Here is a 71233-nt window from a genome sequence, read left to right as displayed (position 1 = left end):
ACCCGAAATTTTAAACTTACGGCAATGATTAATTTACTAAACAAAACCATTTATTCATAGTCTATGGTGCCTAACTCAAAATTCAAACCTAAGGCGGCAAAACCATAGACTCGACAAATGAAAAGAGTTTTGGTCGCCCTGAGCTAGTCAATACCGATAGAAAAAAGAAAGAGATAGCCATATTAAAATTTGGAAACAGTGTAACAAACAATGTTCTTGCATTGAAGGTAGTTTGAATGGTACCAATGCAAGCATATTGATAATCCAAAAAACGGGTGTCTAAAAGAACCATTTGAGCAACCACAGGTAATGCCTTCCTTTTATGAAATGATAAAGCAAGTCTAATGGCACCAAAGTGAAGGTGCGTATAACCCTCTTGTATCCACTGCCGTGAAAAGTCAAAAGGGATTTGAAGGGCAACAAAGTGTTCTTGCTGAGTAGCCGAGATAGGATGCTTGTCAAATTTTATATCTTCATTGCGAGTGAAGAGAGTTTTAGGGCTGGGTTTCTTTCTACTTTCTAATTTACATGTCAAACTGAATTGCAAATAGAATAGAGGAGGAGGTACTGGGGTTTAGAGTAGACAAAAGCAATATATATTATGTACATGGTTTGTTCGGGTTTGACCCATCCTAAACTCTCAAAATTGAAAATCAATCCACACAGTACAGGATGTATGGGTCCTAGGACCAATGACCGACCCAATTCCCCTGGGAACCAGACCAGAACTGGTCGGGTTGGGCTAATCTAGGGTCGATCCACAGTTGACCCTAGACCATTGCTCACCCCTATCGCATGCTATAATTTTAGTATTTGTTCAACGGACTCAAACTTAAAACGCTTTTTAGCATGACCAACATTAACATGTTGTCAAAATACATAACCATATATATATATATATATGATAAAATAACAAGCCGGTGACAGGATTGGAGTTTCATAGCTCACTAAGTATTTATACATCTCGGGTGACTAGCAAACTAAACCTATACAAATAATTTATTGGTTCCATAACATCTCTAGACTAAAATAAATCGAATGTTGAACATCTTCAGGGGCCAATACTAACATATTCGAATTACAAATCTGCCCGAGCATTTTGTCTCAATCAAATGAAACAGCTTTCGAGATTACCTTCTGTCATGGGCATGTCTGATGGTGGTAAACATAGTTAGGTATCGAGAATGACGGTTGCTCTTTGTTGCAAAATAGTAAATAATCAATCAATAATAAAGTAATTATAGCATTCACAGCTGGTGTAAAATTAATTTCTTAAGATTGCCTTCATCCACCCTTAATTTGATGGTTAGTGAGATTGTGGGTGGTCGGAACCTCGGATATGATGGTGGGTAAGATCTTCCGTGAAAAGTTTTCTTGACGATTGTGACGTATACACTGATTTCGCTTCACAATCGAAAGGCTTGAATCAGTTTAAGCAGAATGCTATCTATGACCGATTTATAATCTCCGCCAGACGGCTAGTTCATCATGGCCAACGCTGAAAAGGTTGGTAACTCGACTCTGTCCCAAGTTCTTGACCAACTTCGATCACGATTCCTTGCTGATTGCTGTACATCTCTCGCTATTCTTAAGGGTCAGTCCATCCTTTCATGTTGGAAGTCGCAGAAAAGACACTATGATTGTAATCTCCTCTAATATAGTAGAAATTGTCTTCACATACATGCAGAACATTTAATTTTCGTACTTCATGTCAATCCCAACGTCATATATTTAAACAACTTACATAAATAGTATCAGGAATTTCACAAAATTCCACATATATCACGTCTAGACAGTAAATGTACTAGAAAAACCAGGATTAGTAGGTCGTCCTAATGCTGCTAAAATTCAAATAGGGGAAGACAATTCAGCCCCATCTTGGAAGGTAGTTCACGTGCTTCGATCCCATGATCGGGATACTCGAGTGCTCGTCTGTGACCTCTACTTCTCAAACGGGGTCGCTGATTCACCTGATCAAGATTCCATCGGCGACTCTATCTTGAAATGCTCCCCCCAAGATGTCGAAAGCATTGGAACTTGATGCATCTAGATGAATAGAACGCGAAGTTTAACCTGTCAAATGGGTCGATAATTGCAGGCACATGTGCAGGAGACGTTACCTAAGCAGCGGGAGGAAGGGAAAGGAAAACAAACTAATCGTCTACCTAGCATGCCAGATGAAATCCGCTATGACGGACGAGGCCAATAGTGGATTGCCATAGCAGCAGTAAGTTCATAAGTAGAGCCGTACGGTTCTTTATTCTATATGATGCATCAGCAAATGAGATTCATACTGAGCAGGCTTTCATTATCTTACCACCTGCTGCTTTGGCAGGCGAAGACGGCATACACAGAGCTGGCGCTTTACCACCCTCCCATCCGAAACTTCATGGTGATGCTGGAGGAGTACTTGCAGCAACCCTGCCTCAAGAAGAACGGGGCAGTATTCATGGTGGATCTGGAAGGAAATCCGCTTGGCACACTATTACGGTCCTAGACTGTCATTAACCCACAGAGTGAAGAGGACACCACTTGTATTGCAGCTTAGTACCCTACATCGTCCTCCTAGATCTAATCAGCACAGTGTGCGAGCATCTGCATGAGCTAAAAGATTACACAGCAAAACTGCCAAGGCAAAAGAGATAAATTTCCTCTTAGTACAATGAAATGTAACAGAGATGAAAGCTGGCCGGTAAGAAAGACGCCGCATTCATGTCAATGTATTCATGTAATACATACCAGGAGCAATTTGAGACACCTATTCTCAGCTCCCAAGATAAATTACGCATATTGGTCACCTCCAAAAACCTTTTGTGAACCATTAACTCTTGAGAAACTTTGTTAATTATGAGACACTACACAAGAACAATCACATAATTGTGGGGATAGATTGTGTAATGCTTGGTTCATGAGAGGCTACCCATGGCCTTTGCTTTTTCCCTCAGAATGAACTTTTGGATCTTTCCAGTCGAAGTTTTGGGCAAATCCTCGAACACGACTGTCCGAGGAGACATGTAATGAGGCAAATGATCTCGACAATATCCTATGATCTCCTGAGCATCGATGTGACATCCCTCCTTTAACTTCACGAATGCGCAAGGCGTTTGGCCCCAGTGATTATCAGGACGCGCGACCACCGCAGCCTCTAGAACTGCCGGATGGCTGTACAGAACCGTCTCTACCTCCACTGTGCTTATATTTTCTCCCCCCGAAATTATAACGTCTTTCAAACGATCTTTTACTTCGACGTAGCCATCAGGATGCTTCACGGCGAGGTCTCCACTGTGAAACCATCCGCCCTCAAATGCCTTGTCTGTCGCTTCCTGATTCTTATAGTAGCCACTCATGACGGTGTTTCCTCTGAACATGATCTCTCCTACAGACTTACCATCACTAGGAACACTCTCCATTGTGACCGGATCTCTAACATCGACTTCCTCAAGGCCAAGATGTTGTACCCCTTGTCGAGATTTGATGTTCGATCTTTGGTCAGAGGGCAGAGAGTCCCACTCGGGCTTCCATGCACAATATGTCCCCGGACCGTAAGTTTCTGTCAAGCCATATAAGTGCGACACACTGAACCCAAGATCTTCCATCTTGGATAGGATTTGTGGAGGCGGTGGCGAACCGCCTGTCATGACTTCCACCTTGCGAGGAAGAGGTCGTCGATCATCCACTGCCGAGTTAACAATCATATTCAATACAGTCGGCGCTGCTCCCATGTGAGTCACGCTATGCTTGGCAATACAATCAAATATTCCCTTCGGAGAGACTTTTCGGAGGCACACGTTGGTGCCGCCTTGTGCCGCTACTCCCCAAGTCAAGCACCATCCATTGCAATGAAACATAGGTACTGTCCACAGGTACACCGGTATCGAGCCCATCCCATGAAGAAGAAATGTTGCAATCGAATTTAGATACGCACCTCTATGGCTATAGACAACTCCTTTGGGCTGTGATGTCGTCCCGGAAGTATAGTTTATGCTGATGGGATCCCATTCGCTGCATGGTCGCTGCACCTCGAAATCACCAGACCCTGAGGTCACGAGTCCTTCATACTCACAAATGCCCGAAGGATGCAGAGGAACAGATCCATCCAATTCAGAAATAAGGACTAGAATCGGCGGTTCTGTTTCTGTCTTGTTGAACAAATCGATTGCCTGGCGAGCAACTTCGAGTAGCTGATGGTCCACGAAAATGACCTTGGCTCTCGAATGTTTCAGAAGCGTCGACACCATGGACGGGTCGTGCCGGGCATTGAGCGTGCAGAGGATCGCTCCGGCCATGGGGACCGCGAAATGCAGCTCGTACGCTGCAGGGACGTTGGGAGCTAAGGTGGCTACCTGGTCAGAGATACAACACCCAAAGCTTAATCCTCTCATCTCTCATCAGTTATTCAAATCACTGCTATGAACTAGATGAATCATTATCAGACACTAACAGAGAAAACAACTCCAGACATCATCTTCCAAACCCTTTTGAAGGAGAAAGGTGTTAATTTGAGACACATGGACCACTACACAGTTTCTCACAAATCAAACCAGAATGGATCAAATTTTTTCCCTGATGAACAAACCGATACAGCACACAAAACAAAGAGACGGAACTCATTAATCAGATCAGAATGCATGTGCCAGGGAACTTGATATGAAACGTTTGCCTGAACCAATCCACAACTACCCGCGTTTCAGACGACTAAATTTCCCTGACAACAGACCATGACAGGGGTATTTGAACCCAAAAAACCAACTCGAGCTCCGACTCACCACATCGCCCCGGGAGATTCCCATCCGGGACAGAGCAGAGGCCACTCTCCGGCACCGCTCGTGCGTCTCGCTCCAAGTGTACCTCACGTCGCCGTACACCACCGAGGTCGCGTCCCTGTAGACCTTGGCCGACCGCTCCAAGAAGCTGATGGGAGTGAGAGGGGCGTGGTTGGCCGAGCAACGGACGAGGCCCTCCACGGACCTCCACGAACCCGGATCGGAATCGCCACCATCCCCACCGGCCCAGTGAGCGAAACCGCGAGGGCGGTTCTTGAATTCGGTGCCGAGCTGCTTTAGCCCGGGAGAGAGACGGCGGGTCAGTGAGCTCTTGAAGAACCGGTTCATGTTGACTGAGACAGAAAGTGAGGGAAGACACTTCGATGGAGCTCGATGCTGGATGCAAGAATGCTGAGATACGACCAAGAAAACTTGAGGGGCCTGGCCTATCTCGAGGTTCTTGTCCTCAGAGAGCAAGAACGAAAACGTGAGAGGCCGAGAGGAAACAGACAAAAATCAGAGCTTGATGCGATAGACAACACGTTGGATAAACTGGGACTTGTAGAAGAATCGTCCAAATGCAGCTGCCGTGGGGGGGACCTATCAAGTTCTGCTTTTTATATTTCTGATTCAAGGGTTTAGCCGGCAATGCCTTGAATTTTAAATACGTTTGATAATCTGAATTTGAATCCCAGTAAGTATTTATCTAGTATTTGGTATATCCGGATACATCTTGATAAAATACCAAATAAGAAATCCGGTCCAAGGGTGGGATAAATCTATATTGCATATAAAATATTTTAAAAAAAAATAACCGTAAAATTTATATTTTATCTTTTAACGGAATGATAAAGTGACATGTCGAATATTGCTTCGCCGGCATCGCTTATACAAGGACCACCACTCAAATTATCAATGATCCTCACTTCCATGATGACCGTCTAGTCATAACCCCCGCCGACGATTGTGTTCCAACTAGGGACGGTGAAAAGGGGACTAAAGATTTGCATGGGTCATCCTTCCCACCCTAGTCGCATACATCCTTCACGTCGAGGCCATGATTCACAATCCGGCTATTCATTTGCCAGCTGACAAAGAAAGACCAACACGCCATTAGCTTCTTTTCGATCAGCTCTCAAGTGTCGAGTTCCAACAAGAACATTGCAACGATATCGTGGTATAGAACCTTCTCTTGCGGGCCCGTCCCACGACATACACCTTCTCTGTCGTTGCCTCTCTTAGCCACTTTCTTTGGCAATGGAGTCCGGCCGTATGACCCACACGATGTGCCTCGTACTATTCACAAGGCCGCCCCAAAATTGCTGAAATTGGGTTGGTTGAGAGAGGCCATGAGGTCGACTTCCCAGAGACGTGCTCGAGAAGGTTTGAGCCTTACCCACAAGAGAAGCAAAGTCAGAGGATAGGATTTTCAAAGATTCTAAAAGATTTTCAATCTTATTTACAGATTTTCGAAGATTATCAAAGATGTTTTTTAAATATTCTACATCATATTTTAAGTTGCACCAAATATATGATAGGGCATTTTAGCGATTCGAGAATTATTGGGAGAATTTCAAACCCCCTTTATTTTATGTATATGCTTCCTTGCTTGTTGGGATGTAAACGGAAATTCTAATGATTATTTTATGTGGGCCTGCAAAAGAAATCTATGTGTCAGAGTGGATATTCGTGCCCACTTTTGATGGTTTGCAGGAGGTCCCTATATCCGGATGATTCATACAATTATTACCCCTCATCCCAACCTCGAATAAAAATAATAATGAATAAATTCACCCATTAATCATAAATATTTGAAAATTTCATATATTACGATTTTTTTATATGAATTACTAATAAATATAACGAGTTATAATATGTACTAATACAATAGATCATAATATATTAATTTATTAACAGTGAACTCATATCTCAATCTTCAATAAGGTAAAAGTCAATGGATCTAACTCAAAATTAGGCCTTAATTAGTGATCTAAATCCCCACTTCACGTAGACACTACTCCTCAAAGTCCAAAACTACTCCTAGAACTCATCCCTAATCCACACATCCATCTAAATCTTGACAAGGTAGACAATCATTAAATGGATCTTTCTACCCTAGTTGCGTACATCCTTCATGACGAGCACATAGCTCACAATCCAACTATTCATCTACTAGTCGACAAAGAACTGTATCATCAGCTTCTTGGCGACCATGCTCTTGAGCATCAAGTTCTAGCATCAAGAACGTTGCAACGGCACCGTGGTACAAAATCTCCCTTTGTGGGCCAATCCCATGCTTCTTCGCCGTTGCCTCTCTTAACCGCTTTCTTCAGCAACGGAGTCCAGCCATATGACCCACATGAAATTCCTCTTACTATTCACAAGGTTGTCCCAAAATTACATGAACTCGTGTCAATTGAGAGACATCATGAAGTTGACTTTCCAAAGTCGTGCTCGAGAGGGTTTGAGTCTCAAGTACAAGAGAAGCAAAATCATATATGGGAGGATTTTCAAAGAATTTAAATCTTATCTACAGATTTTTAAAGATTATCAAAGATTTTTCTAAAGATTTGAAATCATATATAAGATTATACCAAATACATGATAGATCTTTTAACAATTTGGGGATATGCATCCTTGGATGTAAATTGAAAGTCAAATGATTATTTTATGTGGGCTTGCAAAAGAAACGTGTGTCAGAGTGGATATTCGTGCCCACTATTGATGATTTGCACGATGTTCCCATGCCCTATCCGGACGATTCATCCAATTATTATCGCTTACACCAACCTCAAATAAAAATAATAATGAAAAAATTTTGTCAGTCAATTGAAAATATTTTAAAATTTCATATGTTATGACATTTTATATATAAATTATTAATAAATATACTCCGTTATAATCTGTTATTATACAAGAATCCATCTCTCAATATATCATGCCATGTTGACTTTTGAGCGGTGAACGCAGATCCTAATCCCCATTCGCTTCACAACAAAGTGGAAATTAGTGGATCTGACTCGAAATCGGGCGTGAGTTAGTGATCTAAAGCCTCTCCTCCACGGTACGCACTACTCAAAAGTCCAAAACTACTCTCAGAACTCATCCCTAATCCATACATCCATATAAAAAGTCGAGTTTTAGAAAACAAGATCTCTCTTAAATCTTCACAAGGGAGACAATTATCAAATGGATCTTTAATCCCCTACTTCAAGCCCGCGGCCAGTAGAAAGGCTTCTTGTAAGCAGCGATTCATGATGTATGGGAGTGTACTTGTAGGTAGCAGAGCCGAGCCACATCGATCAAGATACTATGTTCCTGTTTTTCATGCTCTGTTCTGAATCAAAATCAAAAATTGAAAACCTATTGAGGTTTTGCCTCCATCAGCAGCACTTGAAAAGAGGATAAGGGGCAATGTTGACTATAGGAAGTAAGTAGGTAACTTGCAAAACACATCAGAAATCAATAAGATGAAATTGAGCCGGGTGGAGGGAAATTAAGATATAAGCATAAAATGCATTCGACAAATTCAGACACAGCATGAAACTTCAAATTTCACGTGTATTAACTTGAATTATCAAGTTAAAATTGAGGATTCATGAGTCATTGGTAAAGAAGGAGCGACATCCTCACACAACGTATGCCAAAATTCGGTTAAAAGAACTACGCTGTCTCATCTCACCAAGACCTGCTGTTGTTTTCATGTTTAACTGAGATTATTCATAAAACAAATAGGATTTAGGACTGTGAAGTCCCAAACAATAATGTGAAAAGAAGATTTTATCAAGAATGTGGGCAATATAGATTTCCATGCCGGGTCAACAAATTTCCTCAGAAGTTTAGAGGATGAAGACATCTTGAAGATTAGTCCAAAGCTTGTATGACTGCGTTAGTGATCTCTTGTGTAGTGCTGTCTCCGCCTAGATCCTTCGTCCGGTACTTTCCCTCTGATATTACTCGCTTCACGGCAGTTTCTAGCCGATCAGCAAATGATGGAAATTGAGATGCCTCAGCATCATGGCAGATGATAGAAGCACGGCTACAGGATTCGCCCTCTTTTGTTGGACTAGCTTTTCATGACCCACGTTACCTGCTGAAGCCCCTTGCTCAAAAATGGCATGATCAGCCCCCACATTACCTACAAAAAATTATATATTCGGTTTAGAACTTCAATTTTTTAGATGGCAATAGCTGGGGCATTTCTTGTCTGTTCCAAAGAGCTAGGGCACAACTTTTTTTTCCTTTTTGGGTCGGCAACTAGAGAACAAGTTGAATAGCACATAATGTCATTTTATGAACAAAGGCCAGAAAGTTCTATTAAGAGTCCCACACAATTTGATTGTCCCTCTCTCTAATAGCTCCATGTCCCATCCTAGTTCCTACGACTCATAAATGTACCTCACGAGAATCAATTTCCAGCCATGCTGAATGAAACATATAAAGAATACTAGAATATGATCGAACATTAAGACATACCTCCTGGCATGACTCCAGTTCCACCAGCTATGCCAGCTGCTGTATTTGCGACCAGATTCCCGTAAAGATTGGGGGTCACCTGCAAATTACAAACTACACTTCAGTGGAGCTCATTTGCTTTAATCAGGGTGCAATAAAATGCCGTGAACACAATATAGCATTTTTAAGAAGATGACCTGTAAAGTCAAGAATAAGTGACTTCAGTAATTATTGTAAAAGCTCCAACGGTAATGTTTCCCTCTCCATTCAGGTATCGTAGCCATTCCAATAAAATAACTATGAAATCTTGATTCTCGAACATACAAGTTTTTATTAAAGTTGTCCTAGAGAGGCCTTCTATAGCCAAGATCAGCCATCATTGCTGCATATGCTTCCAAGCATAGCCAATTAGGTGCTGTTTGGTAACGTTCCGGGGAACACCTGTTTCTATTTTTGTTCCCCCGGAACAAAAAATAGAACAGAAATGCGTTTGGAAATTTTTTTGTTCCCGGAAACAATTTGATCCCGGAAATAGATTTAGAACAGAAACAAGAAATAGAAAAAAAGTCGTTTCTTGTTCCCGGGAACAACTCAACAAACAAGCTTTTCTTCTTTCTTTTCTTCATTTTTTTCTTTCTTTTTCTCTTCCTCTTTTCTTCCCTAGCTGGTCACCAACCCGGCGATGGCCGGCGACCGGCCAGACGAGGCCCGGTGACCTTGTTGGAGCCTTGCTGGCCCCGGCAAGGTTGCCCCGAGCTCGCCGGCCACTAGCAAGGCTCAAGGGAGCCTCGCACAGCCACGGCGAGGCTCGGGGGCCTTGCCCAGCCATCACGAGGCCAAGCCTCGCTCGGCCATGGTGAGGCTCAACCTCACTGTGGCCAGGCGAGGCTCGAGGGGACCTCTCTGGCCCTCATCTAGCTGGTCGCCGACCGGCCATGCTAAGAGGAAGGAGAAGAAAAAAAAAATGTAATAAAATTATTAATATATTAAAAGAAATTTTAAGTCACAAAAATTTTTGGAGTTGTACAAACGTATTTCTATTCCCGGAACAGAAATTTTTTATAGTTATCAAACGCTTTAAAATGCTCAGAAACTGTTTCCAAGAATAGATATAGAAAAAAGTGTTTCGAAAAGAAACCGTTCCCGAGAACAGAAAGTTACCATACGCATCTTAGTTACCCTAAGATTTGTTGCTTATCTCAATGGCCAAGTGAACTTCAGGCTAGTCATATGTCATATCCTCAATAAGAACTTGCCCTCAAACTGTAAGAAGAAATGTGTTTAATTGCCTTTCCCCCCATTCTACGTAATTATTATTGGAGAAAATTCTTTTCCTTCTTATATAGTCTCAGCAACTTCAAACCTAGAGAAGCCTGTGATGAACTTGGTTCTTAACCATGGATGGCAAAATAAAAAGAAAATATAGCATCTACACCTATGCACAACTGATCTCCCTCCCATTGCAACACTCCAGAAATCACATTAGAACACATAGGAAGAAGCAAAACTACCATCAAAGGGAATTGGGCATGAAAATGTAAACTTAGCCTGTTTGCTTTCTTCCCTTCTGACCACAGAAATGAACAATAAAAAGAACATTCATCAAAGATAACTTTAGCAGATTTCTATTCAGTTAATTCTCAAGTTGATATCAAGAGCAAAGAAGTGCTAAATCAATGCTTTCATCATAAGTAGCCTATAGTCCAAAACTAATATACTGCGATATCCTTCAAGAGCATGCTCTCTGCTTTCTAAACAAGTAGTTTGCCCCAGTTAAAGACACACTAATCATGAAATCTTTGTTAATATCATCAAATTCAATCCTCCAAGCCCTTCTCAGACAAAGTATGCATGGAATTGGATACACGTATACATAAAAGAGCAAGAAAGAAACTCCAAAAAGTCATAAAGGAATATTTTTTTTCCATCGTTATACTCCAACTTTTCCTTCCAGTCAGTACTCTGTAACCTAGTTGGGTCAACTTCCATCTCTATTCTGCAACCTATTTATAAGTCCCAACCAATAAATTCACTAGATTTGCTATCAAGATGCAGAATATATAATCTTTTTCCGTAAGATAAATACTGAAAGAGCTGACACAGTATTTTAACAACTCATGCCTATAAATTTAACTTGCGAATGAAAATGTAAACATTGAGAAACTATACCATGACATCAAATTGTTCAGGCTTGGAAACAAGTTGCATGCAACAATTGTCCACAATGATCTCACTATACGTAATCCCAGGGTACTTTTTGGCAACTTCGGCATGATTCCAGGAATAGACCATCTGCCAGCTTCATAATGTTTGCTTTGTGGACAGCAGTCACTTTCTTTCTATTGTTCAAGTAAGCATACTCGCGTATTGTGCAATACGCTCTGAACAAAACTTTGTCATCACCTAAAAGAACGGTAGTATGAGATGCTTAAAAAGACCAAACTTTGCAATGCCGTCAAAAGGAATAAATGAAGAAAAAAGGATTGAGCAACCAAGTTCATTTATAGTGAGATGTTTATTGCATAATGAATAATAAGGTACTTTTGTCACAGAATTCGCAAAAAATGGTGCTCCTGAACCAATTGAAGACCTGACTTAAGTTAGTGAAAATACATCATAGGTAGAACAGATCATCTATAGCAGCATTAGTCTCGGATCTAGCGGACACCATGTAAGAGTTAACTAGTCCGTAGGTCCTTTTCAAGAAATGAGGTAAACAGGATAGATATCACATCACTGATCAAGCAACAGAGTAAATAATTGACAAAAGATCAAATCACTCGAGTCAATATTAGCCCAGCACGTTGACTACCCAAAGCAAAATGCTTTATTCAGTCAAAACCAATGCCTCACCCTGGTAGCAAACTTAACTACCCCAATATAGCAGCATATCAACCAAAACCATGCAATATGACTCGAAATTCAGTTGAAAGCGACACTGGTTATACAGCAACTAAACCATCGGAGACAAAATTAGCAGGGACATTTAACATTCCTCGCTAATGTTGAAAGGGCACAAAAGTCCCTGCTTTTTACATCCCACAATGATAGCCCCCTGTAAGTTGCGCAGGTTTCTCATATGTTCGCTCGTAACACGTCGTGACTTCTTTCGTAAGATGATGGACGCAAGCGGATAGCGACTGCAATTTACTAAAAATGCGCCAGCTTTGGGACAAACAACAGGCGTGGGTGCGCATGCGGCATTTGAAATCCTCAGAAATGTTGGTTGCTACATCACTTCAGCAGAGGAAATGCCCATTTACTCCAAAATCGCACTGACATATCATCGAACACAACGACGACGCTTGAGACAACACTTTCCAAAGCCTTAGTTAAAAAGCACCTCAAAGCCATCAATCCAATCAAAGCACAACGACGGCAGCAGCACAAGACAAATGGAATCAAAACGACCAGGATGAACGAAACGAAAACCTGCGCGAACGAATCCAATCGTGGTACCTTAAGACTCTCGACGACACCGGGAACCACCTCGTGCTCGAGCCCCGAGTACTCCCTCCGTGTTCTCCCGAATCACCACGATGTCCACGTTCTCGTGCCGCGTCGGGAGCCCCGGCAGGTTGAAGCAGTTGACGAGGGAGGCGTACAGATCGAGGTCCTTCCTCAGCTGGACGTTCAGCGAGCTCACCCCGCCGCCCACGGGCGTCTTCAGCCCGCCCTTCAGGCACACCTTGTTCTTCCGGATCGACTCGATCACCTCCTCGGGCACCCGCTTCATGTCGCCGTGGACGTCGTACTTCTCGAAGTAGACCGGCGCGTGCATCGCGGACATGACCTCCTCCACGGAGGCCGTGACGAGCGGCCCGATCCCGTCGCCGGGGATGAGGGTGACGCCGCGCGGCGCCCCGTCGCCCGGCCGGGGCATGTAGGTGACGGATCGGGACTGGGCGGCGAGCGGGGAGGGGCCGCCGCCGGATCTGGAGAGGAGGCGCCGGAGGGACGACGCGATCGAAGCCCGAGCCATCGGTTCCGGCGAAGGCGGAGGAGGCGCGTTCGGGAGGAGGATTCGAGCTTCGAAAGTCGACGTCAATGGCGGACCGCTACGCGATTTGAGAATCGGAATTTCTGCGATCGGAAAAAATGAATTTTTCTGCGTCCTTTGTTTTTCTTTTTTTTTAATCATTTTTCTTTTCTTTTCTTTTCCTTCTTTTTCAATAATGTAATAAAGTTGAAAAGTAAGGGCGGCGAAAAATAGACAAGAAAAAAATTGAATATTATTTAGAGAGCAGTAGCACATAGCGTGAGAAGTGGGACGGGGACGGGAGCGCAGTCAACGGGGCTTATCGGGCGCCACGTGGCGGGGTCCCGCCATCGAAGGGCCGATGTGGACGAGAGCATGATTGGTAATCAAGAGTGCGCCGCAGGGGATCGATCGAGGCGCGCGTGCGGCAGTCAACGGAGGTGGCGAAACGCAATGCGTTTTGGGTCGATGAGAATTTATTTTTGGGGGAATTAATTTTATTTATTTATTTGGGGGATGAAAGGAGGGACATTTTCGGGATTAAACGCTCCCCCACTTTTTTTTTTTTTTTTTTTTCGGTCTCTACTCTATTCCTACTCTACACTCACTGCGCAGACTTTGTCGCCTCGCTCGCGGGGGCCGGGAACCCACTCTCGAAACTTACGCGTCCCCACCCCCATCACGAGGAGGTGGGGATTTGATCATCCCCTCACCTCCCTTCCATATTGGAAGGGTGGCCACTAGGGCGAAACCCCAGTGGCCACCCTTGATTGGAACCTTTTCGTTGCATGGAGGGGACACCCCCACCACGTCTTTTCAATTTCGATGCGGAGCAATTTTTGGAGCGGTAATTTATAAATATGAATAATCGCGAAATTGATAAATTATAGATAAGAAACTCCAAGATAAACGCATAATTTGCTTCTTTAACTTTTTGCAAAATGTTATGACCTTATTCTTGCTTCCTCTTCTTCTTTTTATAGATTGGCTCCTTATTCTATTCTTTTTCATTTCATGTTAAAAACATCGAGATCAAACTACATATAAACATATCGATGTGGTCTGTCATGTTGAGGCTGAATGGACCAACAATGATGATTTTAATGAAAAAAAAAAGAATAGAAAAAATATCGAAAATGTGCCCGAACTTTCCCCTAGATAACACTTACATTCTTCCATTTCCTTTTTTAACAATAATTTGATATCACTTACATTCTTGTGCTAGGCCCGGTTTCTCTTTTAACTAAATCAATTTCTTTTTTATGAAAATATTCGACTAAATTTAAACTATTTTATTCATTTGTTAAAATAATATAAAAATAATTGAGGAAGATTAATGACTAATACTTCATCAATTAAACATGAATGAAGAACGAGTATATCTGCAAATAATTTGAAAATAAACTTACATGCACTAGCAACCTAATAACATTTACATAAATATTACACTAGCTAGAATGTCTAGTAAATTGAGTGTTCTCGACACCTGGTTGTTCACCATGACTCGGATGATACAGTATCATTGTTGTCCTTTTTTAAACTTTAGCATGTTCAATTGAAGTCAATTCTTGCTACCCACCAAATAATAATAATAATAATAATAATAATAATAATAATAATAATAATAATAATAATAATAATAATAATTACCCTATAACATCCATTTTTAGAACTTTTTGCAAGCAAGCTGGACTTATTGTTTTTCATAATCCATTTGCTTGTATTGAACGGGGACTCCAATGGTATCTACAGCACCGGCGGGGTCATTAAATCACGAGACATAGTGAAAGTAAATAAATAAATAAATAAAATTAACGACTCACCTCGCCCTCCAATCCGACGTGGAAGACCGGCAAAGACACCATGAGCAGCGGAGTAAAGTTACTCTGGGTTAAGAGACCGATTCAAGAAGAACTAGTCCCGTCTTGAGGGAAAGCTTATCACTATTATCGGCATTTTAAAAGACCATTAAAAAAAATGTATAGGCCTTTAGCCTAAAAGAATCTGCAAAAATGCAAGTTACATTTGATAAATTCCTTTGTAAAACAACTTTTGATATAGTAGCATTTGGTAAAAAAAATTACAAAAAGTTCAGGCTGTAATTTTCTTTTGTTTAATTAAAAAGGAATCAAACCTTTATCGAAGCGATGACAAGATCGCATGATCTCAAGCAACTCAAGCGAGGGTTGCGCGATCTCAAGCGTCCATCTCCTAGGTCGCAAGACCCTAGGCGACGGTTGCCACTAGAGATCACGCAACCCCAAGCAACAAGGCCTGGGGTTTCATGACTCGGGGGAGCATTGCCTAGGTAGTCCCATGATCTCAAGTTACCATCACGTGGGTCATGCCACCTCACCAACCCTCACCGATCTCTTGCCAGTCAAATTTGACCTTGTCAACCCTTGTTGGCTGCCCTCACAAACAAGATGAATCGTGGCAATGAGGGGCAAAATCGGAAAATTGAAGAATTTGTTAGGGGAGGAAGAAAATGAATTATTTAACCATAATTTTAGCATTCCTTAAATGCTGAAAATTCAAGGCGGTCCTGCTTATTTTGGGCTTTTAGTTAATTTTGGGCTTTCAGCTTTTCTAAAATTAGCATTTAGCTAAAAGCCATTTCTAAAGACTTATTAAATACCCAGTATTTTCGCAAGAGATTTTAGAGGATGAAAGACCATTAAAAAAGCTTAACTAAACACAGACTCTTTAGTTAGGGTAAAAAAACTTTTATCGGTTTGTAGGTTTTTCTTATCGATTTACAGCATGAGGACTCTCATAATCTAAAGGAACCGAGGCAATGGAGTTGCTTGGCTGGACTTACGGTTAGTTGTGCCACTGCGGATGGTCGATACGGACAAATTTTCTCATCGGGTTTGATTAGTCTCTCTCTTTCCGAGAAAAGTAGCATGGGATTAAATAAAGCCAATTACACAATAAGGGAAAGCAAAACACTTTGGCTCTGTTTAGTAGTACAAATTTGAGTCTAAATATAACCACTCGTAGTGGCAGCGTAGTGGTTGAGCGCAGGTTCCTTTTGAGAGAGATCTGAGTTCAAATCACTGCATCGTCTGCCTTACAAGAAAGGAACCCACGACTTATCCGGGACAGTAAAGGTAATGGTGACTCTACTACTTCTCCTTACAAGAAAAGAACCCACGACTTACCCTGGGCAGCAAAGGTGACGGTAACTCTACTGCTCCTCCAGGGTTTATTCCGCCACGAAGCACGAAGGTTCCCTGGGTACCAAAAGAAAAAATTTGAGTCTAAATACGATTAAAAAAAATTATCATATCCGATTTTTGGCAACGTTTATTCAGATTGGATAATCTCATAATACTTGAATAAAAGATTCCACACCGAGGTGGAATGAATCCGGAGTGGATAAAAAAAAAAATTAAATAACATCTTTGTCATCTGACAAACATCATTGATGAACCCACGATTCTTGACACTCTTTGTAGATATCTCCCTGCTCTCTAATTGGTCCACTGAGGAATCGCCAATTGTTCTCAACTTGCTTAAGTTCGCATCGGACGATTGCGATTCTAAACCTCCGGATGGTTCAATTATAGGAAGAATCAATTGAAACTGACCTTACCTCTCCTCCTCCTCCTCCACCAGGCCTGATTAATAGTCACGATCATTCACATCATCAATCTCATATGACAATTTGTTGCTATTAGTTTCTCCTAATTGAACCCCGTCATCTGCTCCTCCTCCATTACTGTTCTTGCTACAGCTAACCGTGCGATTGTCGTCGCCGGCAAGAGGCCAAGAGACAGCCGAAGCCGTGGCTGGATCCGAAGCCGTCTACGACGAGGAGTAGCCTAGACAGAAGGCATTTTAGCTCGCTGAAGGGCCACTCATTAGCGAAACAATTAAGCGTTGAAGGGTGGAGGTACAATCCATGAAAGAAAGATGATATTCGAAGGAGTTTAAAATGCTTTTAATCATATCTTAAATGGCACCATACATAGAGATTTTCTACAACCTGAAGGATATTTGAAACAATTCTAATCTCATTTTGTCTTATCCTATCATAATTCCGACGACCAAACACAATCTATAGTTATTGATATGATTGTACTCTTCTCATATTCATCTTGAAATATTAAAATTCAAACTCATCAAATTGTCTTGATTAGATAATAACTACTTTATATCTCAAGAAACTTTCCTTCAAGTATAGGTGTCGAAATAAGTCATGACCCATATTTTAACTCATTTTTTCATCAGTTGACGGCCATATGGGTTCTTTAAAATTTTCAATATGGGTTAGGATGAGTTGGGTCTAAAAATAACTCACTTTTAACCCATTTATTATTGTTAGGATTCGACGCACAATCATAATAATAATAAAAAAAAGAGTAAAGCAAGAAGGAGAACTAAAAATAAAGTTTTATAATGCTTCACCCTTAAAGTAGACTACATCTAATAGAGGATTCCATTACAATTAACATCTCACACATCTTTGTTACATCATCAATTATAAGAAAAGGAGATTATATATAGTCAGTAATTATTTATGGACTTAAACTCAAATAATATGAATTCAAAACTATAAAAGCCTTCTAACATCTCGAGAGCACTGCCCCATGCCATCCTGGATCCCCACGGAGTAGGATCCTGTGCCTTATTATCAATGAGGAACACAAACCACATCCTAGCAATTATATCTACATGTCCACTCTCGAGCTGCAAAGAACGATGAAGCCATGTCCAAATTTGCCTCCGTCCTTCCATTTACTCAACTCCCCATCGCAATTCTTCTCTTCGTTGTCGTCATCCCTCTCCTTCTTCATGTTCGTCTTCATTTTCGCTGTCCGGCGTTGCTGAGGAGCTCAAGAGGAGTTGCAGCCATCAGATTCGTGTTGGTAATTTGTTTATAAAACAAATGAAGAGATGCCTTGTCCCACATCGAAAAGATGTGAGTGCGCACGTGGACGAGATTTGGCATTAACCAACGATCATTATTTTTATTTATTGAAAATTCGGTTTATTTCTATAAAAAATTAATTATAAAGTTTTGTTGAAACAGTACGACTGTTCACGAAAAGTTATAATTATTATTATTTTTTATTATTATTTAATTCCGAATTTCTTATGCTTTTTCAACGTAACCTTTGGCATACTTGTTCATTTTACAACCTTTGTTCATTTTACAACCTTTCCCGAAAGGTTGTCTTTGTTCTTTTGCAATCTTTTGAAGAGTTGCATTTATTCGAAAGACATATATGAGTACATTTGTTTTGAGATCAAACACACATCTTCTTCCATTTTTCATTTTCTTTTGAGAGAAACTACAGCCATTGTTTCTAATTGTTTCCCATGAGAGATCCTGGAAAATACTAGAATTGCTATCTAGTATTCTCACTTGAGACTTTGTTGTATCCTGGAGGAAATTTGCCGGTGACCATTAGCAACGTAGTGGGGCAAATAAATCCTTAAAGAAAGTGATATCACGCCTCAAAGTCCGACTTGAGTACTCTAAAGATCCGACTTCATTGTTCTACCCAATTTGAAGCATATTTTCCCAACAATTTTAAGGATTTATTTCGCAACAATGGAGTCAAGTGGATGAACCGCACATAACGGTTTGTCAAAATGCTCTTTAGACGTCCCTGCTAAGTAATTTGCGATTTTTGTGTAAATCTGAGAAGGGGATGTGGTTTAATAATCTCATTATTGCGTAGACTTAATTTTGCCTACGTTTCTTTGTCGTTAAGATTGAAAATCTGAGCATTTTTTTTTGTCATTCTTTGTCTCTCTGTATCTTGGAGTATTCCCACATCCGTCCATGCTGATCGTCCGAGAAAGATGTCCGAAGGGTGTGGATGTGCATACAAAGGAATCGATGGCTGAAAAATGAGATAAATTGATCAACGACGCCGCCAAGAACCAGGTCGCCATGAATTCCACCAACTCCGTCTCTGATGCAAATTGGTTGTTCGGGAGGAGATTCAGCGATCCTTTGGTCCAGAGTAATATGAGGCACTGCTCGATGTCGATGCTGCGATCGCAGACCGGCAAGGAAAAATCTGCGAATCGCCTTTCTCTGGCGGAGCACGTAAAAGCCATCGTTTTTATATCAAGCGTACGCAGACGCGGAGATGGAAAGATCCGAAGTTCCGTTGTTTGAACGAGAAGACAAGGATCATGAAGGGCGATGACTATCTTGAGTATCTCCTCCTAAACCTCAACCATAGTCTCGAGGATGATCTGTTGCTCCTCGATCCGGAATTCATTTAGAAGTCCAATGACAACACTCCTTGGTCTGACAACGGGATTCGGAACCCGAACCCATTTGATGATCCCGCCGTTTGGCACATGTTTAAGGGACAAACATGGTAACGGGAACAAAGGTGCCGGTTCATCCCATGCGGGTTCCTCCTGGGTGAGCAATGACGGCGCAGAAGATTGCTTCTATCAATGACCAGAGGATTGGAACTATTTCTTGCAAAGGCTGCTCGCAAATTGGTCAGCGCCTCGACTTCCATACAATCGCAATTGTTCTCTTGTGATTATAGAAATCATTCATACTCATGGTGCGTTGATCATTCTTCCAATAGAAAAGAAACTTTTCTTGATGATTATTCTGTGTAAGTAGTTCAAGTGTGGTCGAACACTATCGCCAAGTTTTGTGTTTGATCATGCGCTGAATGTTTTCCATTTGCTAATACTTTTTGTCACGATATCTCTAATGCTAGTTGGTTTTGTTTTTGACTTGAATTAAGTCATGTTAGTTATTTTCTCAGTCATTTCAAAGATCAAATGCGTTTTCTAATTCATCATTTTCTTTGTCTTATGTTTTATGCCCCGTGGTTACTAATGGTGGTTATGGGTGAGATGATGCTGCTGGATCCAAGGCCTAAATGATGATTATTACCCGCATCGGAATAGGCCGATGAATTAGACACGAAAATTTGTCAGTGGCGCGTGTCTAGCAAAATTGCCATGTGACATGAACACTTACCGGGGAAAGATATTGTTTAGCAGATGGACCGGAGGCACCCTCTGAGTCTTTGGCTTGATTAAGCAAAGGTGACGTTCATTCTTTTTGTTCAGATTTCATTGAATCGATGGAATCTATTTTTTGATTTGTTTGGCAAAACGAGGAGAGAGATGATAACGCCAAATATGGGTTTGGAGGAACAATGACTAGAGGGTCATTGGGAATACGCTTTGGTAGCTATGGATCTCTAAAAGAACAAAAGCTGCTCCTCCAAAATGATGGGTTGCAAATCCAAACGACCCCGCTTCCTCCGTTGCCGCTCCAAAAGCCGAGCAAGATGCCAAATTATTTGGGGAGGCTCGTTCACTGGATTGTCAAATTCACCGGCAGGAAGAAAGTGGGCATGCGCTTCCTTTGTTTGATATCCACGGTGGCTTTTACTTGGGAATAAGACTAATCTTATTGATAAGAGCCTTGCCGGGGATGGAGACATTAAACTCTACAAAACCGAACCCCGACAGCAAGGTTGCTTGTGAAACATGCACCAAGACCAACATGGTCATGGTGTTCAGAGAAATTACCACCAAGGCCAATGAAGACTATGAGAAAATTGTCCGTGACACATGCAGGTCTATTGGATTTGTGTTTGATGACGTTGGTCTTGATGCTGATCAGTGCCAAGGTATGGATCTTATTTTATATTTCGGAAGGTTTCGCTTATATGATGTTGTTGATTCCGTTCCAAGAATTGTTTTTCCCCTTTCAATCCTAGTTTATGTGCTTTTGATACCTCCATACTTGATTTGCTCGCATTTATTGGATTGTTAGAGAATGTCATTACATGCATGGGCTAATATGTAGCGCTCTATTTATGGAGGCGAAATAGATATACTGAATGGGATTTCAGGTGTCCCTTGTTTGGTTCTAATGCGTTCTATTTGCTGTCCTTGCCCCTCATAGATTTGATTATAAGGAATAGCATAAATGAGCCAAGAGAGTAGAATTGCATTGGTTTTCTATTTTGATGTATGTATTTCATTGAGCATGAAATTTGACAATGCATAGTTTTGATTGGATGCCTCATGAAATATTCTTGTGGTGGGGGTATCCGAAGGGGACTTGAAGTCATTGAGACTAAGAAGTATCTAGCTTTCATTTTCAAAATGAAATATTTAGGAGAAGCAGATACTATCTTAAGTATTAAAATTAAAAAAATAGTGGGGGTTATTCTTTGAGCTAAAGTGATTACACGGAGAAGATGTTGCATAGATTTAAACATCTTGTTTTCAAATATATGAGTACTCCATTTGATTCTTGGTGGAGAGTTTTTAATGTGAGTGATATTGGTTTTTGATGTATGTGATACATTATCTAGACTTGATATTACTTTTGTATATGCAAGTTGAGTAAATACTAGTAATCAATATAGAACATTAGAGAGTTATCTTATTGTTCTATAATAATTTGGCTATATTAGAAAGATATACCGATGTTAGTTGGATTGCAAGTGTGAGAAATAAACAATCCACTAATGGATTAATTTTTACATTATGTGAATGTGTTGTTTCTTGGGTGAGCAAGAAACAAATGTGCATAATTTACTCAACTCTGGAATTTGAATTGTTGCTTTAGCAAAATTTGGGAAAAGAGGCTAAATGGGCTATGAATTTGTTGTTGAATATCAATTCATGGCTTAGTCCTATGGCTCCTATTTCTATCCATTGTGATAGTTAGGCTACTTTGGTAAGAGCCTATAGTAGAACCTATAATGGTAAGTTTAGACATATTAGTCTAAGACATGAATATGTGAGACAATTGATTAAAGATGGTACCATAACAATTGTCTATGTGAGGTTAAGTAATTATCTTGCCGATCCTTTGGCGAAGTCTTTACCGAGAGACATGGTAATAATGACCTCACAAGAAACGGGGCTGAAACCCTTTAATTGAAATCACCAATAATGGTAACCCTACCTTTTTCTAGAACATCACTAGTTACAAGGTTTAATGGGTAAGAACAAGTTATTGAATGTGATTGTTTGATACTGACGTAGCCCTGATATGAGAAGTTAGTATCGTCTGTTACGTTTTGTAGGTTGAATTAAATTCTTAATGAAGTATAGTACAAATTTGTAATGTGTTGATAGTAACAGAAACACATAGTAGATACTTCACCTATATGAGCTTAGAAGTGGTGCCGCTTCTTACGAAAGTTAGGGTTGCTTTCTAGAGAGCTCATGAAACAGGATCAAGCACAAGGCCATAATAGTGCGGAGTAATATAGAACTTCTCGCTGAAACAAGAGGTTAGTATATGTGTGGTATGTCCGGTTCTATTATATAAAAGTACAAGTTTAAAGCCGAGCTACTTGTCACTTTGATAGGGCTTTGAGATACTTGCACTAAGTAAAGGTTTAACTCGAAAGAGACCTTTATGTATGTATATTAATCTCACGGAAATTTTGGCTGTATATTTCTAACGTTTTATTTTTTGTTTTGTTTTATAAACAAAAGTGGGGGATTGTTGGTAATTTGTTTATAAAACAAATGAAGAGATGCCTTGTCCCACATCGAAAAGATGTGAGTGCGCACGTGGACGAGATTTGGCATTAACCAACGATCATTATTTTTATTTATTGAAAATTCAATTTATTTCTATAAAAATTAATTATAAAGTTTTGTTGAAAAGCATTTAATTCACGAAAAGTTATAATTATTATTATTTTTTATTATTATTTAATTCCGAATTTCTTATGTCTTTTCAACGTAACCTTTGAGACATACTTGTTCATTTTACAACCTTTCCCGAAAGGTTGTCTTTGTTCTTTGCAATCTTTTGAAGAGTTGCATTTATTCGAAAGACATATATGAGTACATTTGTTTTGAGATCAAACACACATCTTCTTCCATTTTTCATTTTCTTTTGAGAGAAACTACAGCCATTGTTTCTAATTGTTTCCCATGAGAGATCACGGAGAAATACTAGAATTGCTATCTAGTATTCTCACTTGAGACTTTGTTGTATCCTGGAGGAAATTTGCCGGTGACCATTAGCAACGTAGTGGGGCAAATAAATCCTTAAAGAAAGTGATATCACGCCTCAAAGTCCGACTTGAGTACTCTAAAGATCCGACTTCATTGTTCTACCCAATTTGAAGCATATTTTCCCAACAATTCGGTGGTAGTCTAGGAACTGGGTCGAGCTCGCTTGGATTCGGGTCTAGAGGGTTCGGTTTGAAGGTTCTTCATGCCGTGAGCTCCTTCATTGGTCGTAGCTCCGCGAGTGTAGGGCTGTTTCAGTCGTCTATCGCCGCAGCAGTGATACTGTGGTGGTTGTACGGGCTGTTTCATTTGCTGCCGCTAAAGCACGGAGAGAGCGGTTAGAGAGCGGAATGAGGTTAGTTTGATTGCATGTAATGTGTTTTTAGAAACGACTATTAGAGAATCTAGCTTTGACTGCTCATATGGCTCGACAGTGTGGGCTAAGTTTTGATATAGTGACCTGTTTTACTTTCTGTCCCCAGATTCTGCTTCTCCCCGAGACATCTAAGTGAAATAACTTGAGGACATAGCTTGGTGTGAAGAGTCCAAAAGTCTGAGTAAATTTTTTAATCGACCCATTCGATTCCAAGTGATTAGCTGAGTGAATTCAGTATTTGCAAATTTCTGGTGTGATAGTATTTTGGAATTTGGATCAAACACTCATTTGCAGAGAGTCGTTCATCTCCTCATCATATTGCTCAAATGAATAAGGTATTGCTGTCACAGCAAAAAGTTTTGACTTCCAAATTGCTTGAATGAGTATGGGTCACTAGATTTAAACTACGCTAATATGGGTTGAAATGGACTAGATTGGTCAATTTGGGTCAGATCGTTTCCAACCTGACCCAACCCAACCCGCCAGTTTGAAGGGCCTACCTTCAAGTTTGCAATCTGTCAAATATAACATTAACCTCAAAACACCTAAAACAAAGGAGCCGGATCGGCAGCAAAGATTGACCAGAAGTGGAAGTGAACATCTTTGTAAAGAAAAAAGTAAAGTGTGGCTCCTACATAATTAGCCTAACGTCCCTGTCAAATGGTTAGGGGGTTGGTATTTGTAGTTGTTGAATGAGTGAGTTGGTGAGTGATGCATAAGTTTCAGCTTCGGTCAAGACATTCCTCCTTAGATCTAACAGAGAAAGTTCTGAAAAGTCCCAAAACATCCTTTCAAACAATGTCCATATTTAGTCCTGATTCGTGTCAACAGAATCAAAAGAGACATCAGAAGATCAAACAGGGGAGGAGCTATGAGATACTACGATACATGCTCTGTTATTCAAGAATGGCCATTCTAATACGCAGACTGCATTTTGTGTTCTGCATATGCTAGAATCAAATCAAGTTCTCAGACAATGCAATTGCTTACAGCTGAAATTCTTCTTAATCAGCATTTTATTTCTGCAATTCTAGTACAATCGAATCAAGACCTCCAACACTGTAGTTGCTTTCAGCCAAATTTTGCTCCAACCCTTTGTTTCTTGGCTTATATAAGAACCAAAACATCCAAACACTTCCCCTCCAAAAAACCAGGACAGAACCCAACTCTTCTCACCTTCACCTCCCAATTCCACAGAGAACAACAACATGACATCAGGAAAAATTACAGAAAAAGGACGGGGAAAAGCAAATAATTAAGCACTACTTTACTCTATATAAAAATGAGACTGAAATCCACAATCCATGGAATTGTGGATTCAAATCTAGGCATGCCTTGCCTGGAAGTCTCTCATGAAAGCAACCAGCTTCTCAACACCAGCCAAAGGCATGGCATTGTAGATTGAAGCCCTCATGCCTCCCACCGACCTGTGCCCCTTGAGCTGAACCATCTTCTCCTTCGCAGCCTCCTTGATGAACTCGGCCTCCAGCTCCGACTTCTCCAACGTGAAGGGCACGTTCATCAGCGACCTCACCGACGGCTCGACCGGGCACCTGTAGAACCCTTTGCTCTCGTCGAAGGCCCGATACAGCAATTCGGCCTTCTTCTTGTTCTTCTTCTCCACCTCCTTCAGCCCGCCCTGCTCCAACAGGTCCTCGAACACGAGCCCGCACATGTAGATCCCGTAGCAGGGCGGCGTGTTGTACAGCGAGGCGTTCTCGGCTTGGATCTTGTAGTCGAGCATCACCGGGGTGATCCCCTGGGCGTTCCCGATCAGATCCTTCCTGATGATCACGATGGTGACCCCGGAAGGGCCGACATTCTTCTGCGCCCCGGCGTAGATCACCCCGAACTTGGACACGTCCACGGGCTTGGAGCAGAAATTCGAGGACATATCAGCCACCAAGATCCCGCCTTTGTTCTTCGGAACGGGGTAGTCCTTGAATTCGACGCCGTGGATCGTCTCGTTGGCGCAGATGTGCAAGAATTTGGCATCTGGGTCCTGCTGGACATCGTCGAAAGATGGGATCTTGGTGTACTTCTCGGCCTTCCCCGACCAGACCACCTTGGCCTTGCAGTACTTCTGGGCCTCCTTGAAGGCCTTGTCGCCCCAAGAGCCGGTGACGATGTAGTCGACGGAATCGTCGGGGTGGCAGAGGTTGAGGGGACGGCGGCGAACTGGGTGGTGGCGCCGCCCTGGAGGAAGAGGACGGCGTACTCGGGGGGATCTCGAGGAGGGCCCGGAGATCCGACTCGGCCTTCTGGATGATGGAGGTGAAGTCCTTGCCGCGGTGGCTCATCTCCATGACGCTCATGCCGGATTCGCGCCAGACGTAGAGCTCCGACTGGGCCTTCAGGAGGACCTTCTCCGGCAGGACCGCGGGGCCGGCGGCGAAGTTGAAGATCCGCTCCTGGGCCGCGGCGGGGCCGGCGACCGCGGATCTTGGACTTGGTGGTGGCGGCGGCGCATTTGATCGAGATGGGCTTGGGGGCGGTGGCGGGTAGGCGGGTGGTGACGGGGAAAGCGGTCCTGGAGCCGGCCGCGGCGGCGGTGGAGGGGTCTTGAGCATGAGCGAATGAGGTGAGGCGGCGGTGGCCATGGCGGCGGCGGCGGCGGCGGCGGCGGCGAGTTTTATTGCGGGGGCCTTCTGATGGGTGGGTTGGTGGTGGAGAGATGTGGAAGGGTGAGTTTGGGAGAAGAGAGTATTTATAGGGAGAGAAGTATCAAGTCATCTTGGGATTTTCTTGCAAGGAAGGAAGGGACCAATTATAGTCAAACTGCCTTGTTTTTTCCTATGAGATTTGGAGCTTTGCCATGGGGGTTGGTGAGGAGAGGTTCATGTCATTTCCATTCCATTGTATCCATTGCTTCTTCAGATACTCTCATTTATGAGAAGTTCATGAAATCAGTATGACATTCATGGAAATTCTTCTCTTCAAGTAAGTATGGAATTGCTTAAAAACTCAGCCTCTCTCGGACTGAGTTATATACTGTCAAAGTGTGTTTGTGTATGATCTTAGATTGGAATCAAGAAATAAAAATATTTCTCGATAAGCATTAGATAACTCTTATCTATTTTACATCGATTTGAGACCAAATATTTCATGATTTATCCTTTTTTAGGTGGAAAATTGCACCGATGGTATTTGTAATCTTATTTAAATGTTTGGGAAAAAAATGCGATTGAATCCTTAACATTTTTTTGACTACTCGGCTAATTTTTCTAATGTGACACCTCAAAATATAATATGATATTTTCTAATACTTCCCTCCATATATTATGATGTAGTGACGTATTTAAAGACGAATTTATTTAGAAAAGAGTAAATGAAAGATCTCCCAAATGTTAGACCCCTTCCTCACGGTCTCCCCCCCTCTCTCTCTCTCTCTCTGTGCCCCCTCTCTGACTCACTTTATTTTTTTTTTTAATCTTTTTGGCCCTTTTTGGTCTTTCTCCAATTTTTTTGTTTTTATTTTTTCTTCAATTCCATTAATTTCTTTAAATTTTGATTTATTTTGACAAGGCACATAAAAACTATTAAACGGACCACATCAAATTTCGAATGTTTTTGTTAAGCCGTTGTTGAATGAGCTTGATTGCATTGATTTTAAAATGTTTAAGACTTAAAATTAGAACTTAATTGCACATATGATCAAATATATATATATATATAATGCTTTACAAATTGAATATTTTCTCATCAAAATATGTATAACAAGTGTCTCAAGAGTATTCATTAATAAAAATCCTTTTGATTCTTACTATACATAACTCGATAGAAAGATCCCTATTAGCAAATTAAAACCTCTCAGAGTCAGTCAAATTACTGGATATTTACTTCTCTCGAGCGTTGAAGTTTCAAGTCACTGCCAAAAAAGGGCACTCAGGATGGCTTTGATTTGATTTGCCGTCCCTTGCACTCCAAGATCTATCACAACTACAGAATTTTCAATAATAATATTCAAAACTTCGGGCCGCGCCACATGCGACACACGCACAAGTGGAATCACTTTATCTGTCACTGTCTGGCCGACTGCAACTTGACTTTTCGGGACTATTTTTCCAGCATCTCTTTTTCAGATACGGAATTCAAATCAAATTTGACTTCCTTTGTTGGAATGCCCACTTCACCTCCTTCCGCGAGAAAACAAGGTGCTAGAAAATCCCATTCAAGAGTTTCCACATTACCATATAAGCATAACCCTATTTCAGTGTTCCTGCATCACCGTACGAGCATCAAGAAGAAAGTAGTTCTGAGCAAAAGAAAAAGCACTTTCAAGCCAATTAGTTTTGAAGAAAGACGAGAAAGGCAAAAATGAGACAAGGTAAAATGACACAAATAATGTTCAATTTAATCCTCTCAATGTAATCCTTTTATTTGTTCAAACAACAAATCAACCATTATGCGATGATGATGAGTCGACGTGTCCATTTTTCATCCATCCACTTTGGAAAAGGAAAAGAAAAAGAATAGGATATCAACATATATATTGTTAATTGATGATGATGATTATTATATCTTGAATTGAGATCAGCATTTAGCAGAGGTAATCCATGTGTAACTTTTTTTCAGTCCACCGTTCAAAAGTAAATGATTTGAAGCTAAAATCAGCAAATTCCATTTAACTTGAATTAACAAGAAGACAAAATTAAACATTTTCAAATAGTTTATGCACTGGATTCAACATTTATCAATACTTCAAGGACCACATTAAACAAATTAAAAGTCCAAAAATGACAACGCATATTATATCAAAGTTCAGAAACTCTTTTCCCCGCGAAATTATCATGTCTGACAAGTTCCTATCACTTGATCTCACCAACCAACATGGCTATTTCCAACCCTTTTCTTGCCCGCATTATTTCAACCAAAATGAGCTACGTCTTAATCCACACAATCAAGCATGCACATGCTTCTCACAGTTAACAATTTAGCCGAGGAGAGTAGAACCTGTAAAATAACTTAACAATCATTAACGTATTTTCCTAGTTTCGCTCTCTGCCAAGGTGGTAAAAAACCTTATCAAGAATCAGTAGGAGATTTCAGCAACTTGAAGCAGACCGTGTTTGGAATTAACGAACAGGCTGTATATTTCTACAATGCCTCTTTCAGAACGATGATCAGAAACCACCAGCAGCAAAGAACTGTGTCAAGACTAGCCCTTTAAAGAAACACCACAGGGTAATAAATATCACGCTAAAGCATCCTAAATTTGCATACTCTATCTGCTTCGCAGTTGATGTAACAAATACCAAAGTTGGAACTGGAAGTGTCAGAAAAACTAGGATGCTGTTGAAGTTAATATAAACTCAGGGCCACCAGTCCCGACAATATGCTGATATACACCTGCAATAAATAGGCATAAAATATTATAAATGCATAAAAATGAATCGAGGAATAAGACACATAAGAGGAGCAGGAACTAACCAGTCGGTTATCCCTTATGAGTTATCCTGTTCCCGTGAGTAATCTACAACTACAAAATTTCTCATCTGAAGACATCACAAAGCAGAAGCCTGTTTTTCCTTATAATTTCCATTGAAATTGTTCTCATCTGAAAATATCAGATAGCAGGGGCCTACTACTTTCCTCCTCAACTAATACTTCTCTCTTTCTCCGCTTTGCCTCCTTTAAACCTCTTTCAACGATCAACACATTTTCCTGCTTTCTTACGTCTTTGGAAGTTGATTCATGCTTCTCAGTTATGTCCAGCTGGTTCTTAGATGCTGAATTTTTTGAAGAATGCTGCTTTACTGCCTTCACTCGCTCTTTAGTTCCACCCTTCATCTCCGCAAGAGTTTCATTAATCCTCAACCTTTCCCCCTTCACTACATTTGCTTCTCTGCGTGAAGATTGAAATGCCTTGACAAACTCTTGACATTCCTCAACCTCTACAGATTTGTATGCCAAGCCACCCCTTCTTTTCTTCGCAACAACCTTTTGCTCAATAGAAATGCACCTCCCCCCCATTAAACTTCTGTTGTTCATCAACACTTCCTTCGAGTGAATCAGAACTTGACACTGGTTGACTGCTCTTATTATCATCCTTGAATACCTCTTGAGCTATCAAATGGCTTAGAGAAGCATGCCTCGACTGCTTGCTGATAACAATTTCTTGTTGATCCCCAACAGCATCCAAAAGCTTCTTATCCTCAACAGCCTCCTCTTGTTGCACTACTCCACCACTCATAGTATTCAAAATGATTGTGCCAAGAACATGTCTTGTTTCACGAAGAAAACCCTTACCAAGTAACTCATAGTTAATTTCAAAACACTCTCTTCCATCATTGTAAAATTCAACATCATTAACCAGCACTTGAAAAATTTCTCTAACATTATTCGCCACCTGCTCTTGGATGAGCACCTAAAGGAGAACAATCAGGTGATATATATCAGCATATCCAAATAAGCAATTGCAGCACAGAAAATTTTGACATGTAATCCAGTTGGGACAGCAACAATTACTCAACTCCTCGTTCATCCTAATTGGATATTTGGTGTGTAAACTGCAGATGAGGATTCAACTATGGAGATCTTCAATAGGACTCTATATCAAGAGCCCTAATATGAGTTACCTAAAAGTATACTGGGTTTTACGTATGACTAGCCATGTAATGCGTGCTAATGCCTTGCACAATATACAAAGAGAACCTTTTTTATGCAAATAACTAAAGACATCTTAACAACTAGGTTTAATACCATGAAAATTCAAAACTAATACACTTGTAACAAATTTACCTCAAACTAATTTTTGACTAGCAAAAACTCCAAACTAATAAATTTGTGACAAACTTACACCAAACTTATTTTTTTTACCACCAAAAAACCCAAACTGATATATTTATGATAAATTTACCCTCATTTAGTTTCCATTAAATTGGATTAATATCATAAAAAATCACAAACTACTATATCTATGACAAATGAAGGGAAAAATCCCAAACTGTTACATCCATCAACTGCCACATGTCACAAACTCAGCAATTTGACTACAAAATTTAACGGAAACTTATGAGGGTAAATTTGTCATAGATATACCAATTTGGAAATATTGGAAATCAAAAAATTAGTTTGGTGTAAATTTGTCACAAGTGTACTAAATTTAAGATTTTCCGTTATATTAACCCCTAACAACTAATACACAAAAGCACATTCTCTAACCACAACTTAGATAATTATTTATGCTATCTAACGTCACGATTTAATATGCTTGATGAACATGTTTTTTTCTTTCTTACTAGGAAATCTCTTGTTCAAAATAATGTGGCACCTATATCTAATATCCATTACAAAAAGCATGTTTTCCTTATTATCATAAGTTTTCCACCCCCCAAAAATCCGCTAAGGTTAATATGCGCCAGTCCACATTAGCAACTGATATTCGAATATTATATATTGTGGACTTTTTAAATTACATTATCATTGTATATTGTCACTAGAGATAAAGAAAAAATTGCATCAAAGATCAATGAGCTCTTTTCACATATGCCAAATATATGAAACATTCATTTGAGGGAGTAGCTGCATTACAATTGGCTACATAGGTAGGACGTAGGAGTACTTGTCATTGACGCTAAAACAGCAAAAGTTCGAGGAGAATTCTCTGAGAAACTTCCACCAAATTGACATATAGCTTTCGAGGGCAAATAATGTCATAAGTTCAGCGAAATTCCTTGACTGAACTTTCAAATGAAAAGAAGAATGTTAACTTGGTACATTGAATTTTCCAATGTCATGAATAAGGTTTAACCCTACATGTTTAAAACACGCAATAAATGCTTCTGAAGTAATGTACATAGAATTCTGTATTTATGGACTCTGTACTCTCGAAAATATGCTGATTACATCTTCTTGCTGTATGCATTAATGAGATGTTTGGTAATATATTGCTAAAAGAGAAATTGTTATCCTACTGCACATAATTATTTATCTTACTTAAGAGTTCAATGGAGTTTCTTTTAATAATAGGAGAAAGAACCTGGTTTTTACTCCATGTTCCATTTTATGTAAGTTAAAAATGACTCATATGACTCCACTGTTATTAGCTTTTCCCCAAAAGAATGAAAATTTAAGAAACCCCCATTGGTGGAACCAATCAAATAGAACTATTTAGGAAAAGTAGAGAAAAGGGACTGAAGATGAGAGAAATTAGGGAAATTAAAAAGAAGAAGAATGAACTGATGAAGAGGAGAAAAAGTAGCGTTTGGGGAGGCAGGTGGGGCCCACAGAGAGGACAAAGAAGATTAGAAAAGGGAGGTGGAACCAGGAGTTATATCGTCCCTTGCTGCACAATTTACAAATTCTGAAAGAAGTAGTCAGGCTCTAATAACATAAAAGGGTGCCAAAGGATTAAAAAAAACAAAAGAGAGGGGGAAGAATTAGGGATAGACAAGATGTGCTCCAAGTGCCTGTTATAAAATGTTTTAGAAACCAGCAAAGCAAAGTTGAAAAACAGTGCATTACAAAATCAATGGCCTTATTCTTGGCACTAGTTGGGCAGAAATTTATGTTTGATTACATAACAAAGTGAGGGCCAATGTGGTGGTTTTAGATGGCCAAACTACCAGAGAAATATATAGTCATGCACACATGTATATGTAGAGAGAAAGAGAGAATATAATGGCGATGGACTTATTCTATTGTGCTCCCACAAAAGAGCATCGACTCAGAAAGGTCAATATCACACTATCAACATAACACTAAGCCCCTGGATTTAATCTTCCACAGCAAAAGACAGTAGTCTCACATTTAAAGCAAAAGGTGGCATATAGAAAACTATCAGTACACGTCTCATGTCTAGTAGATAAAACGAATAGCATACTTACCAAACCAGAACAAGAGGAATGTGGATATCTGGTCATCGATTCAATTAGTCTGTTCATATCACTTAAGATAGAGACAGATTCCTGCACCAAAGATGCTAAATTGCTAACGCGTTCTGCAAGTGCTGACTTATAAGTAGATGACCCTGAGATCTCAGGTACAAAATTAACTCGTAGTTTAGCATGTTTATTTGCAAATTGGGAAGCTCCTTTCCATTTTCCATGATGGAGAGTTGATGCAAAAGCCCAAATTACTGAAGCATCTTGAGGGTTATTCACTAATGCCAAGTGGAATGCCAATAGTCCAATCCTGTCATATTGAAGCAGGGTCAGCTGCATCTCTTGTACCCATAAGATAACAGAGTGACTGGTAGCAATTCAGCAGAATATGAATGACTACCCACCACAAAGTGCAGTCTGAAGGCTGGTTGCATGAAACCAATTTGTCCATATTGAAGAATAATCTCTGACAAATGAGATATCACTATTAGATGAAAGGATAGAAGACTTTGGAATAATTTACTTTCTATAATACACTATGACCAAAATATACAACTTCCAAGAAACATTTGATATTTACAAGGAACATGTAAAGCTGCTGTCTGGAACTGCACCAGAACTTTTTGGCTTTATTGAAAATGATTATGGCAGGACAAATGCAGAAAAGACAATGAGAGACATAAGAGAGTTCCTTAATTTACTCAAACTTGATGTTTCCATAAGTTAAATCAATCTAGCATGACGTCTGTGCCCAACATTAACCAAAAGGACAAGCTATGTTGATTGTAAAAGATATTTTCCTAAGTAGAAGAAACCTTACCATCAACATCAAGGAGCTTTGGGCAGAGTGCCCCCTATTCTGCTGATCAAGATACGCTGCCTGCAGCGTGGACTGCTGTTAGAAATAACCTCATTATAACTTAATAATTACTTATACTATGCAAAGAAAGCAACGAAAACAGCTGACATGAAATGGGAGAATAATCTCAAGTAGCCTAAGTCTCTGAAGCAGACAGAGAGAAGGCTCAGCAGCTCCATAGGATAGGATAGAATTTATCTCCAACATTAGCCTGTGCTGGAAAAGGATATGTAAGAAAGAGCATCAGCTAGAGTAAAGAAAAGATACTTCTAGCTAATGATTTCCCCACAATATGAAAGGAGAAAAGTGCAGGGCAACAATGAAGAACATAGATAAAATAAACCATCAGTAGTCCTAACCTAATAAACAATTCCAAAACCATAGTTATCTTCTTGAAGACAGTAATTTTGCATCAGTACCTTGTTTAAACCTGCAATGGATGATGAGAGGCTACCAATTGCAATTTCAATATCCCTTGACAATGCCAAACCCAGACGAGCTGCAATTCTCACTCCACGCAGGATTCTTGCTGCATGAATGACTTATATGTGATTGTCTATCTAGTTTAACTCTGACATTTTGATAGGAACTGCCCAATAATTTTGCTTAAAATTCTCACTAAAGAAAGAAAGACATACCACAGTCCTCTTCAAAAGACAACTGGGCAGGGATTATAGTCCTAAGCTGGGCATCAAGTAAAAGATATGATGTGAACTTCAAGTAGTCAAATAGCAGAGAAACAGTTAAAATGAATACAAGCATTGATACCAAAGGAAGTAAAAAGTAACCTTCAAAGATCTCACATCTTCCATTGCATTGGTGTAATCATAAATTTTGTTCTCTGATAGATCAAAGAACAAACTGCAAATGAAGGATGAAGGTACAGTTACCATGGCATCTATTGGAAGCAAAATGGGCTAGAAAGTTCAGTAAGACCATCAGCAGCTGATAAAATAATCTATCTGGAAAAGGATGGTATTTTCGAAAAAAATATTCTATGAAATTGATGAGGATCATTAAGACAATTAAATTTGATAGCAGTTAGGACCACAAAAATCGTCATGTTATCCATTAACCAGCCTCTCCCCACGAGGTAAACATCTAGAGTATCCGAATGACATGGAGACCATTACAGAAAATGTGCCTGAGCTGCTGAGCACCGGCTGAAAGTGCTCCTGGTTAGTTCAACCACTTTCAACAACATTTTGGGTTTCACACTGTTTTACCATGATAGACAAGCCCACACCGATGTAAATCTGCATATCCAGAAAGTCCATAAACAACTATAGAACTTGTTCAAATAAACGAAAGAGCCAGTAAGGTCTCAGTTGAAACCCCTTGAGTATCTTCTTATAGCTCCCACATCTCAGCCATTAATTGAATAAAACAAGAAGCATTCACTCATCAAAGTAAGATTGGCCCTAAGTCTTATGTCTAAGCTGATGTATCCCGGTTATTTCCATGGTGCATCCTTAATGCTTCCAAAGTTAGAGATTTACTAATTTACATCTATGTTTGTACACCTAGATTTATCTGACACGTATTTGGCATATCGGGCTTGTATCTGTATCTGATTGGGGTACAAATCAAAGGACTTATCTGAGCTTCCATAGAAAAGAAAAGCTAAAGGTGACACAAGTCAAGTCATCATTTTGGCAAAATAGGCATGAAAATGAAGAAAAGAATATTGTACCTGTTTATTGTGAAGTCCCTATGCATCGAGTCCCTCCAGAGGATGAAGTCCCTTTTATTGCAGCCACTTGGCTTGCAAGAAAAGGCAACCTTCTCTTTTCCTTCTGTCCTCTTTGCAATTGTCTTAAAGCTGGACACCTTTTTTAAAACACATGCAGTAAAACATCAGCAAATGCTAAATGCAGAGTAGCAGAGACAATTAACCAAGTTAAAGCTAAAGATGTATCAGCAAAGCTTTATCCACCAACTAACCTCTACCACAGAACCTTTAATCCGGACCCTACATATTGGGAATCGCTTTCCAACAATATCACAACGATGAAATTTTTCCTTCACCTGATAGGAGACGTTGAAAAACCAATTCAATGTCTGAACTTCACCGGTTGGGTGTTTTGTCGCACCAACAAAGGCAGGGAAAAAAAGGAACAACCTGCTGTAAACTAGCGGTGGTAATGACATCAAAATCTTTCGGAACTCTTTTTAAAATTAGGTCTCTGACACATCCGCCGACTAGATAAGCATTAAATCCTGCATATCATCACAAATAGACAAATGAAGTCGCAACTACTAAGTTACTACCAGCCGCATGTCATACGTTGAAATACAATGATGCCAACGCCTTCATTCATGGTGAAGTACAATCCAGCTAAACACGCAGATTAGTACTAGAGAAGACCTCCACTCAATCAAATATCATGATTCAACTATGAATAATATGTCTCTCCCCAAGCATTACCACCTGAAAATATGGTTCGACAACTCCAAACGACGCGAAAGAATAAAAGAAAAGAGAAGTCCAAAAGACAAACAAGGTAAAGCGCATTGGACCTGCATCGCGAAGCAAAGCCAAGACGGTCCAAGGAGACTTCGGGATCGAATGACCAGTCACTCCACAGGACCTCGCATCATACGTCTTCCACTTCGACATATCGATCTCAACTGAATTACCACCACCAACAAAGCCGAACCCACGGAAACTTAATCCCCCCGTCGGGCCAATGTTAAAAAAAACGGGTAAGTGAATTCCACGGGAAAGCAGCGCGCTTGCGCCGGTGAGTTACCGTACCCAGATGAGCAGCGCCGTCGGAGCTCGCCTCCGCTTGCTCCTCCTGAGCTTGCAGCTCCCCTCCGGCGAGCGTGCGGTTCAATCTCTGAACAAAGAGTAAGCAGAACCGATGAAGAAACCACTAAGCGCACCAACCGTTCGATGAATTGCCGCAGCGAAGAAGAAAACCCAATGAGAGTACCAGAGATACCGGAAGGTGGAGCAGCGCCTTGAGGCGAGAGAGCGCGCCATTGCCGGCTCTCAGCGACGCCGCCGCCGCCGCCGCCATGACGATGCGAGAAGCAGGGATCACGGCATCGTCGAGAAGAGGAGAAGAGGGAGCGAGGGAGTTCGGAAGGGACGAGGGAATCGTGCTTACATATGGTCGTTCGTGGTTTTTGTTCGCGAAGCGGGCGGCCCTGGCCGACTCCCTCGGCTATTCCCCCAAATTTTAGGATTTCTTTTGGAAAATTGTTGATTTCGTTTTCATCCCCATAATAAAAAAAGATGATAAGTGCATTAAAAGTCTTAAAATTAGTCACGAAAATATAATTAAGTCATAAAATTTTGAAAAGTGTAATTAAATTCTAAAATTTATCAAATTAGTCTAATCAACTATTTCTATTAATTGTACTTTTGAATATTATAAAACTCAATTGAACTTTTATGAGAAAGTTTAGGTCTTAATTGTAATTTTTAAAAATTTTAAGCTTCGATTGCATTTTTATAACAAGTCTTAGGATTTTTAATATATTTATCTCCAAAAAAGATAGCCAATCTATATCTTTATAAATATGTAAGTGTTTTGTCTAATGCTTCTGCATCAACTTATATTATTTTTAGGGCAAATTGCAAAAATTGAAACGTTGGAAGGTAATTTACCCTCTAAATTTCAGAAATGATATTGCATTGTGTCTCTCAACGCCAGCGCGGACCAAATCTTGCTTGGATCTCCAACCATCTATCACGGCAAATTCTTCATATAAGTAAATACATGTAAAAAAAAAAAAAAAGAGCACAATTTAGACACACATTATGTGTGATAGCGTATAATCAGGGCTTAGGTTGTTTCGTAAGAAAATATATAATTTTAAAATATTTTCTTTAAAATGGATCACTTATATTTCTTATAAAAATGAATTAAAGAAAAATATTTTTATTATCTACAAAAATATATTTGACACAAATTATTATCAATAATGAATGCATTTGGTTATTTTAAGCGATGCATGAGATCATTTTTATATCATTTATTTTTCACAAAATAAATAAAAACATAATTCGATGACAACTTAGTAGAAGTGAATCCCAAGTGCACATTGATATATTGCTCTAAAATATATTTTTCAAAGATCTTGTATTTTTTTTTTCACGCATATATATATGACTCATTTGACCTACATAAATAGCCATATGATGAGACGAGTGAGAAAAATTTGGGCGGAAGCCATGTTAGGAAGCAGATAGCCACAAATTTCAGAAGGTCGAAGGGATTAATCGTGAAATTTGAAACTCACTCCGTCGCGTTCGTAAATTGTCTCAACCATCTTTTCGTTGATCAACAGCCCCATGACAAAATTGATAGGTCTGAAAAGACATTCACAACCGCTCTCGAGTTACATACGAAATGAAATATACCGAATGCATTTTACATTGTAATATCCTGAATAATTAGAAAAAAAAAAAAGTTATTTCACTCAGTCTAACATCAGAGCAACACACGGGTTTTCACCAATTACAGTAAAAGCATAGCTTAGTGTACATGTCATTATCTATTTATTTATTTTGCTGTACTTTTGGCATTTTTGTTTCTATATTTTTTTCTCTTAGCAAAAGACAATGATACTATAGAGAATAAGAGATTTACATTTATCTATAATGCAATGGGGAAATCTCAATTTTTTGTTTTTTTGTGTGGCGAATCGAAATATCTAATTTATCAAGAGTTCTAGTATAAGGTGACTCCTTTGACAGCAAGAATTAGTTACGTGAACATGGATCCTTCTTGAGGGACATCCCCGAATTACTTGCTAAACAAGTTTTTGTAAAAAGTTTAAGTATGTTCAGCTGTTCTTCTTAGAGTTACCGCATGACTGAATGAACAGACCAAATTTTGAGAATTGAACCTTCTCTTCAATTATAAAGCCTTAGCATTCACACCAATAGCAATATGTGGTAAAGTTTTTCTCACATAAATGATTAATAGTAAGTACTCAAAAGTGGCGATTAAAATTTCTTAGTCGATATAAATTTCAAATGCCTTTCATCAAATTTTTACTTTTCTTCATTTAAGATGGCTTATCTTTTGGTGTAATGTAATGAATATTTCTTCGATTTCACTCATATCTTGATTGTCGTTCTTCGTTCTTTTCTCCGTATGTATGTATCATTTAGCTTGAGTTCATAGCACAAAAAAATTAAATAGTTTTTTTGCTTTTTTTCCTCAGAGACTTCTTTTATCAGTACGCTTAAAAAAATATCCAAATTATACGTTTCATCTTTTCATTTATATCTTTTTATTTACCTTAACTTCACACAAAAGGAAGAGAAAGAAAGAATCGGTTGTGCTTTTTCATTAATCCCATATAAATCTCTCATCATATCCATTTTCGCACGAAATCTGGAGCATAATTTCCCGCCAAAGCAGCTGTTTTCCAGTGATGGCAAATAATACGAACCATGACAACCTTTCGTGCACTACCGAAAATGCATCCACTCACCGTTTTTGAAAACCTCCTTTTCCATCCATATAAATAAACTCAACGTAATGCAAGAATTGCGTAACCCTCTTCTTGAAGCTCAGTCCAACTTATCACAGAAGTCTCTGAATCTTCTTCGCCGTTCATGAGCAACCCCATGACAAGTTACTAGACCAGAAACATGGCACGAGCCCTGGAAATGGATCCTCACGACTCGAAAACAGTGTTCCGAATCCTCCCGACCGTCCTCCTCATGCCAGACGAGTCAGCGACGCTAGGGACGACACTGTCGTCGCGGTTTCTTGGGGCGGTGATATGATGACTGAAGTGACCGGCTGGGGGAGTTCCGCCCCGCGTAGCGGACGGAGATTGTGGAGGCAATGCAGAGAGCCAGACCCTCCGGCGGAGGTCGCGCAGGCGGCGCAGGTGCCGAGGCGGAAGACGAACCACGGAGTGCCCGAACTCCCGAGGTCGTGCAGCGTGTGCTCGTTGAAGTTCTACGGTTGGCGGGAGCTGTTCGCGCACATGAGGACTCACCTGGAGAAAGAGTCTCGGTGCATGCGCGAGCTTCCCGCCGCTGGACTCCTCGGTGGAAGGGGAGGCTCGCGATCGAGGCAGCGGCGTCGAGGGCCGGGAGCTCGCCTCGACTTTACTCCATATGTCACCGAGGGCAAATGAGGACCACGGGGACCAAAATGCTGCTTTCTCGACCGCAGGGAGTCAAGGGACAGACGCGGCGGCGGCGGCAAGTCAGGGAGCAGATGCCAGTGGTTCGGCCGCCCATGCTTCGCCCCCGAGGCGAGGACTGGGCTTCAAATTTGATCTGAACAAGCCACCTCCAGAGGAGGAGGACGACAACGACGACCATGGCGGTTCGGATTTCAAAAAGCTGCCTCCGAAGGCAGAGGAAGGAGGAGGACGGTAATGATATCTTAGGCAAAGATGCACGGCATGGGGTTTGCCAGGACGAGAAAAGATGATTGCTCGATTTGCCAAGAAGAGGAAAGATTTATGGTATTGCATAAGCAGAAACTTTATAACTTTTTTTCTTACGTAATCTCTCTTTGGAGGGTCATTTGCGTTGATCAAGATTTGCTCTTTTTTCGTCTCTTTTCGTTCATGTGATTGACAGCAGTGTTTTGTGAGTTTTAGGTATTGGAGTAAGGTACTTTACTTTCAGGCTGCTTGCAAAAGCAATGCATGTGTGCAGTAGCTATATTCAACCTGAGATTTATTGAGCAGGCATGCTTTTTATTTTATTTTTTTCCATGGTGAACTTTCATCTATGAAATGATTTTACAACGATTATACAGATGATTAATATGCTAGTAAAAATGGCACGTCCATTGCTCGTGGGTAGAGAATTTTTTTTTTTCCCAATATCTTTGTTGTACAACTAGAGAATTATTGAGTCGAACTAAGTAAATACGCATCCTAACTTGGTTGTTTGTATCGTAAAAAAAAGTCTGTTCAAATTTTATATGATTACATGATTTATTCAAATGGAGGAGGAAGAAAAATTCTAAATTACACGACGAACACATATAAAATAAGAATACACACCAATTCTTGAACTAGCGTAAAAGAATGCTAGAGACATGTCTATTCAAATCTTTATTTATTTCGGGAAAAGAGGTATCTTTTCATGCTGACATATAAACAGGAGGAAAAATATCATCTAATTTAAGAAATTGAGAAGAGGCCATGTCTAATTCCGTCCTTAAATTATTTCGTTTAGATCTTTTGCGAACCTTGGCATCCCTAAATGTAAAACACATTAAGGGTTATTCCCTCTCCCTTGGGGAAAATACAAAGGGGGAGTAGGGAGGCTGATGAGTGAGGATATCGACATGTTAATATAAAGAGCGCGGCCTTGTCAGTCTCTAATGGTATATCTGTTAAACAGGCGAGGTAGCTCTCAGTCAACTCTACGGTGAGAAACCAGTATCCACAAAGTACCCCTATTTCTAGGGTTTCCAATATATTACTTCGAAAGGGGTATTTGTTCATCTGAATGTTAAAAACATATTATTGTTTGATTTTTTTAGGTTCGATCTTGGCGTAACAAAAATTTTAAACATTAACTATTGGATGAATGACATGTGAACTTGCTAATAATTGTATAATTGAATTCTTCAACATGTTGATAATGTAACCATGCAATATGTCGAGAACTTCGGACTTTCAAGCTTCTTTGATCTCCTTATCTTCTTTTAGCACCAATCAACAAAAACGATGCCACTTTAGTGTTAATGTTTTTAATTTTGCCAATTTAATATTAATTTTGTACACAAAATTCCAATGTAGTGTTTTAATTAATTCTTGCCGAAAATGGCTAATTTGACAGTTCAGTTACCGTTGGCCCTTCTACTTGTTTGGTTCAACTTTCCCCAAGGGCATTTGGGTCCTTGGGGAAAATATTTTATGTTTGACAACCATTTTGAAAGCTTATTGGCCAAATATCAGCATTTCGATGTTGAAAGCCCAATGTAGATCCAGACCAACTTTGAGCATTGGGCGTTTCGGAAATGCAAGTTCGGTGTTCATCACCGTTCTTGTTCATCTTTGTCTTCCTTGCCGCCTAAGAGTTCGGCTTCTCTAGCAGCCACCACCGCTGCGTGGGGGTTGCGTGTTTCTGGTGACCACCGCTCGGGGTGGCGCGACCCGCAACCCATGTGGTGTCGCCTGGTGCGCATGCGCTAGGTGAAGCCACCTGGGTCCATGCGACCTCGGGCGGCGTCGCCCAACGTGTGCGACCTCGGGCGACATCCCTTGGTGCACGCAACCTTGGGCGGTGTTGCTTGGCCCACGCGAGCCAGGCAACGCCGCCTAGGTCAACACCACCTCCGGCAACTAGATCTAGTTGTCTGGCGCCGGCCATCATATTTTATTTTCAGACTTTAAAAAAGAAAAGCAAAAGCTAATTACAAATGTGAATTTTGCAAAATGGTAATTTTTGCTAAATTTATTTTTCAATGCTATTTGAGATTGTAATTTACCAAATGGCGTAGCATTTCGTGAAACCCCTTTAGCTCAAAGATATTTACATTTTCTCAAAGCCATTTTCACAAAGTTGAACCAAATGGGCATGAGACACGCCACGTCCATGATTTCCAATAAAAATTATTTGGAATAACTATGTTGGAATTTCAAACAAAAGTTCATGACTAGATTAACAAAATTAAAAAAGTTCATAATTTAATTGGTAATCATACAATAAGTTTAGGTTTGAGTTAACAATTCCCTCAAATGCATACGTAGGCTTTCTAAAAGAGAATTTATTAATTAGGCCTATTATAATAAAAAATAAAATTAACTACATGAACAAATAGAATGTATTGCTCGTCTTAAAAAACAAAAGAATAGTCATAGGACAAAACAGAAATTTAAAAATTATACATATTATTGACAGTAATGACAAAAAGGAGAGTAACGCATATTTATCAATATATGATCGCGTGAAGTGCAGACGAAGTAAATACAAGTTTACATTTATATTTTAAGAAACTACTAATTCTCTTAGTGCGGATTTCTCTCCTTATTTCACTTTATTTTTTGTATTGAGTGGATTTCTTAATATAGGATACCTTAATTCAACTGTTTAGGTTATACTCGATTGTCTTGATGGAGTTTAGCTCTACTAAAATCTTTTTTTAAACATTAGTTTAATCTATTATCAACATTTAAAAATAACATAAGAAAATGCAGGACGGCATGTAAATGATTGATAAGGGCATTGGGTTATGTGACAATGTCGCGTCACCCGATAAGTATAGAGTTAAAGGGAAGTATCACACGAGCATATAAACAAACTCTGACTTTGTATACATATACATATATATACTTATATAATTTTATATATAATTTGGGAGGTGAGTTTAGAGAGGGGAAAAGCCTTTTATACTGTTCCTATTAGACGGCAATTTAGAAAAATGCAAAAGGAAAATTGGACAACTGCAGCTATACATCTACGCAATGAGTGGGTCAGCACTTCCCCTGGAGTCATTCAGGTCCTACAACAACGCCAACTTTCTTGCCAGTTCGTTAATCTCTCAGTCCCGCCCAAGATCTAATCCCTGCTTTTTTGCATTTTGGCTATTAAAAGAATCCCAGAATTTTATCTTTTTTCTTCTTTTTCGGCCATCTTTTTTAGCTTGGAGATCATGGGCGGACAACCCATGCACAGGCTGTAACGCCACTTTCCCACCATCTCTCTCTGAAAAGTCCGAAACTTTATGCGTCCCCTCTGTGCTTGCTTGGATCTCTTCCAGAAAGTTTGAAACTTTCACGCGCGATCTTCGCACAGGTAGGTCCGGTCCGTTCCATCCCGTCCCGGGTCGAAATTCTTCCTCGTCCTAGGCGGAATTAGATGCAAAAAGTTCGATTCTTGATTGCGTTCGGACGAAGTGGGCAGTTGCGATGCGCTGTGAATTCTGGTTTTTTGGCTTCGTCGATGGATTCTGAGTGATGGGTTCTGTGTTCTTTTAGCTGTTTTATCTTCCTGCGGGTGAGGAGCTTGATTCCCAATAATGATGGAGAAGGCGGAGTCGGAGCAGAAGCTGTGCACGCGCATGAGGCTCTGGGAATTCCCGGATCAGTATGTGGTTGAGCCCACTGACGGATCTTGTGGATCCTTTTAGCGGTTAGTCGTGTCGATGGGACGATGAATCTGATAGGTGGGTTCGCGATTTCGAGTCTGATTCTTTCGAAACATTCGGAAAGAAAATTTCAGCTGGGCGATATCTTGCTTTGTTATTCTTTTCTCCCATCTGTTGACATGCGGATTTTTTTTTTTTGCTCCAGATGAGCTTCCGGAATACGATTCGGTGCGGGTCCCCAAAATCCGACCCATCTTTGGAGTGCTTGGGATGTTGAAGCTCGTGGCAGGTGGTTGTCTGCTTGCAGTTCCTTTGGATCTTTATTTACTTAGGACTGCTTGATATGTAGGTTCACGTCCTAGAACGAGGCTAATGTTCCGTTCCATTTATAAGATCTTCGTGCACTGGAAAAAGTGATCATAATAGTCGCTACCGCATTGTTCTAAGTGTATGAATGCGGATTTGCCCCTTTTCCAATCAGTTGATGCACCGTTTTACAGAATGGTACTTATTTTATATAAGGAGGTAGACCTTTTTGTTCTGGACAAGTGATATAGTCAGATTTATTTTTGTCTGAGGACTATCTTTTGTTCCCGTTAAAAAAGAAAACCAAGTAAATGCATTATCAATGACATTAACAGAAATGGGATTGGAAGTAATAATATGTTGTAATGTTTGCAATTTCAATTTCCAAGCGTGTTTGGTCATTCTGGTAATCAGTATATGTGATGCTGGGATCAAGTGTTTAATGCTTTTCTCCTTCTAAACTCCTGTGTTTCTCAAGGGTCATATTTGATTGTTATCACCGAACGAGAGGCTGTTGGCTCTTATTTTGGGCATCCTATCTATAGAGTGTCGTCCTTGAAGGTTTACCCTTGTGACCATTCTCTCAAACATTCCCCGAATGAGCAGGTGTGCCTTTCGTGCTTCTTTGCCTTTTGTTTATCCCTAGTCATGAGTGGTACCATTGACAGTGTTATTGGATATTTGCAGAGGAGGTTGGAGACTGAGTTTTGTGGGCTGCTCAGCGAGGCAGAGAGGACTTCCGGTCTATATTTTTCCTATGACACTAACTTGACACTAAGGTGACAAACTACCCACTAACAATATTTGTTAAATCTCCAGTTGCACATTACAAGTAAAATGCAGAACTGTCAATATGGAAATGTGTGTGTCTACAATTTGAACAAGACTGAGTTTTGCGGGCCTCTTGACTTAGAAATGACATGCACCTGGCTCAAGGAATTGGCAAGGTTATTAAATGTAGTTCGTGGAATCTAGAAAACAGAGAATTAGCTCGATAGATACTTTTTTTTTCTTATGAGTATAAATGCTAAGACATAGTCCAGATGATATTGCTGAGGATAGAGTCAGAATAATATGACTGACGATCGGAGAGAAGAAAGAGCACCAATTACATATCTCAATTGAAGATGTAATCAGATGTAGATGGGGAAATACAAATTCTCTTTGTTATTCTTACCTGCAAGAAGACCCTGTTTGGTTTTTATTGTGATGTTTGTCCTCTTTGCTTGATTTGGTCCATAGGTAAGGTATATGGTGCTGAGGCATCGGGATACTTGAAAAAGTGTGTCTTTGATGGGCCAAAACATGGTGGCACTTTACTTTTTGAGTCCATGAATGTTTCTAATTATGCATTCGTCTTTAATTCAATTCTCCTAGATGAGGATAAAGCCAATTTTGAAGCAGAACAAATGGAACATATGACAAATTGTTCTTGCAAGAAAGGGTTTTCAATCAATCCTCCACTATTTGAAGAGCTAACTAGCACTCATAAAATTCAAATAGACAAACGAGTGAGGTTCTTCCAATGTGCTTCCAATGTCTATTCTAAATTTTTAGATTTTCCAAGGAACTCCTCAGAGCTTGTATAAATAATTTTATACCTATAAGTGTGACAATTGAACTTTTTTCTTAAGCATAATTGTGTTGGTTAGATTCCATTTAACCTATTTGTTATATGCTTAGGAAATAGGAGTCTCTTTCTGCATTTTATTTCAAACATTCAAATTGAATAATGATGTGGCAGACCATCAACAGTAATTGCTCAATATGTCTCTTTGTTTTTTCTTTCTAGCTCAGTACAGTTGTGTGTAGGGTTTTTGAACCTCTAACCTTGTTCCTTTTTACAACCCCCTACTACTGAACCTAATTCTTGATGGTTCGGCATTTTCTCTTCCTTTGTCATATCTCTTCCTGTTTGACCAAAGGGCTTGGAACCATATTTCACAACATGAGAAATGCCCTGTAATTATATAGGAAGAGTTGCACTGACATATACATCAATATAAATCTTAGTGGTACAAAAATCAGACTTCAGGATTGACATGACCTCGTCAGAATATGAACTTGCTGCTGACACTGATATATGTGGTAGTATGATTAGTAACCCAAGTGATTGTCTTGGCCTTTGACTCTGCCTGGGTAAACTTTTATGCTGCAGTGCTCAACGGTTATATGAACTGGGTGATGAGTCCAAGTTGCTTCCTCTTTGGAGACAGGCAAGTCTTCATGTTATAGTGACTGCCTTCCCTCTATTACTACAGTTTTGATATGTTGAACTCTACCATAGAGGACTGCTTGGTCTTGGACTTAATTCAGATATCTTCTACAGTTTTCCATTTTTAAGGCTGTGCTTGAATACGTATTTGCTATTCCTCCAAATGCCAAGTCGTCAAAATTTTGTTCTATATCCTTTTTGCAGTATAAGTTTTGCTAACGACACCAATTTTTGCCACAGGCTGATCCTCGGTTTCTCTGGAATAATTATTTGCTGGAATTTCTCATAGATAAAAAGGTTGTAACTCAGATACAAATATGTGATCCAATTTTTTTCCCGTACTCTTGTATTCTGCATTTTAATGGATCTTGATGCTGACCATTTGTGTGATTGTGCTCTTTGCAGCTTGATCGTTACTTGCTGCCTGTTATCCAAGGGAATATCCTTTCAGTTTTATTTGCTTGCTGTTGCATGAAAGTGCACCAAGGCTTGACATACTTTCAAAGCCATGACAAAATGCTATATTTCCCCCTTTTTACATTTGAGCTCCTTAACTGATTATCACGCTTTCAGCATTTTCAAGCAGCCATTGGGAAAGATATTGCTGATGTCACGTTGATTGCTAGGAGGTGCTCAAGGAGAAATGGTACCTGAAGCCTTTGATTTTGCTCGTCTTCAGTAATATATTTTTTATTTAGACTGTCAATTTTGTGACCATATTAATGATTGATATGTTTACCTATAGCATCATAGTTGAGTATGTAGCTAGATCCCGTAAATTTGATCATAGATATAGACGATTAATACTTTCCCAACACAGTTGTCTTAACCTCAAGCAAATAAAAGGAATGTATCACTTGAACTGGTGTATGATAAAGGTTTTGAGAGTGATGGAATGGGAACATGGGCAGAGAATGCTTAAATGGGTTGCAAGTTGGGAGAATGATTCTATTTCAACTAGCTGTAGATTGTTACTAGGTAGTTTTTGGGTGCCTGTTCAGCTAAAAACTATGCTGATACATCTATACTGGACCACCAGAAGTAATCGCCTTCTTCTTCATGATTACTTTACTATGTATACCTCTTAATATTGTGATTCTGTCTATCCCATCTCAATAAAAGTACTGTAAGTCGTGAAAAGATGGTTCTGTATGTGCTCAAGAGAGTGGTGACGGTTGCTTCAGCCACCTGAGATAGCTGATAATTGCCAAAAGATGGCACAATCAAATTGTCGATTGAGATGGACGGTGAATTTCATCAACAAGTGATTTTCTTTTTTTAGTCAGATCTCCCATTAGATGTAGTTTACTTTGCAAGCTGACTCTATACTGCAATATATGAACCTAAATGTCAACCCACTGTTTACTATGAAAGCTAACCACACCTTAATGCTTTTAATCATCTTCCTCAAGGAACCCGAATGTGGAGAAGGGGAGCTGACTCTGATGGTTATGTTGCCAATTTTGTGGAAAGTGAGCAAATTATGCAGATGAATGGGTTCACAGCATCATTTATCCAAGTGAATCTCTCTCTCTCTCTCTCTCTCTCTCTACATATTGTGTTGATGTTTGTCATGGAAAGGACGCTCATTCATTAATCTGTGCATGATATACATTATTTCCCATAGCTTGATGGCTTAACATTTTGGACAAAAACCCTGGACAATTTAAGTAGATAGTGAAATTTTATCTTGAAGTTATCTGAGACTCATAGGGGTATTGTTTCTCTTATTTGATTGATGATTGGCAACAAATGCATCAGTATGTGCAGTATTTCCTAAAATGATTTTATGTCCTTTTCCAGGTACGAGGTTCCATTCCATTTATTTGGGAGCAAATTGTTAATTTGACATATAAGCCTAAGTTTGAGATAGTGAAACCTGAGGAAGCTGTGAGTATTCTGACCTTTTTTCTGCTTTTTAACATTGAACTGTGAAATTGAATGCACTTCTGTTTTTTAATTGATCATACACAGCCTCGAGTTGTCGAGCGTCACTTTCTGGACTTGAGAAAAACATATCGAGCTGTTTTGGCTGTTGATCTTGTCAATAAGGTAACTTTCTTTCCCAGGATTCTAAAAGATCTATCATTAACTGTTGATAATCAATTATCTGACTTTTAGGCTACTCTGAAAATTAAAAAGGAATTTACAGTTTAATGATTTACTATTTCTAAAGGTTCGTTTGTTGAAGGAAAACTGTTTCCAGAGATTATTTTCTGACTCTCCAGTGATTAGATGACAGAGAACTAATTGATTTATGAAAAGCGTTTTTGCATGGTATGAAAACAACAAGCTTAGATTGGGAGAAAATGACTTCCCTTCTAGCAAGAAAGAAATCACTTTTCCTAAACCACCAAACAAATGAAAACTAACCATTTTCCTTGAATGATTTCCATGGTAAATATTTTCCTTTATTGTGAAGTTTTCAGTGAAATAAACACACCCTAATTTGCATTTTATTCTATTAGCATGGAGGTGAGGGCCGCCTATCTGAAAAATATGCAGATGCAATGCAGCATATTGTTGGTGATGACGTAAGGTAGAATTTCTTTTTATATCTTTATCTGTCCTCTTATGTGTGCTGAATATAGTTTTCTTCGCCAACCCCAAATATGATTGAAAAATATCTAATCTAACTGTTGATTTCATGTAAAATTGCAGATATTTGCACTTTGATTTTCATCGGATTTGTGGGCATGTTCACTTTGAGCGTCTCTCCATTCTTTATGACCAAATGGCAGACTTCCTTGAAAAAAATGGGTATGGTTCATTTTCAGGTACTTGGAGTTGTAGTTTTGTTAAGGTCAGCGGTTTTAACTTGATGTGCCGTATGAGAAATGGATACGATACTGATTTTGGCTATGGCTGTCTGATAGATACTTCTAATAGGGTGCAAAAGTTGGCAAAATTAATTGCTCTATACATGTCGCAAAGATTAAAGTTTCACTTTTTTAATTGGAAGATGATTATGTAGGGCTATATCTGGCAGTTTAACCTAGAAAAAATCACTATGGAAAGTTCTTATAGGTCATGCTGAGGACGTAAAATCCTGTTTTATTTGATCTGGTTCTCCCTCCCTCCCTCCTTCCCTCTCTCTCTCTCTCTCTCTCTCTCTCTCTCATGCGCGCATGCACGCGCACAACTGTCAGTGTAAATACACGCATGTACATTTGTTTACATTGACCATATTGGAATTTTCTTTTCATCAAAATGTATAAGATGCACACTGTATCGCCACTCAGCTATATTAATTTTTTCTTTTTCTTCTTGTATGCAGTTACTTTTTATTGAATGAGAAGAGTGAGAAACTTAAAGAGCAACTTGGGGTTGTGAGGACAAATTGCATTGATTGCTTAGACCGTACAAATGTTACCCAGGTATTTTGATTTAATGTTATGGGTTTGCTTAAACAGCTCTAGAAAAATCATGTTGATGTAGGATGGTGAGTCCCAAAGCAGTCTGATATAGGACTAGATGAGAAACTAGAAAGCACTGCAGACAATAACTTTAAGTGAGTGAACTCCTTTGGGCTTCACACATAAAGCTCCCTCATATACACTAGGGTTTCTTAGGCATCACGCCTAAGAGAAGAGTTGCTCACACATTCCAAAAGCAAAGACTTGCTAAATTTCAGTAAATTTCAGTAAAATTCGTCAACTCCATTTAATATAAAGAAATGCTAGCTTATATCTAGACTCTTATGAAAAATTTTACTCCTAGTTGAAATAGGAAATCTCAATAAAAAGCTTAAATCCTGTCTAACTGTCTAAGCTGGATTAATAAACATGATATCGTACTTCAATAGAATGTAGGAACTCATTGATATCCTGACAAAATTCAGATATGAGACTACTAATTCAATTTAGAGGCAAACCCTGATCCTATCGGACTCTTATTTGATCTATGAATTGATAATATGGTCCCTCTTCACCTGAACTTGGTAAAAACTGTCATTTTTTGAACAAGTATTGACTTTTTTTTAACTTGTGGGCTTCATCATGTGTTCTCTTCTAGGCTATAGGGTTGTGATACAATTGTCAATCCATCATCTGCTAAATTAACAATGTGGTGATCTCAGGCTTGTAATAACTGAATTGGTTACGATTATTGCTTGTCAGAAATGAACAAGGCATCCTCTTCTCTGTACAGTTTTTCATAAGATTATCTTTCTTTGAATGTAATGGGTCCAGGGCCCAAATCAGTTGTCTCAGCCTAGGGGCATTAGCAGCTGTTTCTAGTTCTTGTTCCCCTCCCATGGGCAGGTTCTTATGTGATACTCAACCATCTGCCACTGCAAACACCACTTGCTGTCCAACTTGCACGTGTTAAGCATGCCGCTAGCGTTGATCCTGAGCCAGTATTGAACTCTCAATGAGATTTGTTATAATTTTAAAATAATAAACCACGCCTCATCTAACAGCTTAAGCTTTTAGAATAGTCGGCAGTGGTCTAACAAAATGTCATATGGTATCAAAGCTGGAGGTCCTGAGTTCGAATATTTTCAGGCCTCATTTACCTCTTCAATTAAATTTCCATGTTTAGTTCTAGGCAAAGGACCAGATTAAGTGTGAGGGAAAGTATTATAATATTTTAGTAATAAACCACGTCCTCATCTAATAACTTAAGTTTTTATAACAGTCGGCAATGATCCCACAAAATCTCACAAGATTAAATGCCAAAATTGTGCCATTATTGTCAGCATTTCTGCATTCCTTCTCATGTTGACAATACTTGATATATATTCTTTTTTAAATGTACATTTAAAGTGAAGCATCTGCTTCTGTGGTGAAGGATTTTGCATAATTATTTCAGCAATTTTGCGCCCCTCTTTTTCTCTTGATGTTTGCAATAGTCTGTTTTCTGATGATGGCATCTTGCAATTGCAGAGCATGATAGGTCAAGAGTGTTAGAATGGCAGCTCAGAAGGATTGGTGTATTCGGTGCTGAAGAGACAATCGAGGCACATCCAAATTTCGATGAGAACTTTAAGATACGTAAGTGGTTACAACTCATGTTGGGCTTATTTGTAGCATGACCATGTTCTATCCTATTCTTTTAACAATGCTGGTTCGAATAACATGGTTTTATATCACTTGACTGTCTGTACACATCATTTAATAATCTTGCTTTTTTCTCCGGTTATTGTAATGTCTAGTGTGGGCTAATCATGGGGATGAAATAAGCATTCAATATTCTGGTACTCCAGCTCTGAAGGGTGACTTTGTCAGGTAGTAGTGATTCTGATAAATATAACTTTATTTTGATTGCATTGCTTTGGTTTACAAATTTGATACTTAAATTCAACTGTTTCTGTGCTCATTTAAATCCTAATGCCTCTTAGGTATGGGCGGCGGACAATTCAGGGGATCCTTAACGACGGAAAGAATGCCATGGTTCGCTACTATTTGAATAATTTCGTTGATGGAACGAAGCAGGTTTGTTTTTCCCATCATTTTCACTATATCCGTGCCTTTGTTATGCTCATATTATCCTGTGCATGTGCACCTGCAAGTGTGTCCACCAGTTTATCCCGATCGTTTATATGACCACCTTGAAAATCTTTCGCTGATGACAGTTTCTTCGAAGGAAGTAATGCATGAATGCTTTTGATTTGATTTTATCTAAATTTTTAGAGACAACAAATTAATGTACTTCCGATTATCCTCTTCTGAAGAGAGAGATTCATTATGATTATCAATCGTTCAATTTCCATGCTAACTGCACTTTTTCTGTAAAATGTTTAAGGATGCACCGATCTACTTCAAGGGCATTATATTGTCTCGGTCAGTCGCGATTTAACCACCCCGTCCATTCCATCACAGAAGACAGGCCTTGAGGCTGTAGCTGTAAGTACTAGCCTGTTGCACTTTGTAGGATAACAATATTAGCACGTGTCCTTTTAAGTGATTTTGCGATCATTCTTTTTCAATAGCTATACCTTTTGTCTATAAATGCCAGTGTTGCTCATGTTCATGACTGGTAGAATTGCCATGATTTCTGGCGCATGTAGATCAACGTTATGCTTTGTTTCCTTACCAAAGCATTGCTATGTGGATGTTCCTTTGTGGCACAAGCAGGATTAACTTCTGTTGCACGAGTCACATGGTCAGGTTTTAAGGTAGCTAGAAGATGATCATCACCCAAAGGGCTCAATAAGTTATGCACCAATATTAAGTCCAAACTAAGGATTCTAATTAACATAGGTGGATAGATGATATTGAAATTTCTTTTCTTTCACTACTTGATGGAGGGGATTGAAATTGTTATTTAAAATGTATCTTGTGGATATTTGGTACCTCCTTTTATGTTATATGGCATGTTTTTGTGAAGGTGAAACAATCTTATTTTTAAACCTTTGTGCTGGAAGTTGTTAAAAGTTGGTTGACCATCTTGTCGTGAAAGCTCCTCAACTTTTCCAATCTTTATGAAGATATGCTGGTGGATCATGAAATGCTGTTAATCTAAGTGCATCAGCACATTCCATGCTTCCATCATCCTATCATTTAATATTCTGTCTGCTCTATATGTCCCGGTAATTCAGCTTGGCAGTCCTTTCCAGATGATCATTATCTTCTGATGCTAGTTTGAAACTGTCATCTGTCTAAATTTATTCAGTTATTGGAGACCTGATTCAACTGCCCTCCTTTCAGTCATGAGAGAGACTATTGCTATATTTTCGAATTGCATGGTCACGTTGTGTCTATTATGGATGTTGTCAAGCTGTCCTGATATTCTACTGATCTTTATTTTTTCCATTTCAGTCATTTCCTCTGGCTTTCTCATTGGTCTTGGTTGGATTCTTTTTCGCAGCCATGTCTTTAAGACGAGGTAAGTTACTCATATTTACATTGGTTCCATTGTCTCAAAATCAACGCATCATGATGTTTTCCTCAAATTTTTGGATAGACTAGTCCAACAGATGCGGCAATGTAGCCTTAGTTTTTGCCTTAGAGAGGACTTTATGATGTTTTCTAATTGTCGGTGTGAGAGAATTGCTACTAGCTCCCTAATGCAACAAGCCTCATGAATCACCTCGTTTCATTTCAATTTGCTCTCTTTCTACCACAATCAGGTTGTAATTATAATCCTGCTCTTTGCTTTTGCAGCTCCTTTCGAATTGCGGCACCTGTTCTTTTCTTTTGTTTGGGCAGGAATGAGTATTGCGATAGCAGCATTTGTTAGGGCTAATGGCCGGATTTTCTGCAATCGACCTCGTCTGCACAAGCCTCGTTGATTCTGGATGCAAAAGCCTCGTGCCACTAAACTGATGTTTCACTGTTTTTTTCTCGTCTCATTACATATTGTATTTATTCTTTAAATTTTATATTGCCTAGAGTCCAGTTGCCATTGCACCTGCAGTTGACAGTGCTACGTCTGGAATTCGTGGAATTTTGTATAATTAGATTTCTCTTGCTCTATCACTATATGTTCATTCCAGGTCAATATAAAGGCTTGGGGTTTGGGGGAGATTGATTTTACTTAAATACAGCTACAGATCTCATTAACTCATAGATCATATCATAACCTTGTGAGAGGCGTCAGACAAATTTTGCTAATTCTCACCGTGCAAACTTTGTCGTCTTAATTTTGCAAATTGGTTTCGTTTGCTTCATGTCTTGTCCAGATCATAAGTCCAAACTAGTAAACTACCACTGAAAATGTAGAATGGTTTTCATGTGATGGTTAAGCAAGCAAATTGACAAGCGCAGTTTCATGCACAAAGAGTATAATAGGATCTATGGGATCGAGGGTCACATCCATAACGAATTAAGGCATTTGTCTGGGTCACTTTGTTTCGACTTTAATTTTGTTACTACCTTGATAATGCCTACCGAAAAAAAAAAAAAAAAAAAAAAAAAAAAAAACCATCATATTAAAGAAATAACTAGCGTCTGATACCAGATAGGACGGACCCCAAACGGGTATTCCAGGATATGATCTAAGACAAGATATTCCAGCGTTATTTGATCTCATGCGAGGAATGTGAAGAAAAGCGAAATGCTAAATCAGAGTTACTGATTTCTAGTAAGGTAAGAAAAGGAAAGGCAGAGCAATTCTTGAAGCAAAGACATGGGATTTCTCCCTCGATAATGCCCCATAAATGCCCAATGGACACACAGGGGACAAGGAGTAGAGTAAATGCAGAAACCCCAAATTGTTACATATGAGATCCAGGAAAGTATTAGCCTGTAATTGCATTATCCAGTTTCAGACCCAACGAAACAAATGAGAATCCGAGCATCATTATTTCTGGAATTTAACCATTCTATTTCTGCAACTGAGACATCCATATTTTCGGGAAAAAACAATTGATTTTCTTTTGAAGTATGCCGTTCATGTAAGTGACACCTCTTACTTAGTATTGATAAAAAATAATGTTACACGGACGTGCGTGAGAATAGCTGCGGCTGTGCCAGCTTATTCGATGAGTGGATCATTGGATCGGTACTTGATCATCAACGTTGTGAGAGGAACTGATCAAGTATCAGGCAAGTCAACTGGCTTGAGGATAGAAACAAGAGCAACCAGAGTGCCCCTTCCCTCCCTCCCTCCCTCCCTCCCTCCACGAGTTGTAGTCCTATATAAGTAAAATGCAGAATCGCAGCTGAACCATCAAAGACCAAACTGTCACCTACTTTTGCGTGGTGTGAGAAATTTGATCTTACGACTGTTTCCTCTTCTTCTGCAGATACGAGTAATTTCGCTGGTAGTGCAATACCACCCCCACCAAATGCCACAGCCCGATCTCTGGCCATAGCGCAGCCGGAGAGTACAGGGGACTATAGCCAGTCTGCCACAGCAGGAAGTTGCTCAGACGAGTCTCCCCAGAACTCCGGATCACGATGTCTGGATCAGGAGCCACTGCCATGTACATGTGCTTCTCAATGTCTACCAAATTTATGAGGGGTTTAATTTCTTGTATCGTCTCACCATCTTCACCACTTTCAATAGTGCCTTTGGATAATAGGGGTTTAATTTCTTGTATCGTCTCACCATCTTCACCACTTTCAATAGTGCCTTTGGATAATTGGCTTTGCATGGATTGCTGAACTTCATTCCACTTTTCTCCATTAAACCCAGGAACAGCACGCTTGATGACTCCATTTTTCTTTTCGCTTGCCTCCAATTTGCTGAACCCATTACAGCATATCTCATTTTTCCCTAGAATTACAGTTCCATGCACTTCACGTTTATGGCAGTCTTGAATTTCATGGGGATGAACACCATTCATCTTCTCACAACTTCCATTTTGCTCAGTGCTATTGCGACCTGCCTTGCTAGTATTTTCTGCTTGAATGTTATTCATCTTCTCTTCACAGGATTCTTGAACAGCATGAACAATTTCGTCATATGAAGTATATGCCACACATATCAAAAGCACAGTCCGTTATTATGGGCAGTGGCCTTCATTGCCTTCTCTGCCGCAGTCCTGACCTCCTCACTTAGAAGCTTCAGGTTTCCTATGAAGTACAACCTCATCCCATACTGATTTACAATGCTTCCTTCTCGAAGCAATTCATCAATTTTCTCTACCATCAAATCCATCAGATATTGGACTTCCTCAGGTTTTCTCTTAAAATTTTCAATGCTAAAGGCATACACCGTGATGTATTTGACCCCAAGCTCATAGCAGTAATTAAGCATAGATATGAGGGATTTATAACCAGCCCTATGGCCCTCGCCTTCGACCATGTTTTGTTTCTTAGCAAACCGCCGGTTTCCATCCATAATGAAAGCTATGTGAGTGGGAATAGCTCCACATGATAAAACACGAAACAGGTATTTCCTGAAAAAATTGTTGAGAGTACTTAAACATTGACTGCCACTCCAACTGCTTTCATTTCCCATTGTATGCTCAAGGACCAAATTTAGATTGCAAACGCCATACGACCTGTTTGGAAATAATACATCATCATATGAGATGCATTCTCAAAGCATCTCTATCTACTGAACAGGAGCAACATAGACTGTACATGCCAAAAATGGTGACTTATGAACACAGCTTATTCAAATTGACTATTCAAATCTAAAGTGCCACCTATATTTGGTCTCTAGTATGATTTCTACAACACCACATGTTACAGAATAGCAAAAAATCCAGCAAAGCACTTCAAAAGTTTAAGCACAAATGGGCACTCTAAAATGGGAAAAAGCATTTTCAATCCAGATCCTAAGGAGGTAGAGTTAAAGAAAAAAAATGCACTCACAACCAGAAGCTCGTAATGAGGATGAGTGTCATAAACGCCGAGTCACCGACATATCAAAAGTAAATAATATGAGGGAAGAAAAACCAATAAGTGAGAAACTGACCAACTCAAAATTAGCAAAGCAACATCCAGAACAGTTTTAGTCCATCATTTTCCTTATTCTTCTACCTATGCATAAACATTCTGATAATAGTGCACCATCAACCATTTAATCCAGCCCCCACAACTATTTCGCATGCTTGACATTTGAACATGAGAATATTTCATCAGAACCAGGAGTGACCATGAAAAATGTCTTTCCCCTCCCGACAACAGTGATTAGAGATGAAAAAACACAGATAAGAAAAGAGTGCTTGCCCGTTGAAGTGTGGGAAAGAATCTTACAGGTGTTAAAGGAGACAAAATAAGTTCCTCGGTCTTTTCCCTTCTCTCTCCAAGCCTTCGCCTTGTGTAGCTTAACTCTGTCCAAACCAGGACTAAACATTAGCCAACTATAAAGCTTTAAATTCTGGAAAACCCTGAGCCTGGTGAAAATAAAATTTCTCTGCTTTCAATGCCTAGAGTCAATCCGAAAAACACTCACAACCAAACAGTAATACATATACAATAACGAAACAGGGAGATTAAACAAGGGAAACACCGATGCACAATACAATGGTGTATCTCATAAACAAGGAACAACAAATGGTATAGCTTCCCACTAAAACATAAAGATATGTAGATCTCTTCCCTATTCACTTTCTTCTTTCAGTCAAGTGGATGAAGCATTAATTTTCTTCAAACTGGAGAAAACTTTCACCACTTGAGCAACCCCCCTGTCAATGGGCAATTTCACCCAACGGTGTGCATGACTTTATTTCCTTAATATATTCCCATCAAAGCACAAAAACCATCCAGACCACTTAAAGCTGTTGGAATAGTCCATCTACCTAACTTCTCTCAATTTCTAATTTCTGAAAGGAAGACAAGTAATAATCTACTGCAACAGTGTCTATCTAAACATGGACTGCCAGAGAAATACAGAGCTGATTTTTGCCCCACAGCCACTCAACAAACAGAATCAAAGAGGGATCATTCACGTGTTGAAAAGAAAGCAAGAGTCAGCAATTTGCTAGAGTTTCTAGCAATTGCATTCCAAAAAAAGACAAACTTGCAGGCTTGAATCTCCAGGCAGACACACAAATGAATCTCGACAACTGAACTCACAAACCCCCCAACGATCCAAGAAAATGTTCCGTAAGTGCCAATACAGCACAGCAATCAAAGACTCAGAATCACTTCCCAAAGACAGAACCAGCACGATTCCTTTATGTTTCCCACACAGCAACAGAAGATCGATGGAAAACTAAGGAGCAACCAATGACCCGGCTTTACCTATTCCCAAGAAGCTCCTGCTCACAACTCAGCAGACATGAGCAATGACATGCTGTTGCTGGGAACACCACAATCTAGACGAACTGACGATGACCCACGATCGAGAACACAGCCAGCAACAGGCAAAGCATTGAACTTGGACAAGAGGACGATAACACAGTAAAAAGCGAACACCTTTGAGCAATTAATAAAAGAGCAAAGCAAAAATAAAAAAGCGGGGCGGAAAGAAAAAGAAACCACCCACCATCCTGAGGGCGGAACAGTACTCGTGGGCTCTCGTGGCTGAGAGAATCTTTCAAAACTGGAGGCTTCAACAAATTACAATTTTTTCTAGACAAACCTCTTCACACCATCATTCGGGTCACGCAACCCGTTCGATTTTGACAGACTTTGTCTCTCTCTCTCTCGGTCTGGGGAAAGATCTAAAGCATTACCGAGTCGCATTCGGATTCCGCCTACCATTCATGGGAAGGACTCCGTTGACACTTGTTGGCTGGTCCCACCTTCGCTCCACGTCTACCCAAGAAAGAGAGAGAGAGAGGGGGAGGGGAATTTAAAACAAGTGCTGGGCGTCCAAAGATTCGTTTTTCATATCGGCACGTCGGGAGCTGTCCTTTCTTCCGACGCGGTGGCGGATGGAGCCTTGACCAGTAGCAGGGAGCCGTCGGTGGAGACGGAGACGGCGAGATTAGTTGAGGGATTAGGGAGGGATTAGGGAGGGAGGGAGGAAGGAGACAAAGGCAATAATGATAATTATTGCAAGCCGACTAGGGAGAGATATATATAGAGGATTAAAGAAAACCGGCAACTCTTTTTCCACGTTGAATGGTCCCTTTTTTATGCTGTTTTCGAAGAAAAAACTGGCATAGACCGTTGAATGTTTTGAAGGTGAAGAAGCTTCGGTGTTCCGGTGGATTCCTATGACTAATGGGGTTGAGGTTTCCTAAACCTAAAACAAAGACAAGAGTGATTGCTAGGAATACTCTTCCAGATCGGTTTACAAAAAAATCGGTATATTCCAACGTGCTGTCTTCGGAGACAGAAGAGCAGAGCAATTTGGGACTACTTGCTTGGATGAGGGGCTCAAGTGTGAGGGAAAAAAACCGGGCCAACCGATCGAATGTGACGGGCTGTTGTTCGACTGTGAACGGGGCTCAATGCCGTGTCAAGTCAACTATTGCTTGAAAAACAAGGAGGAATCCGTGTTAAATTAGGTTGATCAGATTTTAAGGAAAGGATGGTGACGGATTAAATTAAGCATGATTTGTTGCATCATTTGAGTATAACAATTACCTAAACTAGCCGTAGCATATTGAGTATTGCTTAAGAGAGGAAGATGTGGCTGTTTATGATTTGATCTGACAATTTTAATAAAACGATGTTGATTGATAAGATAACGATTTTTTTTTTCTAGTTTTAGATAAGTTGAAAGTTACTTATGATCGTGAAAGCTTTCTATATGACCAAAAGTTAAGGACTAACCCGGGCTAAGTAAACGGTCGGTGCCCAACTCGCACGGTCGAGCAACTTATTCACGGGTAATCCTATCACAGATGCTAATCTTTAATGATCTTGTGAATAAAACACAGGCTTCGATTGAATTACCCGATGTACAAAATTGTCACTTTCTTTTGAAATTGTTGCCTTATCAAACCTCACAACTTTTTTTCAGCATGATATTGATATAACGGTCAATATGACAGTTCACGAAATCGACCCGGCGTTCACGGCTCGTCACATGTCGCATAGGATGGATTCAAAAGGGAGGTCTAGAGTGGCAATGGTCCCTCCAAGAAACTCAAAAGCAGAAGCCTACCGACGTATTAGATTTGAGAGCTTCAGTTGTTGAGCCTCCTCCGATCGAGCTTTGTTCAGCCACCATTCTTCTTTGATTCTTTCTCACCGTATAGCATGGTCCTTAAATTTGACTTTTCTGGTTCTCAGCTGCCCAAAAAGGCCTTTCTTTTTTTACTATTTTGGCAGAAGGAACTTACCCTTCATATTTGTGCACCTTATCTTATTCTCACATTAAAAAAATATAAAAAAAAAAGGGCCTAATATGAACGGGCCTCCAAAGGCAACCATGGTCCGTTTCGGTTAGTAGACTTATTTGTGGTGACTCAAACAATTGGCTTACTCAATTCACGCAAACGGCGAAAATGCGTTCTTCACAGCAGTGGAACATTTTCTTGGCTCAAAATGACAATCTTTTTGGGCATTTCCGAACTTATTATGGAAGCAAACTCAAAAGCACTTATTTCTCTATTTCATAAATCAACTTCATCGCTTCATTATGATACATTTATTTTTCAGATTGGAAGGGAAATGCATTTTCAATAGGTCAAGATTTGCCATTAGTTTGGGAAGGGAAATGCATGTGTAAATTGATTAGCAAATTGGCTTATCAACCCAATAATGCAGGAAATAATTTTATATTAGGTAGGCCACCAATAGGTTTGCTTCCTTTCTTGTTGGGGGATTAAATTGGGTTGTGCTTTATTAGGATAGTAACGATGTAATTTTCGATATCTACCTCTTTCCTTTTAACCCATTTCTTTAAATTTATATATATAAAACAGTACCAAATAAGGCTTGAACTTTGAATTTATATGGTTTTGGCCCAAGCTTTTGATCTCCTCAAAAAGAAAGCCAGATTTATGTTTCACGAGATAATTTTGGGACCAACCTGAATGTCTTTAAACGTAAACAAATTAGTTAATACCACGAAAACTCCCGAACTAGTATACATAACAAATATATCTTAAACTAATTTTTGATTCCCAAAAACTCTAAATCGGCACATTTTTGACAAATTTATTCCAAACTTAATACACTTTGTGACAAAACTAACCATCTATTAGTTTCGTTAAATTTTAACGTCAAATTATTAAGTTAGAAAACTGATGCAATTTATTGATATATTTGTCATATTAATCCAATTTAACAGATATTTTATTCATCATAAATATATTAATTTTGAATTTTTTATTAAATAAATTTATCACAGATATATCGTCCTAAGATTTTTCGAGATATTAATTCCAAATAAATACCGATGTTTTGGCCTCTGTTACTTTTTTGTTGTCCACAAGTGCCGTTGAGCTGTGGATCTGTTGACGGACGGAGTTTACGGCGAGTAAAAGTGACGTTGTGTTTACGCTTTGCAGACAATTAGACGAGAAAATCCAGCAAGACTCGACGTCTCGTCGGTCCTGGATGCTTGGCCCATTCACACGATAGCACCATTTTGCCACGCCACGTCTTATGACGTGCTTGTCGATTCAACGTCGCTCATGGTCACGGACATAAAGGCTACAAACCCCAAGATTGTCCCACGAGAGCAATATTGGGTACGTGATCTGACTGTTTTTGTCGGACCACATTTGAAAGTTTGCGTACGGCCTTTTCTTTCCTTCTTTTTCATGGCATGGTGTCGAAAGTTGGGCCAAAATTGACCCGGCTTATAAGGTTTGTGCGCTACTTTTGCTGGTATGACGTGTATAAAGTTCATAACTTGATTCTCTATCATTTCTTGGAAAAATTGGAATAATACTCCCTAGTACTTGCAATAATCATTGAGTATAAAAAAAAAAAAGGATTAAAGAACAGTCTTTAATTAATTATGAAAATAATAGCTTTTTTTGTACTACAAAAAACGAAATTATAAAAATTATAAGTTGTGGTGAAACTTACTCATTATAAAATTTCATAGCTCACAATAAATTATTATGCTAGTAAAACTCTCAAAAGAGTAACACAAGTTGGATGATCTATTTTGAAGTCAATTATTCTTCAAATGTCAAAAATTTATCAAGGTACAATAATTATGAAACGAATATTTTTTAATTATTTTTTTGTCTTTTCTTTTTGTAAGCTGGAATAAAACACGGAATAAGTCCAAGGTTAGGTTCTTGTCGATGCTTTTCCTGTCTCCAGGATGACTCTTTGTGGTGGAGGTAGCACCTAATTTAATAATCACATTTCTGAATCTCCAATTAATTTGACCGGAAAAAATCTCCTATTAATTTCTTATTGAAAAAAAAAAGACTTGATTATGTCTCCAATTATTTCCATCAATCACAAGACCACCACATCTTTCTATGCTACTAATTTATTCATAGCAGAAACAGTTTAGGCTCTGTTTGTTTGGCAAAAAATGAATAATTTAGAAAGTATTTCTTTTAAATGATCATTTATATATCTCTTGAAATAATTACTTAGTGAAATTGATTAAAAATAATATATGTCCGAATATTCTCATAGATGACGGAAATATTTTTCGTTTATTCATTTTTATAAGCGATTTGATCATTTTAAGAGAAATATTATCCAAATAATTTATTTCTCACGGAACAAACGGAACCTTTCTACAAATTCTTCGTGTGAATGAGTGTGAACTTAGTCTTCACCAACATAGACTATGTGCTAATCCGTTTAGCTTGTCTAGGAAACCAAGTAATCTGCCGATGTAAGTTCCTTCAATATCAAAACATGCAGATTACCAGAACCTGTGCATCACATGCCCACGAGTTGATGCGAAGAATCAGCGCAGATGCATTATAGATGCTGCAATTCTCCGAAGATAGCATCTTGAAAATCTCTTGCGAAGTTGAGCTTTCGATGTTTATTTCGATGGATCAGAAACTGGCTTGGAAGGGTCTATCAGAACAGGATAGCTCGTAGAGGAGTAGTGTTAACCATGGATTTTCCGGATGTGGTCTTCCGAGTCAGTAGCAAGTGAAGAATTCGCTTTCAGATCAGCCCAGAAAGTTTGTACCAGGACCAACCAGATTCTGGAACCCACGAAGGCCTTTCCTTTCCTTCTGTTTTACTAGAATTGCTTCCATCCGAGGTATCCATGGAACTAGTCGAACTTCAACAAGGTTGGGGTTTCCTGTCCTAAAATTGAGAGACTCCAAGTGCCATGCGATCTGAAGGGCGCGTTTGGTAATGATTCTATTTCCAGGACATATTTTAATTAGAAATGATTCATTTTATTACATTAGGGATAATTTCTAAGTATTTTAAGCGTTTTGTAACTATCTAAAATTTCGATTCTAGAATAGAATTAGTTTAATCTTACTATCCATTGATTCCATTCCAAATCAATTTCTTTTAATTTTTAATTTTTTTTACTTTTTTTTTTTAAAACATTTTTCTCCTATTCTTCTTCTGGGTCAAGTTTTGCGGTGGCGGATGGCGATCAAGATGGTGATAGATGAAGAAGAAGAAAAGAGAAGAAGAAGAGAAAATGAAAGAAGACTTGGTTCTTAAATTTGTTCTCGGAACAAGAATTAATTTTTTTTTATTCTACTCCAAATCTATTCTCGCAACAAAAAATCAAAATCATTCACTGTTGGGATGATTACCGAACAGCACCGAAGTGTCGAGCTCCTCTCTTTATTTACCCTTTTAAGACATTGAGCCACAACTTGGTAGCCCTGTTGAGCTTATGCCGCCCCAATTTGATTGACAATAGGAAATTCTGGTCTCGGCATGGATGGAAAGCCGAGTCCACCTGCAAGCAACACTTCACTCCACACGGCTCATCCCAGGACTTCAAGGACAAGTAGCAGGACTCAAAGTACCTCCAATCGCCACCAAAATCTGGAAGCCAAACAAACGGTTTGGTTACATTTGGATGAGACAAATTAGAGTAGACATAGTATTACTAGGATTCACGAGTAAAGACTAACCTTATCACTGTGTGTCGCCAGCAATGGTAGATTGTTTCTCTTTTCCTCCAAGCAATTCTTGGAATGCAGGATACATGCTCTTTTTGGTTGGACGACGTTGGAAACAGAGGATTGCTGAGGCTTTTTGCGCTCCCTTCTGCCTCCTTCTGCCGACAGAAATCCAACAGTTGCAACACTGGAAACCAGATTTTGGTCACTTTATTTGTTGCCACAATCGAGTTTATTGCATTCAGATGTTCCAAGCAAAATAGAAGCGCTCCCTAAAGGTAGCTCAATCCAACATGATCACGCATTCAATGAACACAAGCCTAGATTAGTCTCTAGTCCTGTTGTGCAAAGACAAACGGCAGATATTTGCTTTTGCATTTTAAGCTTTCTACAGAGCACTGGTCATTTTAGAGGCTTGGAAAGACTTGCGAGGGACAAAATTTTTATTATTTCTCCATTCACGGTCAACTACAAAAAGAATAGGTCGTACATAATTTCCAACCACACCAGAGAAAAAGAAGAAGAAAATGCTTGTGCGTTCTAACAATCCACTCTCATTTGAAGACAAATGCTGTGACTAAAAGAAAAGGTTGTAAACCTAAGGAGATCATCGGCAAGAATTTGACTATTGTACAACAACCAAAAAATGTGGCATTTGCACGGAAGCTAACGTTGTTCAATCATCCATTGGCTTGTCCTTTCTATTTTGTGACAAGTTCCAAGCTCACAATACAGTTCCATGATGTCTGGGATGAAGAGGTGAACGGCAACCCGTAGATTGATGACCTACAAACGATTTGCCGAGGAATGAGAACCTGTTCTGGGTTGCTTTGGTTTATCCTTGATCGATTCAATCCGTTCCAAAGTCTCCACCACCTCTGCCATGCAGGGCCGATGTCTTGGTTCAGCAGCCAGGCATTTTAGAGTGAGCTGTGCAGTTTGTAACACCGCCTTAAAGGAATACTGGCCCTCCATCCGGTGATCTATAATATTCTTCAATTTTCCTCTTTGAGATAGAATTGGCTTGGTCCAATCCACCAAATTTTGCTGCCCACTAGGACGCTTTGTGTCAAGTGCCCGCAAGCCTGTCAGCAATTCTAGTAGGACCACACCGAAGCCATACACATCGCTCTTCACGTACAAATGGCCTGTTGAACAACCTTTTGTGTCAGCTGATATATATCTTGAGAGTGTCAACGAAAGCAGATCTGAAATGGCAGTTTGGGTGTCTTATGGGCAAGCAAATTGTTTTCGTTTCACTTTAAAACTTTAGATGTCTTTATTGCCCTTTTTGTAATTTTTGGCTGAAGAAAAGCAAAAGAGAGACAAAGTTTTGCACAACTACAAGAAAGCAAAAGTTACTTTCTTGCGGTTGAGGAACATAGAGCATCTTCTGGCGTTCTGTACACCCATTTATGCCTCCTATTTCTAATCTAGATAGTGCCCTCCAAAGATGAAGAGACATCTGTCTTTGAAGCTTTATTAAATTGCATTGCATGTAGAATGAAGAATATGCAGTTACCTGTTGCAATGTACTCTGGAGCAGCGTAACCATACGTGCCCATAATTCTGGTCGTCACATGTGACTCACCCGAAGAAGGTCCTAACTTTGCCAAGCCAAAATCAGCTATTTTCGCATTATAGTGCTACAAAGACGGGTAAAAAGAGGTTTTATTGAACCAACTTATGAGCATAAGATCTAAAGTAAATATTTTAAATGAACTCCCTAAAATCACATTCGCCGATAAATTAACTGGAACGATATGTATATGATGACAAAATAATTTTACAAATGCAAGTGTGCTAGCTGCGAAAAGATTAAATATATGAACTAACCTAAAAGTATGGCATCTACTACTCTTTATTTATTGGTACCAGAGAGAGCAAAAGATAGAATTGTTCATACATTTTCCTCTTCTGCCAGAGAAAGCAAAGAGCATTTATGTTATGTTGCTTGCTACAAAGGTCTCAATTCATTCTTTTAAGCTTCATTAATAGGCTGACCTAATTAGTCATTTGTTACAGTGGCACAGTAGTTAATGCTCTAGCCTCTAAATGCACACTTATGCATAAGAAAAGCAATTACCCAATCAAGCAGTATGTTTGAGGCCTTAAAATCCCTGTAAATGATTTTCTTCTCTGAAGAATGCAGGAAAGACAAGCCACGAGCTGCTCCAATAGCTATTTTAGTCGGCTATCCCAAGAAAGGGGTTCAACAGCAGGATTTCCTGTGCATCGTGATAGAAGAATGAATTTTAATGACTTCTAAGCAAGGAATACTTAAAGTTTCACATCCTTCTTTCGTTTTTGTCCTTCTTGAATTCTTACTTCGGAAGAGATGATTTTCCAAGCTGCCCTTTGGAATATATTCATAGACAAGGAGCAGCTCTTTCTCCTCCCAACAGTATCCCAATAATTTGACTAGATTGGGATGCGAAAGCCTTCCAAGAAAGTTCACCTCCGACTGCAGTGCACAAGAAAACGGAAATAAGAACCAAAACACATTGGAGAACATATATTTTCAGAAAATGCAATGTTAGAGACAGCTGGTTATGATGCCAATCTTATGTCAGATTGACTGCTTAGACTCAAATTGCAGGAATTAAATGCATGTGGTTTTGGTGTGATCAAGCGTTCACATGTCAAATGAGGTCAACTGTCTTACAAAATTGAAATGTTCCATAGGTGTTACAATCATCTGTGCCTTGAAATTTGAATCTCCCAAATGCCACCTGACTAAATCTGTGATAGAAATGTTGACCTTATGGCAGAAATATACATCGCTGAGAAGTCACAAGTCAGTAGCGCATTAGGCAAGCATGTTAAGACTTCTACAGTATGAGTTGCAGACAAAGCATAGAAATTGGCATGTCTAGCAGCATTTTAAAGAACTTCCAAGGTATTATTTGCTGTTAAAATGTCCCAAACCTAAATTCTTACGAATTTAAACAAAAACTGCTCTTAGAAATGTATATTTACCATAGAAACAGCTAGATGAAGTTTGATATAGCCAAATCCCCATTGCCTCCCAAATAAACTAATTGTGTATGCAGAGAAAGTCAGAGAGGAGCTCCAGCACTTGCACCTGCATTAGGGTTCTATCACTGGCTGGGAGTTGGATTCCAACTTTGAAGGAAGGTTCATCTCAAATTTGAGTTAAAAATGAGAGGGCAGAATTTATGTAGGCCAACATTGTTCTTGGCTTTAGCAGAACTTTGTCACACAGTTGAAGTTGTGGATATTAGTTGACCTTTATCAAAATAGAGGACAACAGTCGTCCACCATGCATTCTTAATCCAATTAAAGGTAGGAAATTAGATAGTGGCTATGTATTTCTCAACGAGGGACCCCCAAGTGTGCATATGCTTAATAATGGAGATGGGGAGGAGGAGGTAGAGGCAGTCCACTAATCATGATTACAACTAATTCCAATATTCAAAACTTTCTCAATTTCGTCTCTTTTTGCCTCCCCTATATGCTGCTAAATCGCAAGTCAATCTTTAATTGAGCCAATGACAAAATGCTGATGAGAGTTTTGAGCTTGATCTTACCTGCCACTGATCGAAACCTTGCACACTCTCTGGGTTCAGTTTCTTGATGGCAACAACCATTCCACTCCCCATTTTGGACGGGGCAAGTGTCTTCTCATCGACCCAGCCCTTGTAGACCTTACCAAAACCTCCCTCCCTAATAAATTATCAGATTTGAAGTTCTTAGTAGCACTCTTCAAGTCAGAAAAGCTGAAGACCTTCAAGTTGGGCGTCTCAGAATCTCCCCATTCAGATCTGCCCCGTCTGGGCCTCGCGCTCGCCGCCTCCGAGAACTTGCCAATTCCGCCACCGCTGCTGCTTGTTGCAGAGAATCCCGTGTTCCCTACTCCACACCAGAGAAGCAAGAGTTGCATTAAGTGGTGTACATAATCGATTTTCTCGGTAAAAGAAAGAAAACCAAGAACTTATTGAGCTGTAAATGAACTGAGACATGAGCAAACAGAGAAAACTATCGAATTGTACAAACGAAGCAATTCAATTCAAGAGCGAAAATTTGAGCATAACCATCTCCACGAGATGTCAAGACAACCGAAAAGGGTCAATCAAAGGTCGAAACTTTTCCACCGCAGAATTTTCCAAGAAACGCACACCCCGAAAGAGGCAAGACCCAGAATCAGCAAAAGACTCAATCTTGGAAAAAAAAAAAGGAAAGTAGCGGCTTCTGGGTGCACCTGAAACGGAAGTCCTGGCGTTGCCAGAGCTAATATACTCGTTAGATGGAGAACTCCAGCAACTCCCATCCTGAACTCAGCTCAAGCACTTCCCCAAGATAGCTAATTTGACCGAAAACAAGAAGCACGCGACACGGCTACTCCCTCCTCCTTCTCGTCTGACATGGAAAGCTCCGGACGTGGCAGCTCGGATGATTTATAGGAGGGAAGAAATTCTGGGAAATGGCGAAAAGGGCAAGAACGAGCGAGTGCTAAAAAGGCCTTTCACATTATTGAGGGATGGAAAGTGCACTTCCTCGTTGAAAATTCTCCTCTCTCAATTCTTTTTCTTGGCTTTCGGTTCTCCATCCTCGTTAAGGAGTCCGCGACCAATGATGAGACCACTTCGTCGTACTCGTATCACGGCACGGTCCTTTGTTCTCCGGCGCGTGCCCACGCATTACAAAATTCGCTCGTGCGGCGACTTTTACGCGGGACGACGGACGCCGCAATAGTAGGAATCGGTAAAAGTTAGAGACGTGATGAAACAGTATGGTTTATTTCTTGATGGTTCCCATGAAAGCTCGAACCTTTCTTTTGTATATTTTTGGGTAGTCAAAAACGGCTACATTTGAAAAAGAGATGATGCAAAGAGTCCATGAATTTTGATTTAATAATGTGTACCGTGGTTCTTTGCCTTTCGTTTATTCAAATACCGTCGCAAAAGCTTTTTTAATTCGATATACGATATGGTGCTTAAACTTTCGATTTGTTTAATGTGATCATTTAACTTTTGATCATATTGACTTAGTTCATGAATTATGTGAAAGTATTCGATAGACAACATGGAACATAACATGAATTTAAGTTGAATGCATCAAAAAAGTTCGCCAGATCCATTGAGCAAGTGAAAATATAGAAATCACATTACATTGAGCTGAAATTCATAATCCAGATTTAACAAATTAAAAATTTGGGAATCACGTTGCATATTGGACAAAAATTGAGGAACCATTTGTGTTGTTTTTTTGCATTAAGACTTGATATGTTTTAACTTTTAGATGTCTTGGCCTCGAGATTGACATGGGTAGTTCCGATCTTTTCGAGCCACCATTGGATTTCGAGGCTTGTGCGAGGAGAGTCATCTAATGTAGGAATGATCACAAGACTATGGTATATTAAATGCCAAAGGGATAAGGACAATTTGGAGTACTAGAGATGCGAATGATCGATACAATCAATTTTTATTTTTCAATTAGTATTTTTGAGTTTTTGTCAAGCATTGTACTAATAAAGTTTTCTTTTTTCGCCCTCTTTTCGGGTGGTCTAGCTATTAGGTTTTGGTCACCATCGTAGAATTGATACTTTTGCGAAATGCCATATTGTTGTACTTTTTTTTTATCTATTAATCCGCGATATTAGAATTTCTCGAGCTATATTATTACTCTCTCCCGCTGCTGAAATGCCAAAAAAAAAAAAAAAAAAAATGCTCAACGCTTTGATCAAGACCAACACGATTTCCTTACGAATGGCGGAATGATGATTATAATGGTAATAATAATATAATTATAATAATTTATAAAACCCATGATTTCTATTGGATGCTAAGTAGATAAAGAAAGAACAAACATGTCACACATACTTTAATTACGTGCCTATCAAATTTTACCCTTGCAAGTGGAATGGTTGTTGAGTTTTTCTGGAGAAAAATTATTAAAATCCGAAAATTGCTGACATGACGTTAACTATCTCACACAATAGACTCCATAGAAGAGTATGAAGCGACGACATAGTGACATTCACTTTTTGGTCGCACACGGAGGAAGTTTTATACATAGTGATTTTATGTTGTGAGTTTATATATTTGTATACACTTTGTGTTCGGACTTAAATCGAGATGTGGAAAATATTTGAGCGTGTGAACAATTGTAACTCAATTCTCGACTATTAGTAGATTATTTTATTCTAACTTTACGTATGTATATAAGTGCGGAGTATTCGGAATCGAATAATGTAAATCTCAGTTATACGCATTGTTTCTCATCTATTTTATCTGGTATTTTCCCTGATGACTTAATTTACGAATCTTAGTGTTTCCAGCATTAATATTACAACAATTGAGACAATAAGAGCTAACATAGATAATTCTGTAATTTTTTCTTCTTGTTTTTCTCACTGTGCAAGGGTTACTAGCGACACTCACCACCGTGGCCTTCCCCCAAATCCGCACAGGGGCCACCTTGCTCGAGGGCATAAGGCCCTCGCCGGTGGCCTGGTGGGGCTGCGAAGGAGCTGGTTACGCGGGCGTTACGCGGTGGGGGAGAAAGAAAGTGAAGTAGAAAAGGTGATCGAGATCCAACGGATCTTAACAGCCTTATCGGTTTTGGGGGGCATCAAAATGAACCATGTTGGGGCTGTCGTTGTCGTTTTGTGACCTTGTGTCGCACGAAGCAAGCTGATGATCACGCGGTCTTCCTTCTTTTACGACCAGGTCGTGCCCCCGTTCGTGTGAACGATTGACCAGTTCTCCAAAGTTTGACGTACCACGGAGGTTGCTGCTTGACAACTTCCCAAATCTTCGATCCGCAGGTTGTTTCAGTTTGCTTCAAGGATGAAAATGCAGCTCGAGTCATGCACTGCTTAGATACAATGTACCGACCACTTCCTCTGCACCATAACGCCACTGGACCCCAGGCTACTGGAATTTTTGAATTGCAGGACGAGATCTTCGAGAAATTTTCTCCGTCCAGTGTGGCGGACCTGTATCATATTGCAATTTACAATTCCTGGGAAGCTCTAATTTGTTCACATCACCCTTTGACCAGCTTCTCAGTTACAATGATTTTATATGCAAAGTCTTCCATTGGACTAAACCGCAAGGATTAAGAGACAATCTTCCCCGTTGGGAATATAACTAATCACGTTCATTAAAAAATTAATGGTAACTTCGCGCAAAGAGCGCAAGCACGATGAAATGAATAGCATCTTAACTGAAAGCATCGGATCTGATCAATCAAGAGACAAAGATCATGCATTGTTCAACGCAAGAGCAAGTTGCGGATGTACACGTCATGGTCTGCGGAAGAGAGTCCACCTTTGGACTTTATTGAAAAAGGGCTCTTACCAAGTGCACTACAGAGAGAAGGAAGAGAGCCATTGCCCCGAAATGGACAATCATCTAAAATTAGTCATTTACAAAGGAGTGCGTTCACTGTTCCGAGAAAAAGTGTTTTAAAATGAGCAATGGAGGTCTAATCAGCAAAAATGATATCATGACTCATCATTACCGAATGAGAATTTCTTCACTTCATGGGGACGGATGAGTGGAGCAGTAGGCTGTCGAGAGCCTCGTGGAAGCAGCCAGATATGCACTTCAATCTAAGTGCAGACATGGGATTTTCATTTGATAATCAGTGAAGTCACTGTCTGATACAGTTAAAGGTTCGTGTTTTAGAAACAAGAAAGGGAATTTTCTGCTACTGAATTGGGAAATCAAGGGAAAATAGAATGCCGCTGAGATCCGAGCATTATCAGTTATGTGGATATCGAGGCCTCGTGATTGACTCAGGATGTGCAAAAAGCTGCATTTTTTTCTAGGTGCTAGGTCTGTCAAATTCAAGTGGAACAAACAATAAAAGGGTCAACCACCGAGTTACACGATTCCAGTCCAAAAAGTGCAAAGAACTGGGAAAAAGGGTTTTCCATTTCTCTCTTTTTGACACCCACATTCACAAAGCCACAAACATATAATCTAAAGTCAACCTTGAACATATACCGACCATGGCAAAAACACATGCACGCTTCCTTCATGGAAAGATCAGAAGATCAAATGTGTTGAAAGCAAGCCCCCTGACCATGGATGAAGCAATGTCAGTGTACAGTAAATTTAAGAATTTTAGCTAGTACCTGTGTTATATACGACAATTTGAAGTGAATATGGAACACCTTCCAACTCATATAA

At 39.6% G+C, this 71233-nt stretch overlaps 8 protein-coding genes across 10 annotated transcripts; 2 read left to right on the top strand and 6 right to left on the bottom strand.

Moving 5' to 3' along the window:
* Window positions 1-1637: 1637 nt before the first annotated feature.
* Window positions 1638-5345, bottom strand: LOC104419584 (probable acyl-activating enzyme 2). Of its 2 annotated transcripts, XR_720833.3 has the most exons (3): window positions 4767-5345; window positions 2740-4343; window positions 1638-2625 (listed from the first exon to the last, which is right to left on the bottom strand). XR_720833.3 is itself a non-coding variant. In XM_010031293.3 (2 exons), the coding sequence occupies exons 1-2, from the start codon at window positions 5109-5111 to the stop codon at window positions 2907-2909; spliced, it is 1782 nt and encodes a 593-aa protein (XP_010029595.2). In that variant the 5' UTR covers window positions 5112-5345; the 3' UTR covers window positions 1638-2906. The 2 variants fall into 2 exon arrangements, 1 of the variants encoding a protein (XP_010029595.2); XM_010031293.3 differs by having other exon boundaries at window positions 1638-4343.
* A 2959-nt stretch (window positions 5346-8304) lies between these two features.
* Window positions 8305-13230, bottom strand: LOC104419583 (isocitrate dehydrogenase [NAD] regulatory subunit 1, mitochondrial). The gene is given in 8 exon segments (XM_010031292.3): window positions 8305-8767; window positions 8770-8901; window positions 9240-9318; window positions 11388-11487; window positions 11489-11582; window positions 11585-11621; window positions 12678-12729; window positions 12731-13230. Coding segments are annotated over 8 exon segments (1104 nt in total). The 5' UTR covers window positions 13201-13230; the 3' UTR covers window positions 8305-8627.
* Window positions 13231-24417: 11187 nt separating this feature from the next.
* LOC104419582 (phosphoserine aminotransferase 2, chloroplastic) lies at window positions 24418-26276 on the bottom strand. The gene is given in 3 exon segments (XM_010031291.3): window positions 24418-25735; window positions 25738-25788; window positions 25791-26276. Coding segments are annotated over 3 exon segments (1272 nt in total). The 5' UTR covers window positions 26167-26276; the 3' UTR covers window positions 24418-24890.
* A 2333-nt stretch (window positions 26277-28609) lies between these two features.
* On the bottom strand, window positions 28610-36402 carry LOC104419581. 2 transcript variants are annotated; one of them, XM_018863200.2, is made up of 15 exons: window positions 36199-36402; window positions 36009-36093; window positions 35771-35881; window positions 35373-35470; window positions 35195-35278; window positions 34944-35080; window positions 34039-34111; window positions 33889-33934; window positions 33670-33779; window positions 33359-33466; window positions 33212-33271; window positions 32796-32857; window positions 32395-32701; window positions 28997-29933; window positions 28610-28915 (listed from the first exon to the last, which is right to left on the bottom strand). In XM_018863200.2, the coding sequence occupies exons 1-14, from the start codon at window positions 36274-36276 to the stop codon at window positions 29514-29516; spliced, it is 1779 nt and encodes a 592-aa protein (XP_018718745.2). In that variant the 5' UTR covers window positions 36277-36402; the 3' UTR covers window positions 28610-28915; window positions 28997-29513. The 2 variants fall into 2 exon arrangements, with proteins under 2 accessions (XP_018718745.2, XP_010029591.2); XM_010031289.3 differs by having other exon boundaries at window positions 36190-36401.
* Window positions 36403-39004: 2602 nt separating this feature from the next.
* LOC120288529 lies at window positions 39005-39611 on the top strand. The gene is made up of 2 exons (XM_039302583.1): window positions 39005-39287; window positions 39403-39611. Exons 1-2 carry the CDS (start codon window positions 39005-39007, stop codon window positions 39609-39611), a joined length of 492 nt encoding a protein of 163 aa, XP_039158517.1.
* Window positions 39612-42682: 3071 nt separating this feature from the next.
* On the top strand, window positions 42683-53314 carry LOC104419580 (phosphoinositide phosphatase SAC6). The gene is given in 23 exon segments (XM_039301336.1): window positions 42683-42992; window positions 43175-43318; window positions 43321-43362; window positions 43490-43573; window positions 44069-44196; window positions 44278-44369; window positions 45749-45806; window positions 46046-46102; window positions 46211-46244; window positions 46371-46451; window positions 47218-47324; window positions 47609-47695; window positions 47780-47857; window positions 48274-48344; window positions 48467-48565; window positions 49083-49182; window positions 50692-50701; window positions 50704-50799; window positions 50961-51033; window positions 51147-51244; window positions 51551-51651; window positions 52567-52633; window positions 52912-53314. Coding segments are annotated over 22 exon segments (1794 nt in total). The 5' UTR covers window positions 42683-42992; window positions 43175-43215; the 3' UTR covers window positions 53040-53314.
* Window positions 53315-53893: 579 nt separating this feature from the next.
* On the bottom strand, window positions 53894-57618 carry LOC104419578 (dehydrodolichyl diphosphate synthase 6). The gene is given in 4 exon segments (XM_018862870.2): window positions 53894-55186; window positions 55189-55697; window positions 56398-56474; window positions 57388-57618. Coding segments are annotated over 2 exon segments (1185 nt in total). The 5' UTR covers window positions 55655-55697; window positions 56398-56474; window positions 57388-57618; the 3' UTR covers window positions 53894-54467.
* A 5970-nt stretch (window positions 57619-63588) lies between these two features.
* LOC120288053 (probable serine/threonine-protein kinase PIX13) lies at window positions 63589-66777 on the bottom strand. The gene is given in 6 exon segments (XM_039301334.1): window positions 63589-64219; window positions 64594-64717; window positions 65158-65261; window positions 65264-65299; window positions 65400-65535; window positions 66623-66777. Coding segments are annotated over 6 exon segments (834 nt in total). The 5' UTR covers window positions 66695-66777; the 3' UTR covers window positions 63589-63857.
* Between the last annotated feature and the right edge of the window lie 4456 nt (window positions 66778-71233).

Source organism: Eucalyptus grandis, chromosome 9 (assembly GCF_016545825.1).
Source record: "Eucalyptus grandis isolate ANBG69807.140 chromosome 9, ASM1654582v1, whole genome shotgun sequence".
NCBI lineage: Eukaryota > Viridiplantae > Streptophyta > Magnoliopsida > Myrtales > Myrtaceae > Eucalyptus > Eucalyptus grandis.
Note: the sequence above shows the minus strand (reverse complement) of the source record. Positions and strands in the feature narration are given on the sequence as shown.

Coding starts and splice junctions, on each gene's coding strand:
- LOC104419581 (XM_010031289.3), bottom strand. CDS start 36,276: ATGGCGGCGGCGGCGGCGGCGTCGCTGAGAGCCGGCAATGGCGCGCTC. Junction 36,094..36,189: donor TCCACCTTCCGGTATCTCTG/GTACTCTCATTG, acceptor CTCTTTGTTCAG/AGATTGAACCGCACGCTCGC. Junction 33,935..34,038: donor AAGATGTGAGATCTTTGAAG/GTTACTTTTTAC, acceptor CTTGATGCCCAG/CTTAGGACTATAATCCCTGC.
- LOC104419584 (XM_010031293.3), bottom strand. CDS start 5,111: ATGAACCGGTTCTTCAAGAGCTCACTGACCCGCCGTCTCTCTCCCGGG. Junction 4,344..4,766: donor GAATCTCCCGGGGCGATGTG/GTGAGTCGGAGC, acceptor ATCTCTGACCAG/GTAGCCACCTTAGCTCCCAA.
- LOC120288529 (XM_039302583.1), top strand. CDS start 39,005: ATGACTGAAGTGACCGGCTGGGGGAGTTCCGCCCCGCGTAGCGGACGG. Junction 39,288..39,402: donor ACTCCTCGGTGGAAGGGGAG/GCTCGCGATCGA, acceptor TCTCGACCGCAG/GGAGTCAAGGGACAGACGCG.